At 43.9% G+C, this 67,181-nt stretch overlaps 1 protein-coding gene across 1 annotated transcript; it reads right to left on the bottom strand.

Moving 5' to 3' along the window:
• Nucleotides 1-11,269: 11,269 nt before the first annotated feature.
• On the bottom strand, nucleotides 11,270-32,465 carry LOC115143538 (centrosomal protein of 170 kDa-like). Its single transcript, XM_065001478.1, has 18 exons — nucleotides 32,003-32,465; nucleotides 31,573-31,662; nucleotides 31,401-31,479; nucleotides 31,108-31,166; nucleotides 30,222-30,417; nucleotides 27,201-27,338; nucleotides 26,535-26,999; nucleotides 25,869-26,257; nucleotides 25,509-25,637; nucleotides 24,984-25,119; nucleotides 23,221-24,750; nucleotides 22,712-22,964; nucleotides 22,090-22,207; nucleotides 19,702-19,860; nucleotides 18,950-19,038; nucleotides 18,434-18,527; nucleotides 15,779-15,830; nucleotides 11,270-14,997 (listed from the first exon to the last, which is right to left on the bottom strand). The coding sequence occupies exons 1-18, from the start codon at nucleotides 32,105-32,107 to the stop codon at nucleotides 14,693-14,695; spliced, it is 4,386 nt and encodes a 1,461-aa protein (XP_064857550.1). The 5' UTR covers nucleotides 32,108-32,465; the 3' UTR covers nucleotides 11,270-14,692.
• Between the last annotated feature and the right edge of the window lie 34,716 nt (nucleotides 32,466-67,181).

The raw sequence follows: 67,181 nt of genomic DNA, 5'->3' as shown, positions 1-67,181 counted from the left end.
TCTCCCCATCTTGACCCATCTATCTCTGCTAAGCGTCTGATATCTCATCCATAAAGTGGAGAAACTTGTCAGACTGACACTCTATACCAGCCACTTCAGGGATGTTCATATACACTAACCCAGCCTGCAGTATAAACAGCTGCATCCTCAAAAGTCTCAGTTATAGGAAGGTACAAGAGGAGGCCTGGAATCCAGGCTATATCCTCAATGACATAGAATATCAAATCAAATTGTATTTGTCACATACACATGGTTAGCAGATGTTAATGCGAGTGTAGCGAAATGCTTGTGCTTCTAGTTCCGACAATGCAGTAATAACCAACAAGTAATCTAACTAACAATTCCAAAACTACTGTCTTATACACAGTGTAAGGGGATAAAGAATATGTACATAAAGATATATGAATGAGTGATGGTACAGAGCAGCATAGGCAAGATACAGTAGATGGTATCGAGTACAGTATATACATATGAGATGAGTATGTAACAAAGTGGCATAGTTAAAGTGGCTAGTGATACATGTATTACATCAGGATGCAGTCGATGATATAGAGTACAGTATATACGTATGCATATGAGATGAATAATGTAGGGTATGTAACATTATATTAGGTAGCATTGTTTAAAGTGGCTAGTGATATATTTGACATCATTTCCCATCAATTCCCATTATTAAAGTGGCTGGAGTTGAGTCAGTGTCAGTGTGTTGGCAGCAGCCACTCAATGTTAGTGGTGGCTGTTTAACAGTCTGATGGCCTTGAGATAGAAGCTGTTTTTCAATCTCTCGGTCCCAGCTTTGATGCACCTGTACTGACCTCGCCTTCTGGATGATAGCGGGGTGAACAGGCAGTGGCTCGGGTGGTTGTTGTCCTTGATGATCTTTATTGCCTTCCTGTAACATCGGGTGGTGTAGGCACACACGTCTCTAGATATAGTGGAACACACACACGTCTCTAGATATAGTGGAACACACACACACGTCTCTAGATATAGTGGAACACACACACGTCTCTAGATATAGTGGAACACACACACGTCTCTGTTAGAGGAAATTATGGTTGAAATGACTAATTATGTATACATTCCAATCAGAACTGACTAGTCCAAATGCTATAATGTACTGTACATATGAATTTTCTCTCTTGCTCCCATTCCCAATTGTATATAATGTAGTCAGGAGTTTAGTAACAATGAAGGTCTCTTCCTTAGTTCATTCATTTGTACAATCTCCAGGTGGCAGGAACGGCCGATCTCCAGACTGTCTAGAATGCTGATTTATACTGACTGACCTTGACTTCGTGCTGATAACACGAAGGCTCAAGAGCTAGAGGGCCTCTACTGGTGAACGTTTAGAAAACGCTGACGTCATTTTCAATTTATAACCTGTGGAAATATGTGTATGTGGTAGTACTCTCTTGAAATAAACGCTGTTACCTTGGCTTTTAAGACTGGTCTCAATCTACTTCATGCATAATTAATGAACTTACAAATCATTAATGAATTAGAATGAGTGCGAATTTGGTTTTGGCTACAAAACATACTGGAATTTAAAAATTCCACGAACAGTCTCTAGATATAGTGGAACACACACACGTCTCTAGATATAGTGGAACACACACACGTCTCTAGATATAGTGGAACACACACACGTCTCTAGATATAGTGGAACACAGACACGTCTCTAGATATAGTGGAACACAGACACGTCTCTAGATATAGTGGAACACACACACGTCTCTAGATATAGTGGAACACACACACGTCTCTAGATATAGTGGAACACACACACGTCTCTAGATATAGTCGATGCCCAGAAACCCTCACCATAGTATCATTGGCGGGAGGTCACACTTTAACATGTCTGTGTGTTTTCTCAAACCATACTTAGGTCAGTGGGTTTCTCAACGTTTTTTTTGTTTGATCAAAAAACACTCAGGTCAAATAGTCAGGAAAACTCCTGTTGTAAACCATGAGCTATCAAATTCACATCAAATCAAATGTTATTGTTCACATGCACCGAATCCAACAGGTGTAGACTTTGCGGTCAAATGCTAATTTACGAGCCCATTCCCGACAGTGCAGAGTTAAAAAGCAAGACAAATATTTGCTAAATAAGAAAGGAAGTCGTAGCCCAATAAAAACAATAACGAGGCTATATACAAGGAGTACCGGTACCGAGTCAATGTACAGTGGTACGAGGTAGTGGAGGTGATTGAGGTAACATCAGAGTAACATCAGCGTGTGTGAAGTGTGTGTATGTGTGAGTGTGTGTGTGTGTGTGTGTGTGTGTGTGGGTGTGGGTGTGTGTGTGTGTGTGTGTGTGTGTGTGTGTGTGGGTAGAGTCTAGTGTGTGTGCATAGAGCCTGTCAAGGGAGTCAATGAAAAACAGTTAAGGTAAATAAATAGTAAAGGGGATCAATGTAAATAGTCTGGGTAGCCAGTTGATTAGCTGTTCAGCAGTCTTACGGCTTGAGGGTTGAAGCTGTTCAGATATCCTTTGGTCAAAGAATTGGCGCTTGGTTACTCGTTGTGGTGCAGTAGCAGAGAGAACAGTCTATGACTTGGGTGGCTGCAGTCTTTGACCTTCCTCTGACACCGCCTGGTATAGAGGTCCTGGGTGGTAGGGAGTTCGGCCCCAGTGAAGTACTGGGCCGTGCGCACAACCCTCTGTCAGGAACGGTGCAGTTGCTCTACCAAGAGGTGATGCAGCCAGTCAAGATCCTCTCAGTGGTGCAGCTGTAGAACATTTTGAGAATCTGAGGGCCCATGCCAAACCTTTTCAATTGAATTCCAGCACTGATTCATTGCACTGGCTCAGAGCAGCCTGTTCAGACTGTAATTCTCCAACAGGGACGTCATTATCTTCTATGCGCTGTCTATGGCCCAGCTCACCCACACTAGAGACTGATTAAGACTACCTCAGCTGTACAAGATGCTACTATTGCAGAGGTCTCATACTGTACACAGTGGACCTCCACTCAACCACAGAGAGACATGTCTGTTGTGCTACAGTGGTTGCAGTGTGTGAGTGTGATTTCTCTGTGGAATGGGGTGATACAGATGTAGGATCTTAATTTGAGCCAGTTTGCTACAGCAGGAAAAGAAACCCTTATGTTTGGCATTTCACTTTTTTTGTTGCTTAAAAGAGAGAAGTTAAACAAAGTTTGGAGCTCAATCAACACTATTTAAAGCAGGCATTGCGTGTGTGTGAGGTGGACAGTGAAAGCAATTAATTATCATTGGAGGCTGCGAAGCACATTTCCTCGACTGCAATTCTCCGGTGGCTAGCTCCAGGCATTCCAAATGAATTAGCTGAGAATGGACGATGCTAGCTTACAGTCTAATGAGTATATATTGAATATTGATGGTGGATGTCCTATTCTAGAGATCCTGCCGTCCTCCCACACACGATACAGTATATGCTGTAGTGGAACACTTGAGATGAAGTATTTCAAATACTTGACCTGTGTCTGATGGAGCTTGCCTAGCTAAATAGAATTTATACAATAGTCCTAAAAATCCTCAGCCACAAAAGAATGATCAAATGAAGATCCTACGTCTGTAGGGGTCTTGTACTATATGGTCAGTTTAGAATGAGGATGAAGATCACAAGTCATTGACAGGGAACTGAATTTCCTACATCTCTATTCTGCCCCTCATGTGTCATCAGAATGCTATAATATATTCTCTTTACTCACTTGTACAGGCGCCGTCGTGAAGGTGATCCAGGTACTCGTGATAGAGGTCACACAGGTACACAGTTTTTCACCTTCACACATAATACCATGACTCATTCACACGTTCCAAAACAGGAACAGGAACAGGAAATAGGTGTTTGTGTGTCCGGATGTCAGCATGGTTTCATGGTGAGGGTCAATGTCTGTGATGTGCTGAGTGGGCCGTCGGGCATCAGTGCCATGGGAGACTGGCGCCGTGCCCACGAGATAGAGAGAAAGAGAGAGAGTGAGAGAGTGTGAGAGAGTGAGAGAGCAGACAGTGGAGCTGGAGTGAGCTGACGTTGAAGAATGACCAACGTTTTAATACGGGCAGGAAGTTAAAGTGGGTTGAAAATATAGATGAATTACAGATGCAGGACCTTAATTTGATCACTCTTTTGTTGTTGAGAATTTTCCCGGGCAGCAAAAAAGGCTAACTTGTAATGTATTCAAGGTTTAAAAAGGCTTCTAAAGTTTGTAATTTACACTTAAAAATATCAGACTTCCCCTAAAGAAAAATGTATCAATCCCTCCAAAACATTTACATGAATTACAATCCACATAATAATTCACATTTCCTGTTGCTGGAGGATTATTTTCCTGCTGTAGCAAACTGGCTGAAATGTAGATCCTACATCTGTAGAAGCTGCCGGTCCACAAAGTCTCTGTCTATAGCTGGAGACTCTATCTTACTCTGTAGCTGCTCGGCTTTCCCAATAATCCATTTATTGTAATGCAGCACTGCGTGATCCATACACCAGCCCAATGGATTAGTGTGTGGGGTTGAGTTGGGTCTGGGCTGCATAAAGGAACAGTAGAGTGTGTAGTGTAACAGACAGACCTCGGGGCTTCTGAGGACAGACTGTACATAACAGTACTAGAGTAGCATGTCTCCCTGTTCCGGCATGACATTTCAGGGCAGGTCTCAACTCACCAGAACTGGGTTCAAATACTATTTGAAATCATTTCAAATACTTGACCTGTGTCTGATTGAGCTTGCCTAGCTTAAATTGAACTAATACAATAGTCCTAAAAATGTAAACCCTTCCCATCTGGCACTGCAGGCAGGCTCAAGCAAACACTGAAACTATATTAAAACAAACATCATTATTTGAACCCAGGTCAAGTACATAACAGTTACTATTGTGGCACATCTGTCACTTCCCTTCAGACATGAGATGTCAAGGCAGGTTTCTGCTGTACTCAGTATACGTAAAGCAGGCAGATCTCCCAGTCCCGTTCCACCCCCAACCATTAAATATTTACGCTCAATTCAGCTAAAAAGCTCACTGCCTCCGAGAGGGCACGCTTAGAGGGAGAGGAAGTCTCTAGCCTATGGCGGAGGAGTTCAGCCTAAGTCTGTGTAACCCTAATGCAAGGTAAAAACACATGACTCCCTTAACTTAAACACTAATGTAGAAAATAGAAACCGAAGCAGAAACCCAACACTTAAGTTAGCTTGAGTTTTGGCAGCGGGCATTTCAAATGAAAAGAGAGAAGAAGTTCAAACAAAGTTTGAAGCTCGATCGGCACTATTTAAAGCAGGCATTGTGTGAGGTGGACAGTGGAAGTAATCAATTCTCATTGGAGGCTGCGAATCACATTTCCTCGGCTGCAATCCTCCGGTGGCTAGCCCCAGGCATGCCAAATGAACGGGCTGAGAATGGACGATGGTTAGCTCACAGTCTGTCTCTCCGTTATACCATTTCACATTCTATTCCCTTCCCATTCGGGTCATTTCCCCTCTCAAGTAGTTCGTAATGCTTTTCTATAGACCCATCAAACTCACCAACAACTTCATTTAATCTTATTTATTTTATTTTTTTACAGTAGCTTCCTCCTCATCCTCAAATCAAATCGTACCGGTCACATACACATGGTTAGCAGATGTTAATGCGAGTGTAGCGAAATGCTAATATATTGAATATTGATGGTGGATGTCCTATTCTAGAGATCCTGCCATCCTCCAACACACGATACAGTATTATGCTGCAGTGGAACACTTGAGTTTAGGTTGGAGAGGCTGATATAATGCTCCATTCATTGTATGGCATTTGAAAATAAAGTATTATCATTTCATATAGTGTCACATTTTGACTTGAGGACAGCTGAACTAGGCCCCATCTCTTTGATTGTCACGGCACTTGGCAAACTGGTTCCTGCATGAATATTTCAATCAGCTTACATTCATCTGAATGTATTCCCTGTGGATATCCTGTCCCAAATCAATTACATTTCATCTGAATGTATTCCCTGTGGATATCCTGTCCCAAATCAATTACATTTCATCTGAATTTATTCCCTGTGGATATCCTGTCCCAAATCAATTACATTTCATCTGAATGTATTCCCTGTGGATATCCTGTCCCAAATCAATTACATTTCATCTGAATGTATTCCCTGTGGATATCCTGTCCCAAATCAATTACATTTCATCTGAATGTATTCCCTGTTGATATCCTGTCCCAAATCAATTACATTTCATCTGAATGTATTCCCTGTGGATATCCTGTCCCAAATCAATTACATTTCATCTGAATGTATTCCCTGTGGATATCCTGTCCCAAATCAATTACATTTCATCCAAGTTGAGTGGATTGAATCCTTGGGTTAGACAAGAGATCGAAGTCAACTGTCCCTCAAATCATTCTCAGCCAGTAGCCCAGCCAAACCTGTCTTCAGCCTCTAACCCCTACTAACACTACTGTACATTCTTCTGGAATCTCCCCAACAACTTCCCCCAGTGTGTATAAGGTGTGTTTAAGTGTGCGTTCAGGGTACTCACATGTTCCAGCTTCTCTTTGCTGCGGAGCCAGATGGTTGCAGAATAGTCCTGTTGCTGGATAGCACTGTTGGCGTAGATGTCTGAGAGGTGGGGTGCATGGAGGGGTTCCCCTCTACCCCTCATCCCATGGCCTCCTGATGCCATGATGCACACGCACGCACACACGCACACACACACACACACACACACACACACACACACACACACACACACACACACACACACACACACACACACACACACACACACACACACACACACACACACACACACACAATCACTTAAAAGCTCCTCTTCTTCTCTTCTGGCCTCTTTCCTCCTCTAGACTCTATCACTGTCAGACTATAGCTAGTCAATGAGTGAGCCAAGCCCTTCTGAACCACCGTGGATCTGCAAGTGGGTGACTGTCTATAGCTCTTCAAACCCCCGAGGTTCTCTTCTCTCACTGGCTGTCTAAATGTCTGGCGTGCATATGGGCAGTGGGTGGGCTGGTTCCTCGTGGGAGGTGGGGCTCAACAGGGAGTGCTGCAGCAGAATGAGGTGGGAGAGTGCCAGACCCACTTAAAGGCACTGAGTGAGTGAGGGTGAGCGTATGCGCGCGCGTGCGTGTGTGTGTGTGTGTGTGTGTGTGTATGTGTGTGTGTGTGTGTGTGTGTGTGTGTGTGTGTGTGTGTGTGTGTGTGTGTGTATGTGTGTGTGTGTGTATGTGTATGTGTGTATGTGTGTGTATGTGTGTGTATGTGTGTATGTGTGTATGTGTGTGTGTGTGTGTGTGTGTGTGTGTATGTGTGTGTATGTGTGTGTATGTGTGTATGTGTGTGTGTGTGTGTGTGTATGTGTGTGTATGTGTGTGTATGTGTGTATGTGTGTGTGTGTGTGTGTGTGTGTGTGTGTGTGTGTGTGTGTGTGTGTGTGTGTGTGTGTGTGTGTGTGTGTGTGTGTGTGTATGTGTATGTGTGTATGTGTGTGTGTGTGTGTGTATGTGTGTGTGTGTGTGTGTGTGTGTGTATGTGTGTGCGCACTACATTGAAATTAAAACAGAGGATCTTGCAGCAGTGAGGAAATGTATTTATCAGATGATAAATATAGTACGTTTATCTCTGTTAGTCCAGTGGTGTCTGTATTACACTGCACCAGAGTGGGACACTAGTGGGTTAGCTAATAAACTATTGATTTGACACTGCCTCAACTACATATAGACAGCTGTGATATTGCCTCTGTCTCCAACTGCATTTCATCGGTATATACAGTACGCCTTTTAGGTCATTATATAGTTTCACAGTGCCGATATGGCCACATACTGTAAGTCTTAAATGAATGGAGGTTGTGTAAATACTGAAGCTAAGAGAAAGGAAAGTGTTCAGTGGCCCTTGAACGATTTATGTCACGGCTAGAGAACCTTTCCCCCACCAGAATGGATTTTGCACTGATTGTTCTAGTTCCATTACCTAAATTATGCAGCCATCATTGCATCAATACTGCACAGCTAACCTGATTCTTAATCGGTGAATACTCCTATGGCAGTAGTTCCTATATAGCCTGTCAAAATGTACTTACTCACAAGCCTCCATCTCTCCACCTCAGGATGGAAATTGCAATATTTATGCCCGTACTTTTCCTCCAGTGTTTAGTGAACAGCATACTAATTCCTCCTCCTTCCCCACAGCCAGGTCTGCATTGGCAGACTTGCTGACACAGGACTTTTGTTTCTTTTTTTTTGTCCTCCTCAAACCTTCATCAGTCGACCACAAGCAATAATAGTTAATTGATGGAAAGTATAGACTATGTAAATATAAACGCCCCATTGCACAGACCAGCTTGTTCGGTGTCGTACATCTTCGCCTAGTCAATGTGAGGAGACCAAGTGCCAAGTCATCATCGACTGACAGCTTCACCTGTTGATATCCATGTTATGCAAGATGAACCAAAGGCTTTGATACAGTATTCTACTGTGAGAAGTGTGTGTCAGTAACAGACAGAACGCAGCATAAAGGTCCAGGAATATCAGAGAAAACCAATTTGAACGTTATACTTTATATAAACCAATATCCGTCGGATATGTAGAAGTATTGAGGTGCTGCCAAGGTCCCCAAGTCGTCACATTTGTCAAAACGAATCAAAAACTAGTCCAGTCTCTCTATGCACACTGACGCTCCAACACACTCATAACATACACACACATTTATACTGACTCTACACACTCATAACATACACACACATTTATACTGACTCTACACACTCATAACATACACACACATTTACACTGACTCTACACACTCATAACATACACACACATTTATACTGACTCTACACACTCATAACATACACACACATTTATACTGACGCTCCAACACACTCATAACATACACACACATTTATACTGACTCTACACACTCATAACATACACACACATTTATACTGACTCTACACACTCATAACATACACACACATTTATACTGACTCTACACACTCATAACATACACACACATTTATACTGACTCTACACACTCATAACATACACACACATTTATACTTACTCTACACACTCATAACATACACACACATTTACACTGACTCTACACACTCAGGCACATTTTACATTACATTTAAGTCATTTAGCAGACGCTCTTATCCAGAGCGACTTACAAATTGGTGCATTCACCTTATGACATCCAGTGGAGCAGCCACTTTACAATAGTGCATCTAAATCTTTTAAGGGGGGGTGAGAAGGATTACTTTATCCTATCCTAGGTATTCCTTAAAGAGGTGGGGTTTCAGGTGTCTCCGGAAGGTGGTGATTGACTCCGCTGTCCTGGCGTCGTGAGGGAGTTTGTTCCACCATTGGGGGGCCAGAGCTGCGAACAGTTTTGACTGGGCTGAGCGGGAACTGTACTTCCTCAGTGGTAGGGAGGCGAGCAGGCCAGAGGTGGATGAACGCAGTGCCCTTGTTTGGGTGTAGGGCCTGATCAGAGCCTGGAGGTACTGAGGTGCCGTTCCCCTCACAGCTCCGTAGGCAAGCACCATGGTCTTGTAGCGGATGCGAGCTTCAACTGGAAGCCAGTGGAGGCACACTCAAATACAATCATTATTTATGCTGCTGCTAATATATATCCTGATGCCCAGTCACCTTAAGCCTTTACATATCTACCTCTATCACTCCAGTATACCTGCACATTGTAAACATGGTACTGGAACTGACCCTGTATATAGTCACCTTTAACCCTTTACATATCTACCTCTATCACTCCAGTATACCTGTACATTGTAAATATGGTACTGGAACTGACCCTGTATATAGTCACCTTTAACCCTTTACATATCTACCTCTATCACTCCAGTATACCTGTACATTGTAAACATGGTACTGGACCTGACCCTGTATATAGTCACCTTTAACCCTTTACATATCTACCTCTATCACTCCAGTATACCTGTACATTGTAAATATGGTACTGGAACTGACCCTGTATATAGTCACCTTAAGCCTTTACATATCTACCTCTATCACTCCAGTATACCTGTACATTGTAAATATGGTACTGGAACTGACCCTGTATATAGTCACCTTTAACCCTTTACATATCTACCTCTATCACTCCAGTATACCTGTACATTGTAAATATGGTACTGGAACTGACCCTGTATATAGTCACCTTTAACCCTTTACATATCTACCTCTATCACTCCAGTATACCTGTACATTGTAAACATGGTACTGGACCTGACCCTGTATATAGTCACCTTTAACCCTTTACATATCTACCTCTATCACTCCAGTATACCTGTACATTGTAAATATGGTACTGGAACTGACCCTGTATATAGTCACCTTTAACCCTTTACATATCTACCTCTATCACTCCAGTATACCTGTACATTGTAAATATGGTACTGGAACTGACCCTGTATATAGTCACCTTTAACCCTTTACATATCTACCTCTATCACTCCAGTATACCTGCACATTGTAAATATGGTACTGGAACTGACCCTGTATATAGTCACCTTTAACCCTTTACATATCTACCTCTATCACTCCAGTATACCTGCACATTGTAAATATGGTACTGGAACTGACCCTGTATATAGTCACCTTTAACCCTTTACATATCTACCTCTATCACTCCAGTATACCTGCACATTGTAAACATGGTACTGGAACTGACCCTGTATAAAGCTTCTTCCTTTCTTGTGTTCTTCTTATTTATGTTTATTGTGTGTTTTTGTTCTACCTTGTTATTTTTAGTACTACATTGATATCGATTACTGCATTGTTGGATTTGGATCTTGCAAGAAATGCATTTCACTGCACCTGTGCGCGTGACATTAAAACTTGAAACAGTACAGAATAATATCCTACCCAGACAAAAGGACAACGAGGCCACTCTTAATCTTTCATTTCCATGTAAAACCCCAAAGACATTCAAAACCACAGTTCAGTAACAAGCCTCAACTTAATTCTGAAAACCCACGATTCTACCAGTAGAATCAGAGCTCCGAAAGCACATGCTGTGCAGCAGCAGCATCAGTAGCCCAGTATGACAAAAGGGGAGCGGCTTTTTACACTGCAGGGGGATTAAACAAGTGGAACAGAATATCTTAAGCAACTGTAATTAACAGAGCACCGCAGACGGCCCTTCTGAGCCGTAGAAATAGAATTTACACAATGGAAATGGTTTTGACTTGAATGGGGCGGTCCATTCTAATAATTCTATTTCTATGTTCTGTGTGTCCTTGTATGTTCCGTTGAAATTCACATGAAAAAAACTGTCAATGATAATCATGCATTTTATTAAAACCAGTGGAAAGTAGACAAACAAAAAAATGATGTAACCATTATCTTACAAAGATAGGAAATAAATCATGACAATTAGAAAACCTATCCGTACAAAATATACAAGCAGAAACATGGAAAAGGTTTGAAATGACATAAAGACAATAAAGACCTTACTAATAAGACACAAAATGCTATTTTCTTTATTAATAATCAAGCTGTTTTGGCTGAGAAACGTCAACATTTACGATCAGGTTACATTCATGTGTAAACATTGGTATGAGGCAGGACATCCAGATACAGTATGGGTATATCATAGAGGTAGATAGAGGACTCTAGTGTCTAAAAGCCATTTTAGCATGGGCAGCACCATTGAGGACTTACACCATTTTGAAGTAGAACTGGGTGGGACTTCTTATGGGTTAAGAAAGGATCACATCATTCAAACCAGCTCATCAGGAGGGATCAGCCAATGAATTACACTTGTGAACAAACATTCCATAACTGCAGGTGGCAGTAAATCATAAACCTTGGATTTATACCTGTTCAAACAACACACTCCAGGTGGCAGTGTGCACCCTTTCAGTTTGTTTACCAACTCATAGTAGTAGAATAAGAAAAGTAACCACTTCAAAATGGAGATGGCCTCAATGGTGCTGTATGCTCTCACAGACGCCATAAAGGGACAGATACAATGTTGTGTCCTCTATCTAGCTCTATGGGGTATATAGAGCTACTTCCCGGTCCATGTCATGGTTTCTCTCAGCACTTGGTCATGTTCAGTAGGGCACACTGTAGCAAACTGTTTTGCAACGGATAATGAAAATGAGTGGTTACCTACCCGCTTAACTCCATTTCAAAACGTTTTCTCCCGACAACATGATCCTGGTCTCCCGACTATCCCTTTCTATGCTGGTTTTTACTCAGATCTCTTCGCTTCATAAGGGTTCTTCAAGTCCGTTAACCAGAACACTAGTGTGTATTCCATGACACAATCACAGATGGCTGGTGGTGCCTTAATTGGGGAGGACAGGCTCATAGTAATGGCTGGAATGGAATTAATGGAATGGTATTGACACGTCAAACACATGGTTTCCTTGTGTTTGATACCATTCCATTCTCTTCCTTCCAGTCATTATTATGAGCCGTCCTCCCCTCACCAGCCTACAGTGGATAATCAAAACCAGTTCTCAGTAAAAAAACAAGTTCCAATGAAACCCAGCATCCACAAGGAGTACACCCAGGCCTGTTTTGGTCAACAGATGTTACGTATCCTTACTAACACCACCCTGTGGCGAATCACCGCAGTTTTAACATGTGCAAATCAACAAACGTTAGCTTAGCTACACCTCCTAGCCCGCGTGCCAGTCTGCTTCTGCAATCTTTCCAACTCCTTACGCAATTCTCATGCCAGACATGTGGCACCTAGGCTATTTCCATCTTATCGTTTCATCAACAATGGTTTTGACAATGGGCACTTTGTGACGTAATACACTTGGATATGGGGACTACTTTCGGGAACACATTTTTCAGGAAGCTACTTTACCACCGTGCCTACAGTAGTTAGTTATTAGTAACATACGGTACAGCTATCTTTGATCCATCATTCTTACGAGATACTGTATCACTCCACACGGGAAGGCATGGATGGGAGAATTATAAATATTATACACATTTAAATGGATACATAACACTATACATACCCTATGTCTTTTCATCTGAATAAATAAAGAATAATATTGGCCTCTCTTTAGTGGAAAAATCGTAATATTAGAACAAGCGCAGCAAGCTGCAAGTGCTACAAGTCAGCTAACAGACACAGAATGCTATATGGTCATATTCACAATATTTGCTGAGCTATGCTATGCATAATGGCGGGATATTCTGAAAAGTATTTTCAGAAAGACACTGAGTTCTTTTCTGCAATGCTGAACCATGGTGTCCATTTAGTTTTTGTTGTAATTTGGGTTCTATATAGCCCCCAAAGAGGGGTTGTAACCACAAAGCAGACTGTCAATCAGGCAACAGTCAAATGCAAGCTCATCAGTCAAATGCAAGCTTATCAGTCAAAACAGTGACTTCATCGCTTGTAAATAGTAGCCTGCACACTAAGAAAAGAGGGTTCCTCAAGGGTTCTTTGGGAAGGGTGATGATTCTATGTGGAACCATACTGACCCAAATAAGCCTTTGAGCCTTTCAATGGTTCTCTGCTTTTAGCAATGTAGGGACGGCGGCTCATTTGAATATTTTGGGGAGTGGTTTGCTAACAGCTTTGTCCAACCATGAGTGTTGAGTGTAATTTCAGTTGCTCTAATCTGTTGGGTTATGCTGTTATATGCGATACAATATGTGACTATAGCCAGTGACAAACTCACGTATGGCCTTGTGTCAATTGAGAGCGGTTGACTAAGTAGTTATCAATTCTCTCCTCAGGAACCCCCAACTGTTCCAGAGCTAGCACACCTGATTCAACAATAAAAAAAACAATGGAATTATAACAATATAATATGTCTATTACATCTGAATTAAACAACCTTTGAGATTGAGAAGGTTCTTTACAGAACCATTCTCCATAAAAAAAAGGGTTCTATATAGCCCCCAAAATGGTTGGAACCACAGCGGAACCCTTTTTGGCTCTATATGTAACCTTTTTTAACGGAAAAGGTTCTTCATAGCACCATACAGGTTCCATTTAGAACCTTATGAGTATGGTTAAAGAACCAAAAAGCCAAAGAACCCTTATTTGCCACTATATAGAACCACTTGTTTTTAGTGTGTAAAGTTACACGGTGTTACACAGTCGGCAACACTGTCGAACACAAACAGAATCATATCAAATGTCTTCTGAAAAGTAATCAATCAACCAGAAGCAGGTGCAGTTAGCAGACCATAATGCAAAAGAACTCTTGATACTTTTCAAACGTGTTCAAGAATATTGATATAGTAGTGTTGATAACGGACTGTAGGACATGTGCTGGTACATAGATTGTATTGACAGTACATATCGTACTCCTTTCACAACCCTTCTATATACATGTTATAGCTACAGAACAAGCTCACTGTTGGCTTCTATTCATATGAACAAACGGATTGGTATGTCAGAGACAAAGATTAAAAAGTGTTTATTTACTTCTCTTTTGGTCAGGTCTGATGTTCAGGAGGTTTGTCCAGACATTGAAGGAAATATCAACCCACTGGGCGTACACTAGTTGAGTCAACGTAGTTTCCACGTCATTTCAATGGAATTACGGTGAACCAATGTGGAATAGACATTGAATTGACATCTGTGCCCAGTGGGAATCCCATCTCTCCAAGTCTTTTACCATCCTCCCTAGTAGTGAGCCTCAATCAGGGCCCCTCCAAGCAAGTGTTTAGGTAGTTGTACTTTAGTAGTGTGGTCTAGATCCAGGATCCTCCTCATTTATGAACCACACAGTTCTGTTCTCCACCACTAGAGGGCAGATTATTATCCACATGGAGTCCCAGGTCTCTCTCTGCCACCTGGGTAGAGGTGCATGAGGCCCCCGAGGAGGGTCCACCACTGGGGGCCGACAGGGTGCTGCTAGAAGGGCCTTCTCCATTACTACCTCCAGGGGGGTGACTGGCAGCGGAGGGCCCCGCTGCCCCAGGACTGACCCTCTGCAGGTCGGTCAGAGGGCTGGTCAGTCCCAGACTGGTCAGGTCATCCAGGGTGCCGTCCGGATCCACCATCACATCAATCACTGTGGAGCAAAGAGGAGAAGGAGAAGGTCTAAGTCAATGAAAGAGGAGGTCTGTCTATCAGTCAATCAAAGAGGAGAAGGTCTGTCAATCAGTCAGTCAAAGAGGAGAAGGTCTGTCAATCAGTCAGTCAAAGAGGAGAAGGTCTGTCAATCAGTCAGTCAAAGAGGAGAAGGACGGTCAATCAGTCAATCAAAGAGGAGAAGGAATGTCAATCAGTCAGTCAGAGGTGAAGGTCTGTCAATCAGTCAATCAAAGAGGTCTGTCGATCAGTCAGTCAAAGAGGTCTGCCAATCAGTCAGTCAAAGAGGAGAAGGTCTGTCAATCAGTCAATCAAATAGGAAAAGGTCTGGCAATCAGTCAATCAAATAGGAAAAGGTCTGGCAATCAGTCAAACAAATAGGAAAAGGTCTGGCAATCAGTCAATCAAATAGGAAAAGGTCTGGCAATCAGTCAATCAAATAGGAAAAGGTCTGACAATCAGTCAATCAAAGAGGAGAAGGTCTGGCAATCAGTCAATCAAAGAGGAGTTCTGTCAATCAATCAAAGAGGAGAAGGTCTGTTAATCAGTCAGTCAAAGAGGAGGTCTGTCAATCAGTCAATCAAGCAAACAATCAATCAATCAGAGAATGGAAGATTTATTTATATATAATAATGTGATGATTGATATGATGAAATGAGTTTGAATATAGATGCTCTGTGCAGATGCTAACTGTATATCTCTATGACTTGTACTATATACATCTGAAATCAAATCATGTATGACTGTCTCAGGACTCATACCTAGTAACTGTCTCTCCACTCTCTTCAGATCCTGGAGGATGGTGGTGATCTCCTGGTAAACAACCACACATCAAACAAAAAGGTCAACAAAACACACTAAAATTGTTTAGGGAATTGAAGAAGGGATACCGTTCACGATAAGACATTGATGTCCTCACCTGTTACCTTCCTTATACAACAACAACATCAGATTGACCCTTGTTCCCTTCCTCCTTTCTACTGGGAAAAGTTGAAGCAATTAAAACGTGGCATAGTCATCCTCTCCATTTGGACTCTAGTGAACAGACACATCACTGAGAGGTAGCCTAAGGCCAGTCACTGTGTTCAGTCTGAATTTACAACCTTGTTCCTGAGCAAGGCAGTGTTTTTTGGACCGCCCACGACAACAGACTATAAGTCAAGTCCTTTGACTAATCAAACTGCTCCTCTCCTCCAGCTTGAATAGAAGTTCTGATTTAGGATCAGTTTAGGCTTTTAGATCATAATTAATAAAATGATATTAACATGAGGGACCTGATCCTAGATCAGCACTCCTACTCTGAGACACTTTTTAATACGGGAGAACAGTGAGGGATAGCTGATATAGGGAGGTGGGACTGAAAGGTTGTCGGTTCAAATCCCAGAACGGACATATTATCGCCTCTCACCCGAGAGTGGCACTTGATTCTGATGTGATGTTTGATACTGTTTTCGAATTTTATGTTATACTCTCAAAGAGAGAGAGAAAGACAGGGAGTGAGAGAGTGAGAGAGAGGCAAGAGAGGGAGGGAGAGAGAGAGAGAAAGACAGAGGGAGGGAGGGAGAGAGAGAAAGACAGAGGGAGGGAGAGAAAGACAGAGGGAGGGAGGGAGGGAGGGAGGGAGGGAGAGAGAGAGAGAGAGAGAGAGAGAGAGAGAGAGAGAGAGAGAGGGAGGGAGGGAGAGAGGGAGAGGGAGAGAGAAAGACAGGAGGGAGGGAGGGAGGGAGGGAGAGAAAGAAAGAGGGAGGGAGGGGGAGGGAGGGAGGGAGGGAGGGAGGGAGAGAGAGAGAAAGACAGGAGGGAGGGAGGGAGGGAGGGAGGGAGGGAGGGAGAGAAAGACAGAGGGAGGGAGGGAGGGAGGGAGGGAGGGAGAGAAAGAAAGAGGGAGGGAGGGAGGGAGGGAGGGAGGGAGGGAGAGGGAGGGAGGGAGGGAGAGAGAGAGAAAGACAGGGAGGGAGGGAGGGAGGGAGGGAGGGAGGGAGGGAGGGAGGGAGGGAGGAGGGAGAGAAAGACAGAGGGAGGGAGGGAGGGAGGGAGGGAGAGAGAGAGAGAGAGAGAGAGAGAGAGAGAGAAAAGACAGAGGGAGGGAGAGAGGGAGAGGGAGAGAGAAAGACAGGAGGGAGGGAGGGAGAGAGAGAGAGAGAGAGAGAGAGAGAGAGAGAGAGAGAGAAAAGACAGAGGGAGGGAGGGAGGGAGAGAGAGAGAGAAAGACAGAGGGAGGGAGGGAGGGAGGGAGGGAGGGAGGGAGGGAGGGAGAAACATCATAACTTATACTTTCAGAATTGAGAGGAAGTGACTTATTATCTTGATTCAGAAAGTGATGCCAACTCACATCTCAATTAAACAAATGTGACTGTGCAGACCGGGGGGCACCCCCTTACCACCTTCTGTTTAGGTCGTCCTACTACATCTGGGTGTATGTCAGGCTTAACAGACATGATTAATGCAACAGCACCATCAGCCAACGACGGCCTTTAAAACTACTCCGAGCTTCCCAGATGGTGGTAGAAGACATCAATTATTTACCGTCCCAAAGTTTTGTTGCATCATCACCCCAAATAAGCACTCTCTGGTTTGTGTTTAGATGTTAACCAGGCACTTCTCTTGCACCACCGAGAGCGTCATGGCCTGGAATTGCTCTGTCTATGACCGCAAGGCCCTCCAGCGGGTGGTGAAGATGACCCCAGTACATCACTGGGACTGTGCTCCCACCTATCCAGGACATCTACTCAAAACGGCGCCTGAGGAAGGCCCGCAGCATCATCAAGGACTCCACAGACCCCAGCCACGAGCTGTTCACTCCCGGCAGACGTTATCGGAGCACGGGGTCTGATACCAACAGGCTCAGAGACAGTTTCTATCTACAAGCCATCAGACTGCTGAACACTTGAACTGGACTTGACCACCTGCTCTGATTCTCCACACCGTAGCACACATGCACTTCCTGACGCAAGCATTCACACACCCACACAGACACATATACATTCATGCTACACACACATCACAACTGCCTCTACCATAATGTTATTATTGTCCCTAAATACTGCACAACTTAAACACTTTGCCCCCAACCCCCATTCCCCCAAAAACACGTGTAAATATTGGACTAAATTGTGCCTTCCTGTATTATACTTATGCTAAAATGTTTATTCTATTCTACTGAACCATTAACTTTATGTTTCTATTATTATCTTTTATTATGTTTTATTGTGGTTGCACTGTCCAGAAGGAACCTGCGAGTACACATTTGTTTGGACGGTGTATACTATGTGTATACGCTACCTACGACTAATACACCTTGAAACCTGAACTTGAAAATATTTCCACCGGTCCTCTGCAGTCATTTCTCACAGCAGCTGGGTGGTACAGCAAGAGACAAGGTGTGAGGTAAGGACAGTAGGGGTCTGGCACCTTACCGTGCTGGAAGTCTTGAGGAGTAGAGAGTCATGCTCGGCTTGGAGTTTATTCTCAATCTCGTCCCATTTCCGGTCCTTATCTTTGAATAATATCCTGGAGAAGTTTTCAAAAATAATTTGTGTGAAATGGGTTGAGGGGGGAACATGAAAGTGGTTTCTGATGTTTAAAAAGTGAGGATGGATGTTTCATGTTGTCATCTTAACCTTTATGAAGTGCCATTCATAGTATCCAAATTAGGATACAGTATTTTCTAGGATACAAGCCATCATATCTTATACAACACTACTGATTCATCCTTGTCATTATCCGGATTTGATCCAGTTCAAAGCACAGCATGTAGCTGCATGTATTCAGAATAGAATTTCTTCAAAGTCAAAAACGAGCCTATTATTTCACACTGCTTGGGTTCACTTGCAACTCATAAAGCACTCCTAACACTTCATCATCAAAATCAGGGAATTCATTATTTCACATTCCTTTTCTTTGAGTGAATCGTGATGAAAGGTGATGCCTACCTGATTTTGCCGGCTGTTTTGTCCACAGAATGGCGTATCCGTGCAGAAAGCTGGGTCACAGATGCTAATAGTAAACTATCCAACACCGCCTGAGGGGAAACAAGGAAAAGAGAAGGTCTTATGTAAGAGGTGTTTCAGTAAACACCTAAAATAGCATAATAACTAGGACAGGCAGGGATACCAAGGCTATATGCGGTCACAAAACCATGAGGATATTAGATATACAATAGCTTAAAAAGACATACCCAAATCTAACTGCCTGTAGCTCAGGCATTGAAGCAAGGATATGCATATTCTTGATACCACTATTCTGCTACCATCTAGCGGCCAATTTAGATTTTGGCCGCTAGATGGTAGCAGTGTATGTGCAAAGTTTTAGACTGATCCAATGATTCATTGCATTTCAGTTCAAAATGTTATATCAAGACTGCTAAAATGTGCCTAATTGGTTTATTAATACCTTTTCAAGTTACACACTGTTTCATCAATAATACAGTAGGTTTCTGATGGGATAGGATCAATTCACCCTGACATCAAGTCCTTTTGGTTGATGGGCTGTATTTTGTCTCTCTCTCTCTAACGACTGTTTTTCAAACGTTTTTTTTTTTATCTCAAACTAGTAATGTTGCCATTGTCATTATAAACACACATTGGATAAAGACAAGCTGAAACAAACTAGAAACCAAGCTAAACCAGAGTACAATCAAATACTTTCACTTTTTTAGTTTGGATTTCAAGCGGCAACAACTCACGTCCTCTCTGTTCCAGGTCTGGCGGCGTATGGCGCGGGGACCCTGTCTGTTAGAGTTGCGTGGCCGGAGCTCCACGGGGCGGACGTTATTACCCAGAATGCTCTCTGTTGACGGGCCGCTCCCCAGATCCAAGCCATCGTCAAAAACTCGCTCCTCCAACTGGGCAAAGCACCCAATACAAAGTCAATTGTTTTCTGATATATACAGTACCAGTCAAAAGGTTGGACACATCTACATCATATGTTGACTCTTTTCTACATTGTAGAATAATAGTGAAGACATCAAAACTATGAAATAACACGTATGGAATCATGTAGTAACCAAAAAAGTGTTAAACAAATAAAAATCTATTTGAGATTCTTCAAAGTAGCTACCATTTGCCTTGATGACAGCTTTGCACACGCTGTAACGTCTGCTTCCAACTCACACTCTCAAACACGTAGATCCCCTGAACGCAGCTCACTCTCCAGATCCCAATCACCTGAATTCTGATCACCTGTTCACACACCTGTATGTCATTATCACAAACTATTTAGTTCAGTTCTTTCCACCCCATCACCGTGAGGTATTGTTTGTTTTGTGACACACTTCTATTCGGAGCGCTGGTGGTCCTGTTAGTTAATCCTCCCGTGTATGATAGTTATTGACTGCCTCAATAACGACGCCTTTTGACTATTCCATGCCTGTATTTTAACCTATTGTATTGTAACCTATCGCCTGATCTCCCGGATTACTTTACTAGCCTTTTCCCTGCCTGTACTGTGTATGACCTTCAGCCTGTCCCTGGACCCAGCTACCTGCCCCCTCCTGTGGTTCTTTACAATAAACACCTGCTGCGCCCAGTGCTTGAAACCAGCTCTCTGTCTCCCATCGTGTTCATTACACACGCTTGGCATTCTCTCAACCAGCTTCATGAGGTACTAACCTGGAAATCATTTGTGCCTAGTTAAAAGTTCATTTGTGGAATTTCTTTCCTTCTAAATGCATTTGATCCGTTGTGTTGTGACAAGGTAGGGGTGGTATACAGAAGATAGCCCTATTTGGTAAAAGACCAAGTCCATATTATGGCAAGAACAGCTCAAATAAGCAAAGAGAAACGGCAGTCCATCATTACTTGAAGACATGAAGGTCAGTTAATGTGGAAAATTTCAAGGACTTTGAAAGTTTCTTCAAGTGTAGTTGCAAAAACCATCAAGCGCTATGATGAAACTGGCTCTCATGAGGACCGCCACAGGAAAGGAAAACCTATAGTTACCTCTGCTGCAGAGGATAAGTTCATTAGAGTTAACTGCACCTCAGATTGCAGCCCAAATAAATGCTTCAGAGAGGGCAAGTAACAGACACATCTCAACATCAACTGTTCAGAGGAGACTGCGTGAATCAGGCCTTCATGGTCGAATTGCTGCAAAGAAACCACTACTAAAGGACACCAATAATAAGAAAAGACTTGCTTGGGCCACGAAACACGAGCAATGGACCGGTGGAAATCAGTCCTTTGGTCTGATGAGTCCAAATTTGAGATTTTTGTTTCCAACAGGTGTGTCTTTGTGAGACGCAGAGTAGGTGAACGGATGATCTCTGTATGTGTAGTTCCCACCATGAAGCATGGAGGAGGAGGTGTGTGAGTGCTTTGCTGGTGACACTGTCTGTGAATTATTTAGAATTCAAGGCACACTTAACCAACATGGCTACCACAACATTCTGCAGCGATACGCCATCCCATCTGGTTTGCACTTAGTGGGACTATCATTTGTTTTTCAACAGGACAATGACCCAACACACCTCCAGGCTGTGTAATGGCTATTTGACCAAGAAGGAGAGTGATGAAATGCTGCATCAGATGACCTGGCCTCCACAATCATCGACCTCAACCCAATTGAGATGGTTTGGGACCACAGAGTGAAGGAAAAGCAGCCAACAAATGCTCAGCATATGGTGGAACTCCTTCAAGACTGTTGGAAAAGCATTCCTGGTGAAGCTGGTTGAGAGAATGCCAAGAGTGTGCAAAACTGTCAAGGGAAAGAATCTTTGAAGAATCTAAAATATATTTTTATTTGTTTAACACTTTTTTTGGTTACTATATGATTCCATATGTGATATTTCATAGTTTTGATGTCTTCACTATTATTCTACAATGTAGAAAATAGTACAAACTATATTCACAAGGAGCAGGCGTCAGGGCCCGTATTTATATAGCTTCTGAAAGGAGTACTGATCTAGGCTCAGTTTTTAGAATTTAGATCATATTCCTAGATCAGCACTCCTACTCTGAGACACTTTATGAATATGGGCCCTGATATGTACATGTGGCTCAGACTTTTGGGGAAATCATGACTGATGTCAACAGCTACATAAAGTGGGATTACTGCATCGTGGGATGTGTAGTACCATGGCTCCTGGGTCAGTGGCAGCACTAGCGGCTGGGCTGACTGAGTCGATCTCTCCGGCCACGTCATGGATCTCCCTGGCCAGCATGGCCAGGTCTTTGGCTAGGTCCTGACTGATCCTGTCAACATACAGGGAATGAATCAGTTAAATACCCTTGATTTTACTTCTATTGTGTAATATTGTGCGTATATAGTACATTAAGTGAAATAATGAATGTTGCAAAATGGATACTTTTGAGGTTATACTGGTTCTCAAAGTAACTTGCTCCCCTATAGAATTGACCCTATTATATTGTATAGGCCTAGTGAGATTGCTCCCCTATAGAATTGACCCTATTATATTGTATAGGCCTAGTGAGATTGCTCCCCTATAGAATTGACCCTATTATATTGTATAGGCCTAGTGAGATTGCTCCCCTATAGAATTGACCCTATTATATTGTATAGGCCTAGTGAGATTGCTCCCCTATAGAATTGACCATATTATATTGTATAGGCCTAGTGAGATTGCTCCCCTATAGAATTGACCCTATTATATTGTATAGGCCTAGTGAGATTGCTCCCCTCTAGAATTGACCCTACAGTTTCTCTGTATATGTACAGTACAGACTGCTCCTCCATACCTGGCGATCTCTTCACTGTGAGTGGTCCAGTCCTTCATGTACTCCTCCTGTTCTCTGCCTGCTGACTGCTGCCTCAGAGCCGCTATACCCCCCGGACTGGGCGTGGCAGGGGCGGAGCCACCCAGCTGGGTCAGCCGCGGTGACGCAAACTGCCGGGCGGGACCGCCGTGCTTGGACGGGTGGCGGTTGGAGCCGAACTCGTCCTCCGAGGTGGAGGCGTAGTCCATGGGCATCCGGCGCCACCGCCCACCAGCTGGAGTCAAGGGAAGATGTTTTGTCAGTAGACGTAGTAGTGATTGAGGGCTTCACCACTACTAGATACACACAACTGTCCATAGAGAAGAGATTTTACTCATACATATAAATGTACATAAAGATGCTGAATAATGACAGAACCTACAAAGACTAAAGCACAAACATGATACCAAATCAAACATTGCGGTGGATAAGTTACTAGAGAACAGTCACTCTGAAACACTACTTCTGTATCAGACAGTACAGTATGTTACCTGTGGGGGTGATGTAGCCCTTAGACTTGTCAGGTAGTTTGGAGGCGCTGTTAGCCCTGGCCCTGGGTATTATCCCTCCCATGTTGCTGACTCCTCTGAGTCCCTGTCGGACGGCGTAGTCGGTAGCAATGCTACGAGCCCCTATCCCCCGGCTACGGCCCCCTGTGGCCTCTGAGTCACTCTGGGCAGACGGAGATCCCATCCTGGGCTTCCTGGGCTGGGCTAGGGCCTCAATGCGGGACAGGCCTCTCCGGAACCCTGGTCCGGGAGCCGCAGACCTGGAGCTAGCGGTGCTAGCCTCGGAGGCTACGGACATCCGGTCCATGTCGGCTGGTTCGGTATCGGAGGAGTCCCCCAAACGGGCACGTCTGAGTATCGAGGCCCGGGTGGGCCGCACCTTGGGCAAGGTGGTGGTAGGTTTACTGAGGGTGTTTGTGGCGGTGCTGGATGCCTGGGTGTTTTTAGCCCGGCTAGCCTTGGTGCTAGCCTCCACTCTGGTGCTTCCGGCCTGGGTTCTGGCGTGGGAACTGTGGGAGCTAACCTCCTGTAAGGAGGGTTGGGAGTCGGAGAGGAGGGAGTTGGAGTTGACGTCGTCATCTGTTAGGTCCAGGGAGGTCCAGGCACGACCAGCTTGGCGGGTCCCTTGTCCTCCAGACGGTCTGGATTTGGGTTTCCTATCCTGGGTATCTCTGGCTCTGGTAGGCCCCTTGGTGGAGGAACACAGCACCGTCTTCTCCCTCTCTTTCTGCTGGGCAGTTAGGGTACGTCTCTTCTGGTGGACCACCTTCCGCCCTCCGACGCCCGCTGCCTGGCTAACGGTGCTAGTGGTGTCCACATCCGACTCGGGTGACAAAGAACCCTCGATGGACTGGCTAATTGGTTCACCCAGGTCTGATACCGTTGTCTCCAGAAACGCAGCCACCGCTTCTGAGTCCTTCTGCCGGGTGGTACCATCCTCCCTGCCCTCCTTTATCAGTATTCGTGCCCCAGTTTGCGTGTCAATCCGTGGGATGAGCTCCTGGGGGACGTTGGTGCTGGGTCTCTCCACCGTAAAGCTCTCTTGTCTAAGAAGCGGCTTCCCAGCACTCTCCCTGTCTTTAGCCTTCTCCTCCATCTCCTTCTTCCTCCTCCGTGCCTCCTCCAGTCTCTTCCCCCCACTACTCCCTGGCCGAGGAGGCAGTTTCGCCAACACAGTTTCTTTCCGGCTTCCCGCATCTTGGTTCTTCCCTGGAGAGCCTTTTTTCGGACTTCCTCTGGTGCTTCCACCCACACTACCAGCCTGGCTACCCCCACCACATCCACCACCAGGCTTGGTCCTCCCTCCTCTCCCTGTCTCCTGGTTCTCCTTCTCCTGGAGCTCAGTGTCCTGTTTCTCCCCCACATCGGAGGGGCGGTGAGCTGGACAAGGGGATCTTCTCCCCCCTGGGGTTGCCTCCTCGGTGGAGGGGAGCTGGGGCAGGGTTCTCCTCTTGCGCTCTGTATAGCTGGTGGAGGCCATGGAGGCAGAGTGACTGGACTCACTGATCTCAGCTATAGAGAGACAGGGTATAAAACATCATAATCATTTCTACACAATAATATCTACTGTGTCTAACTAACTCTCATATATTGGCAATATAAATACCCAACACCCAACACTTTTTCTTTATTCTAGTTATTATTGACTTTATACTGAAAAAAGTGGTATGACTAATAAATGAAAAACAACTGAAAAACAGCAAAGCACTTCAATTTCAGAACAGGTCTAAACCCAGCAGTAGCACCTCTGTCCTCGGTGTGGTAGTGGACATGGGACTCAGCTCCAGAGCCCTCAGGGTCAGTCCTGATGTGGCTGGCTGCCAGAGTAGCCCATTGGGAGACCCACCTGGGACCGCCCACAACCAGCTCCTCTGGGAGAGACTGGAGGACAAACAGGGGAGAAACCGAAATTGAACAACACTCAGTCCCCAACATAAAGGGGAGAGACTAGAGCACAGGGGAAGACGAGGACAAATTCTACTAGTCAGAGTGTCACAGTGGCATGTACACATCTATTATTTACAGGTAAAAGGCTTAGGACTACTTCAAACCAACTGCACTTTTGAGAGCATGTATCCTTTCTTTATAAAAACGTGTATTTTTCCCCAGGAGGAATGGCATCAAACTGAAAGCTGTCTTTACGTGTGAAGTCTGTCTTCATCTTGGGAGTATAAAAATAGCAAATCTACAGTAGTGTCTGACTTGGAGTTGAACTCCTTCACTCCTCTGCAATGGAGAGTCTCTGTGTAGACAGACAGAAATGCTGTTACCTCTGGTTCGATACGTCCAGGCTTGCCTCTGTCTCCTGAGCCTGGCCTCTGAGTGGTCAGTCTCTCTCTCTGGATGTCAGGATAGCCCGCCACCCTGGACAGAGTCTGGTAGTCCTCCACACCAAATACCTGGGCCAGAACGTGGACTTCAATAAATATTCAACCAAACATTCAATCGAGAGGTCAACACAAAGATGGGATCAGTGCACTTGCACAGTACCACTTGCAGTAAATACGAGGCCATGCCCTTGACAAAAAGACACCAATTGTGGGACTAATGACTGTGTAAAAGAGTTATTCAGATGAAACAGGATTCAAATGACAGTTTAAGCTCATTAAAGTCCTATTTACCATCCGCACCTTGTCAATCATTCTCCTGGCCTCCTCCTCTTGGTTATCTTCGTTCTCTATCTCTATGGTATAGGTCCCCCGGTCGCTATAGTCGTCTCCACGGCGATTCTGAAACCCCTCCCCAAGTCCTATCGGTTGGTGTTGGTCGCGGTGGTAAGGAACGGAATCCTTGGTCCTCTCTCTCTCTCTTAACTCTCCTCCGATGGGTGCCATTTTGGAAGCTGAGGACCTGTGTCGTCGGGCTGGGCTATCTTCCTCGGCAAAGAGTCCCTCTGGGACGTTGGCGCGCCCCTCTCGTATCTTGACCCCTGACCCCTCTAGTCGGCCGCCCCGGCGTTGCTCGCCCAGCGCGGCTGCGTTCTCTGAGTCGCTCTGGGTACCGTCCTCGTGTTTACTACCTGAAACGAGAGAGAAGGGGGTTGGACGTTTGGTGTGTGCAGTTATAATCCTATGAATCTATTGGGTTGGTTTCCCAGACACCGATTAAGCATAGTCCTAGACTATGAAGCGCTTTCGATGCGCATACTTTCAAATCAAGGACTAATCTTAATCTGTGTTTGGGAAACTGTCTCATAGTGTAATAACTGTGTAGTGCTATGTAATGCAATAGCAAGACGACTTGCTGACGGAAAAATCTCAATTCTATTCTTATGGTGATTGGTTGGTTGGTCTTACCTTTAAGACTCTTCAGCTGAACCGGCACATCACTCTTCACGCTCTCCCCGTCGTCCTCCACCACTCTGTCAACCGACTCCGTACGGGCCAATGGGATCTCGTTCTGGGCCAGCCAATCAGCTACTTTCACCTCCGCCGCCACCATGGCCGTTTGCAGGGCGCTCAGCTCCTCTCCCGCGCCTTTCTTTGGGGGCCGGGGCCTCACATCCGGCACTGCCTTTGCCACCCGGTCCTTAACCGCCACCTTATTGGACGCCTGCAGGTCAAACTCGATGGTGAAGGAGGCGTGGCCCTGGGGGACGGCTTCAGGGCCGGAGGCGGGGTTAGTGGTGGTGGCGCCTTCCGTGTCTTGGGAGGGGGGTTCATTGGTATAGGAGGGGATCTCGAAGTAACTGGGCTCCTGGCTTGAGGTGTACAGGCCATTCTCCTGGGCCCCGGCTGTTGTCTCCTTGGGGTCTTTACAATCTGTAGTTTGAAGCAGATATCAACATGGCGTAATACAAGGACTTAGACTTTGAGATTCAATTGCTGTCTTATGCTACCAGAAAGGCAAAAGTCTACTGTTATCTGGTAGGGTGGTTTTTGCACACAGACAGACAGGCAGACAGACAGACAAAGTGAAACACAGCTAACTGCAGTCTGTATTCCAGGCTAGACAGCATCTACCTGACTCAGATCTCTCCTGCTTCCTGTCAGTTGTTGTCCCATCCTGCTTCCCAGAGTTCTCATCGTCTGCGTCCCCGTCCCCCCACCAGGAAGGCTGGCCATACAGAGGGGTGCCCCTTTTTAGTACTGCAATGTCCCCTGGGAAAGAAACGACACCAAGGTCAGTGAGAAAGACACAGATTTTGTTTTGAACTGAAATTGTGTTTCCTCACAGTCTTCCAAAAGACTATTGTGACAGAACAAGTTTAACCTCCTAGTTTGTCTACCGCAGTTATCTCCACGCGCATTGCCTTCGGGGGTACGCCAAATAAAAATGTGATTCACATACATTTAAAAAATATATATATTTTTTTATTTAAAAAAAATAATTCTTCACATTTTCAAACAGTCCATTTATATTTTCCAACAGGGCTATACATTTGGGTGAGTTTTTTTTCTTGCCTGAGTAGCCTCGTTTCACTGCCAAAAATAACGTTCAGTGAAATAACAACACAATGTCAAATACAGGTAGCCTAGTCAAATAATTAACATCCAATCACATTAACCGTTACTCTCTCGCGGGAATTCCATTAACGGTCCGTATGTAGCCAAACGTAGCTGCTGCTCATTCCATTTGCTCGAAAATTGATAAATGGTTAAAAAAAGTTAGGCCGGCGTCCATTGAGACACATACCAGCTCTACTGGTAGTACTGCTACTACCAGCAGTACTACACCTGCACCTGTCGACGACACAAGTTGTTCTGCTTCCACAAGCACATCAGATGCTAGCATCAGTTATTATACATTTGTTGTTATCCCAGCTAGCATGGACACAACAAGTTGTGAATCTGATGCAGCCAAAGAGCTACTGCCTCCTTACCCGGGGAAGCACCGAACAACAGACAGGGACGTTGGACCATCGAAGAGGCACAAATATGATGAGAACTACATTGAGCCCCATACTATTGTGGAGGACTTCATTCTTCCTGCTACCACAGACATGGCAGGGACGTTGCTGGGGGAAAAGGCCCAAAACAACTATACAGACAATAACTTCATCAAACAACACTATTTCACGATGCATCACTGACATGGCAAGAGATGTTTTGAAACAATTACTGCTTTGCATACAAGCCAGTGAATTCTATGCATTACAGCTGGATGAGTCAACAGACCTGACGGGCCTGGCATAGCTCCTGGTATATGTCCGTTACGTTTATGGGGGGTAAATTAAGGAAGACATCCTCTTCTGCAAACCACTGGAAACCAGGACAACATGAGAGGATATTTTAAAAGTACTGGACAGTTTTGTGACATCAAATGGACTTTGGTGTTGAGGATGTGTTGGTATCTGTACTGATGGTACGAAAGCCATAACAGGGAGACATAGTGGAGTGGTAATGAAGCGTGCAAGCAGTTGCTCCCGACGCCACTTGTGTGCACTGCAGCATCCACCGAGAGGCTCTTGGTGCCAAGGGAATGCCTGACAGCTTGAAATACGTTTTGGACACTACAGTGAAAATGGTTAACTTTATTAAAGCAAGGCCCCTGAACTCTCATCTATTTTCTGCACTATGCAATGATATGGGCAGCGACCATGTAACGTTTTTACAACATACAGAAGTACGCTGGGCAAAGTATTGACACGTTTCTTTGAATTGAAAGATGAGCTTAAAGTTTTCTTTACTGACCATCATTTTCACTTGTCTGACCGCTTGCATGATGACGAGTTTCTCACACGACTGGCCTATCTGGGTGATGTTTTTTCTCACCAGAATGATCTGAATCTAGGATTACAGGGACTCTCTGCAACTATATTCAATGTGCAGAACAAAATTGAGGCTATGATTAAGAAGTTGGAGCTCTTCTCTGTCTGCAATAACAAGGACAACACACAGGTCTTTCCATCATTGTATGATTTTTTTGTGTGCAAATGAACTCAAACTTACGGACAATGTCAAATGTGATATAGCAAAAGCACCTGAGTGAGTTGGGTGCGCATTTACGCAGGTAATATCCTGAAACGGATGACACAAACAACTGGATTTGTTATCCCTTTCATGCCCTGCCTCCAGTCCACTTACCCATATCTGAACAAGAGAGCCTCATCGAAATTGCAACAAGTAAAAATTACATTTAATCAGAAGCCACTGACAGATTTCTGGATTGGGCTGCACTCAAGAGTATCCTACCCTTGGCAAATTGCACTGTTAAGACACTGATGCCCTTTGCAACCACGTACCTATGTGAGAATGGATTCTTGGCCCTCGCTAGCATGAAAACTAAATACAGGCAAAGACTGAAAATTATTTAAGACTGGGACTCTGTCCAATACAACCCAACATTGCAGAGTTATGTGCATCCTTTCAAGCACACCCTTCTCATTAACCTGTGTGGAGTTATTCACAATTTTTGATGAACAAATAAGGTTTTATATGTAAGATGGTTAAATAAAGAGCTAAATGAATGATGATTATTATATTATTGTTTGTGCCCTGGTCCTATAACAGCTCTTTATCATTTCCCACTCACACTCATTCTTATGTTTAATAAATGTATCGTATAGTGTGTGTGTAGCAGGCGCCTTAGAATGATGGTAAAAAACAACATTTGAGAGTGCGCTGACCCTGGTGCTAGAGGGGGTACGCAGCTGGAGGTTGAATGTTTGAAGGGGTACGGGACTATAAAAAGTTTGAGAACCACTGGTCTACCGCAATGTCCCCTGAGAAACAAACAACGACCTCTGCAAACTCGAACTACCACTTTGTACCCACACAAGTCCCCAAAATACATATTGTGGCAGAACAGTTTGACCTCCAAATTTGTCTCCAAGTCAGAGCACTTTAGAATCACATTAAGGTGACAGCCTAGTGTAGGAAACTAAAAATACAGGACACACGGTTGTCACAGCACAGACTGTGTGGGTGTGTGGCATCGCCAAAATCCTGTCACCTCTGTCATCTAGTCCTGTCATCTCTGTTAACCTAATCCTGTCACCTGTGTCACCCTCCAAGGTCCATGCAGAGTGCAGACCCTCTCACCTGCCAGCTTGTCGTCCCCGGCCCCCTCTCTGCTGGTCTCAGGGGGTTTACTACCCACTGCCACCGCCCCGTCGGAGCCACCCTCGGAACCACCCTCGGCTGCAGCCTTGACCTCTACTGCAGGTCTGGATGGTACCGGAGCAGCTTCTGGCGGCTTTACCGTCTGCAGCAGGAGCTGACTATTAAACTTCTCATGCTGATAGACGAGGACACAGGACACAGAGAGGAGATGAGCTCACACCATTAGAGATATGATTACATGGGTAAGTCTAATAAGGAGCTCTTCTATGTTTGCACCAACATACATGGGACAATCGATCCTTGCATCAGTGAAATTATACAGTAGTCACGGTCTTGGTTATAAGCATATAATTTTTGTTGTTGTTGTGCAAATCTCAATTGGCATCAGTTCATGATTCACGCAAAATCAGAGTAATGTATGCATGTAGAACTCACGTTAGGATTCAGACAGGCCTAACTGAACAATGTATCGCCAAGTTCCTCAGAAAGTATGTTTTTTGTCGTTCGAACAAAAGCAGTGAGGTTTTGCCACATGCAGCAGAAACTGCCGCCGTTCTTGACTGAACATAATCTCCATTAAACATGCATCAACCAGTGTAGTATGAAAAAAATGTATTTTTCAGAGCTTTTCCTTTCATGGTACTTTGTAAGCGTATTTTACTGGGGCTCTTTCTCAATTCATATTTCCTCGAGTCCTCGCATCCTCTCTCCTCGCCTCCTTCTCAAAATGGATGGGAGAAGAAAGTCAGAGGGGAGGGACCTTGGAACCTCTCCTCCAATATGGTTGAGAAAAAGGCGAGGAGATAGGATGATAAGAAACACAGAAAGAGAACTAGCTATTTCTTTAGCCTACTGTCCAACCAACCTTTAGTGCTTCCTCGGGGACATGGAGCTCTCCTCGCACCACAGTGAACAGGTTGGTATGTGAGACAGGTTAAGGAAAGGTGATTGTACAGCACAGGCTTAGCTCTTCACAGGAGATAGCACAGATATTGAACATTTTTCAGGCAGTATATTAAGAGGGATTACGGTACAGTTTTATATACCCGTATTCTGGTCTTGAAGTCCTTTTTTTGTCGCTGTCATTCCATTTGATGACATTTCAATGAACTACTGTAGGCTAAGCTTCAAAGACAAAATGGCACCATGACAGGATATCATATCCAAACCTCAACTTGTCGTCAATTTTCAAAGTGATATACACCTGCTCCTGTATTCTGACATCATTCACAAATGTCTGGAAGGAAAGGAAAATCATTATTAGCAGTTTAGAACAGGTTATGAAGCACATGAATCGTTTCATATTCATATTTATTAAAATCTTACATACCCCATTCAGGCTTCCCAGGTCCTTGACTTTATGTTCGTCCGTGGTTGGCTCATAGTTGATAACGGCATGCTGTTTGTCCACACTGCGGGACTAAAGACACAATAATCCAGTCAATCAATACAATCCTGCTAATCTCTTTATAATCCAGATGACATAGATTACATTCGGTTCTGCAGTCACCTGCAGCAGTGTGACCCACTAGATTTCGAACCCAGGTCTCTTGACAAGACTAAAGCCTAGAGATCATCTCTGGGAGCTACCGCACGTCTTCAGGTTACTCATCATGCCAGAGTGGTTCATCGACGCACCTCCGTAACATTAGCAGTGGTAGTACAGTTTAGGCATAACGGCTACAGTGTTGGGCTGGCGTTCTCCAGTACCCGGGTTCGAGTTCCGTTCTGGACTCGCTACAAAACTAAATATGATTTACCTGTAACATGAGTTCACAGTCGTCTCGGCCAACAAAGATCATCTCCCAGGGGAGGCGGTGCCTCATGCCCCCGCCACTCAAAAGGAACCAGGAAGAGACACTCATCTCTGCCACGCCCACTGCCACACCTGCTCACCTTTAACCCCTATGACACCCTGTGTAAGAAGACAAGGGGCTCCACTCAATCAGTGTTGCGGAAGTTCAACGGTGCAGCGTGAATTCAATTTAAAGGCCACGTTCCCCGGCGTTAGAGACTGCAGTCACGGTGACCGCTACATATCCCGGATCAATAGGAAATGACCTTTAAAATGTAGATCACGCAATCTGTAACACTTCAGCAATACAGATTGAATAGAGCCCACGGTCAGCATCAGTTAGAACAACCAGTCATAACAGCCAACTGTAAATGGAGGGAACACAATCATTACCCTTTTTATTAAATCATTTCATATGGCTGCTCACAATGTAAAGAGCTTTGTCATTTTTGTCTGTACATAAAAAGCTCTCTACCAATCAAGTGTAGGCCTATTATTATAATGTATTATTGTCACAACATTCTAACGACTTTCGACCAAGTCGAATGGAGAGGATGGATACGAACCTAAAAACAAACAGGGATAAAGTGAACAACTTTGTCACACCTAAACTCAGCAAAGAGGTTTCTTTAAACTAAATGCCCAGCACACTAACCTGCTGGTATGACTGGACCTCGTTGCTAACAATGAGGCCTTAGAATAGACGACATTGCAACCATTCCAGAAGAAACAAGATAATATGCCACTGACTGTTTGACATCCTGCTTAACGGCTAAATTACTGAGTGTTTTGCCGGGTCCCCAAACCAAAGTTGCACTGAACCGGGTCCCCAAACCAAAGTTGCACTGAACCAATGTCACTGAACTGAGAGTGGCCGTTCAGTGATGATGGATATGTTGTGTCACAGCAGGCTGGAATACAGGCTACCCGTACAGGATATAAACAACGACCATCACTGTTGGATAGTTGATCAGATGGCTTAGATAGACCAGACAGACCAACCTGAGAGACGTGAAGATACTGTATAACATGAGTATGACTCAGGACAGGCACAGAGATCACAGCAGGTACACAGATAGAGAGAGAAGGACACACACCCACACACACTGACAGAGTCATCTCGTTTCCGCTCAGAAGAAACATACCATCCGGTGCTCATTTTTTGGTCATAATTCCTATATGTGTAGGCCTACGGTAGCCTACATAAAAACACACTACCACTATATGGCCTAGCTAGCCTACCGTTCAGTTTGCAGTGACACAGGCCTCCATAGGCAATGCTTGAAGGGGTATGGTACTGGTAGGCCATGCTGACTCACGATGCCCCATCAGTGAAAATGTGATTTAGCGCGATGTAATCTAATCAGGCACCTTGTCATATCTAGGCCCCGAATGAGCGTAGATGATTCATATGTGAATGCGACCAGACAGTCCTGATTCCCCATTGTGGAATTGGATTGGTTAGCCCTCTATGCGGCCTCGGTCTCGCAATTGTACCCGACGTTTTTGCATTGGTTTCGTTGCCGTCTCTCTCTCTCTCTCTCTCTCGTTCTCCTTCTCCCTCCTTCTCTCAATTACAGAGCTATATCGTAAATGACAGCTCATCATTTCTCTCTGGAAGCTACTGTAGATGGCCCTGCCTGAGCATAAAAAACAACCAACCCTGCGTTAGAGACCGTTCAGTTCCTTATTATTACATTTAATAATAATAATAATAATAATAATCATTATTTGTTTTATTAACATAGGCTGTTTTGGATGTACTAGACACCATATTGATCGATGAATGGCAACTGATGCTGCAGTTTTTCAGTCTGGTCGGTAACCTTTTGCGGTTGAAAGCTTATATGACATTTTTATCATAATCGATAGCTTACATGTGTGGTATTACGAGTGTCATTTAGGGCAACGCGTAACACCGAATTACACATATAGGTTCATTTGAAAGGTTTACAATAATAACCCATCACGTGTTGTTTAGGTGGCCAATTTGATGTGCTGTCTGGGCTGTACCGTTATGGACGACATAGCCTGGTACCCTCCGACACAAATAGCCTAGAATGTTCATTTCGCGGGCCTTCTTTTCTTTAAGGCAGGTCGCGGGCAAATGCATTGTCTGGGTGTGGTCGGATACGGCGGAGTAATAAAACGTGCATCTCACTCACCCTTTGTCAGGTACGGAGTATTCAGCATCCGATTTGTATCCTGTAAACCTTTTGATGCACGGTGCGGTGACATACAGTGAGGGAGCCTGATGCCTGCCCAGCCCTGGTCCCCGAGCGCTTCTCTTCCTTCGCCTCGAGGTGGCGCTGCGCTGATGTACAACACAACAAGCCAAGAAGCCAAAGGCAGTCCATCCATTCATGCTACGCAATGACAACAACAGCGCAATGAGCGCATCTTCTTGCGTATGACGTTGAGATGTAAACTGTAGTCCAGTGGTTCCCAACCTGTTTCTGTTGCGGTACCACCAGTTTAATTAGGCTCTGCTCAGAATATCCCTGAGGTACCCCCAAATGTGCATTTGACCCCGAAGCCTATGGTCTCGTGAGTGTTCTCACGTCCTGTACCCCTGGCCGAGAACACCTGTTGTAGGCTACTGGGTTCATTAAGGTTGGTCAATGTTGTCCCATGAATATGATCCAGTTGTTTTGATGTAGCCAGATGCTGCTAATTCGCGATGGTTGCAGGAAACACAAGTGTTCTTCATTTCTTTATGCTGGAGGCTACTGCATGTGCTGGACCGAAGGATCACTGCCACGTCATGTGGTCTGTTATGGGTGTAGTGACAATGTTTTAAGTAGGCTACTGGAATTAGTCCTAACATGTTGAGCGTGTGGAAAATAGTCATTATTTGTTAGATTGCATTGCCTTACGAATTGTCTTACGAACCTTTATCGACTGTAAGACTTCACTTTTATTTGATAATAGGCTACCATGTCAATAATCCCTCATGGACACATTTTAGTTCTGTGTTTCCCGAGATTACTTGATAAAGGACATCTGTTAATTTGAGGTTATCACCTGCAGAGGGCAGCCCAACTCTATGTTTGTCTGTGAACCAATGGAGCATGGTTCACTGCCGTGGTGGGTGACTGCCAGGTACCAGTACAGTGTGTGTGTGTGTGTGTGTGTGTGCCTGCCAGTAGTCAGGGGCTAACATTGCTGCCAGCAGACTCTCACCCCCTCCTCTCTTCTACTTCCTTAATGGAGTTGTCAGTGCTGAAAGACGCTTCTGGTCGACTCTGTGGATCAGAATCTGATAGTGAAGCCAAGAGCAACTGAACCGCGTAGGCTACCTGTGCCATTTTTAAATGTGTATTGCGCTGTCCTTGTGATGTACCTGTTCTGTATTATGTCATGTTTGATGTTCTGCGTGGACCCCAGGTGGAGAAGCTGCTGCTTTCCCAACAGCTAATGGGGATCCTAATACATACCAATACCAAGCTGCTTATTATGACCGTCTGACAGTCCTGATAGGTAGACAGACATACAGTTACTGTAACCTGAAGTTGCTCCTAGGTACAGAGCTAGGGTGAGTTTGCTCTCCCCAAATTCTATCCTGATCCATTAGGGAGGGAAATACAAAACTGACCCAAGATCAGTGTAGAGGGACGACTTCTCCCTAATCCGCTGTCTTCCTTTTAGGCTGGACTGAGATGTCTGCTCTTGGCATTAATTAACCAGGCGTTACGCTCTGTGGTAGACTTGTTCAAAATAATATACCGTAAAATAAATGCAGCTGTCAGAAGAAAACAACCATGTCAATGCTTCAAAGATCCTTATAATGGCCAGGATATGACATCATATTGCTTTATCTTGGCTGTAAAAATGGAGGAAGAGAGAGAGGGGGGCAGCACGGTCACAGGTGACTGTCATGTTTAATAATAATTATCACCACGCACCTGCGCCCCCACACTAATTAACTGGCGCATATGCAAATGAGGCAGGAGAGCACAGCGAAGGCCCAATGGAGAACAGCTAACTTGTTCAGCTGCAGGACTTGACTAAGATAACGAACGGTCAGGCAGGGCCAGGGAGGAGAGGTGGACGATAGGAGGAGGAGGAGACGGGGAGAGAGTGGGAGGAAGAGGAGTGATCACCAGGGAAACCGTGATAAGAGCAGGAGGATGTGGGTCTGTGTGTGTGTGTGTGTTGGCATCTGGTGCTAGTGGCCACATAACATGAGCCATAACATAAGGTTGCAGTGTTGGTGGCAACCGTAGAACATGTGGTCATCAAAGTCCCTGTCACTACAGTATGTCTAACCTCAGCAGGTGGACATGGAGGGAACTGACAAACAAGCCAGTAGATCGGAACATTTTCATATTTTTCTGTTGTGGTTTTCAATATTTTTATGCCATATATTGGATACTGACTTTGATTTAGAAATAGAGTCCCTAATGGAATTTGCACGGTAATTCAGAGAAAGCTTTGGATTCATTGTCATTGCTCACATTCCAAACACGAATTCAAAGCAATTCAGAGAGACCTTTCTTCCTCATACATAGAGCGTTGGTCTGAAGAGCTTGGAGTTCATTCTCATGCATCACATTCTAAACACGAGTCGCCATCATTGTGAGCTCGTCTGGGCATGCCTCTGGAACAAAGCAAATTATAGTTCAGAAAACTCCACGCCCCCAATCTCAGCACACAGGGGCAGCTAGCCGCCACACAGATAAGAGGTGAATTAGGGTTTTGCTCCTGGTTTTACATTTCAATTTAGCCCCAGGCTTCAGTCATTTACATTTACATTTAAGTCATTTAGCAGACGCTCTTATCCAGAGCGACTTACAAATTGGTGCATTCACCTTATGACATCCAGTCCTATTAGAGGACCATAATCCAAAGCATGGTCAGTGGGTTCCCTCTCTCTCTCTCTCTCTCTCTCTCTCTCGCTCTCTCTGTCTCTCTGGGAGTGAGTCATCAAGCAGGAGTGATTGTGAGAGCGAATTGAATTTCTTTTCACTCTATTAGGTTTTGGTATGTATATATATATACATTGATTAGTTTAGTTGTTTTAAGGGTATCTTGTTTAACTATCACTAAGCATGTATAGGGGTGGTGGGATCTTTGAGGTTGGTTTTTCGCGAGGGCACAACCAGCGGGTGGGGCTGGTTGCAATGGCCACTCGCGGAAGTGTAGAGTTTGAAAAACTTAGTCGGAGGCATGGAGTAAAGATTCCTGCTGCGGCCGGGTGTTCAGTGGAAGAATGTAGCTTGGCTGTGGGTGCTATCATTGGGTATGATAGCATCAAATCAGCCTCAAGGATGAATAGCGCTGTAGTGATATTCTTAGATTCAATTGAAAAGGTGAATAAGATAGTTAAGAGGGGTGTTGTGTTGCGGGAGACACAGACGCCGGTATTTCCGCTTATGAATCCGGCGAAGAAAGTTATACTTTCTAACGTGCCACCATTTGTTAGAGATGAAGTGTTAGAGTGAGAGTTATCTCGCCATGGTCAAATCGTATCTACAATAAAGAAGGTTCTTTTTGGAAGCAAATCTCCGTTGTTGAAACATGTCGTGTCTCATAGGAGACAAGTGCATATGATTTAAAAAAAGGACGGAGATTAACTGAATTTAGCGTTCAGTTTTAAGATTGATGGATTTGATTATGTCTTCTATGCATCTACTGAATCAATGAAATGCTTTGGCTGTGGAAGAGAGGGGCATTTGGTGCGTAGTTGTCCCGAGAATGAGCGCGCTGAGCCTGGTAGTAGCTCTAGTGCTGATGCAACTAACGCACCACCGCGAAGGGATGAACATGCTAAGGGTGCAGGGGAAGAGAGAAGGTGGGCAGATGTGGTTGGAAAAGTAGGAGAGGAATGCATTGTGGATACGGGGGCAATTGTGGTAGATCAGAACAAAGAGGGAGGGGAAACAGTAGGTGAGATTGTGACTGCCGTCGCTGAGGTGGTGCTGGAAAATGAAATTGGAGGTCAAGAGGAGATTGAAATAACGGAAAAGGAAGCGGATGTTTTCAAAATACCGAGGAGTAAAAGAAAGAATTTAAGGGGTGGTGAATGGTCTAATTCTAAGAGAAAGGTAGAGATTGATAAATCAGTTGAAGATGAACAAGTTGTAGAGATGGTGGAGTTTTCTTCTGGGGAGGATAGCGAGAGTGAGTCATCTGACGCGTCACAACAATATAGTGAGATAAATGGGGTGGAAGGGAGGTATGTGATCGAGAAGATACGTCAATTTCTGAAGTTGACAAAAGGGAAGAAATATATGCAGGATTACAATGTAACTGATTTTTCCCTGAACGTGAATTGTTTATTGAATCAGCAAAGTTTCTGATGTCAAAAATTACAGCCCTGAAATTGCTAGACTCAAGAAAGTGGTCACGAGAGTGATAAGTGATGTAAATTCTAAAGAAAATGAAAGAGTTCAGTTGCAGTCTTAACTCTGTAAAGAGATGTGGTGGCTGGATCTTCCTCTGTATATTTTTTTCATCCATGAGCAGTTTTAAGATTTCTTCTTTAAATGTAAATGGGGCAAGAGATGGTAAAAAAAGAGCCATGGTGTATGAGTTAATTAGGGGAAAGGGAAGTGACATACATTTTCTACAAGAAACGCATAGTAATTTGGAAAATGAAGTTATGTGGCAACAGGAGTGGGGGGGGGGCAGTGGTGTGTAGTCATAAAAACTCAAAAAGTGGGGGTGTGGTTATCTTGTTCTCAAAAGGGTTTTTGCCTTTGTCATATGAGGTTGAAGAGGTAGTTGAGGGGAGGTTATTAAAAGTTAGAGCAAGGTATGAAAACATCACTATGTGTCTGATAAATGTATATGCCCCAGTGGTGACAGTTGAGAGGGTATGTTTTTTAGAGACATTATCAAATACCATTGAGAAATGTAACAAAGAAGATTATTTATTTATTGCTGGGGATTTTAACTGCACAGTTAGCGATTTAGATAGAAATCACCAAGAACCTCATATAGCCTCAAGGACTTTTTTAAAACGCCTCATTGTAACACATGAACTGTGTGATATTTGAGTCAACATGTAGGAACAAGGCAGTACACCTGGGCGCATGTGAGAGAGAACATCATCTCTATGGCCAGGTTAGATAGGTTTTATGTTTTTGAGCATCAATCTCAGGTCTGTAAATCAAGTGTGATAACCCCAGTGGGATTTTCTGATCATTGTTTAATAACAGAGGTGGTGTTCATTAACGATGTAAAACCCAAACGCGCATACTGGCATTTTAATATAACTTTATTAAGTGATGCTCACTTCAGGAACTGTTTCAGTTTTTTCCGGGAGAGGTGGAGGTCTCAAAAGGCCAGTTTTGTATCCATTCAACAGTGGTGGGATATAGGGAAAATCCAGATTCAACAATTTTGTAATCAATACACGAGGAATGTCACCAAGGATATCACCAGATCAATGAAAGCCCTAGAGTTTGAAATAGTGGAACTCATGATGTTGGTTGAGACCACAGGAGATTGAGGCCATACTCAGGCCCTCAAGAGGAGAAAAGCTGCATTGGCAGACCTGCTGGGTATCAGAGCACAGGGGGCATTGGTGAGAAGTAATTTTCAGAAAATATCTGAAATGGATGCCTCATCCAAATTTTTCTTTGGTTTAGAGAAAAAGAATGGACAAAGTAAAATTATTCATTGTCTCAAATCAGCTGTTGGACAAGAGCTCACTAGCCCTAGTGAAATTAGAAAGAGGGCAGTAAGAGTTATATGCTGAGCTCTACAAGTGTGAGTACAAAGAGGATAAAACAGTGACACAGCAGTTCTTTGATGGGCTCCCAAAGGTGGCTGCAGAAGCTCAGGTTGAGCTTGAGCAACCATTGTCTTTGCAGGATTTATACACTGCATTAAAAGGCATGGAAAATGGAAGGGCACCAGGCATTGATGGGCTTCCCGTTGACTTTTTTAAGTCTTTTTGGGCTATGTTGGGAGAGGATTGGTTAGAAGTAGTTAATGATAGTTTAACCGGAGGGTTACTACCAATAAGCTGCAGAAGGGCTGTCCTCACCCTACTGCCCAAAAAGGGTGACCCGAGGGAGGTGAAGAACTGGAGGTCGGTGGCTTTATTGTGCACTGATTATGAGATATTGTCAAAGGCTTTGTCCAACAGGCTGAGGGAGGTGATGGGGCAAATCATATATACGGATCAGTCCTACTGTGTTCCTGGCAGGCAGATAGGGGATAACATTTCTCTGATTCGTGATTTTTTTGGACGTCTCTAGGGCTATTGGGTTGGATGCTGGTCTAATTTCAATTGATCAGGAAAAGGCATTTGACCGAGTTGAACATCAATATTTATGGCACACTTTTGAGGCGTTTGGGTTCAGCTCTGGTTTTATTGCCATGATAAAGGTGATATATGGTGACATTGAAAGTGTATTGAAAGTTAACGGTGGTTTGAGTGCTCCTTTTAAAGTGTGTAGAGGTATTAGGCAGGGATGTTCTTTGTCAGGAATGTTATATGCCATTGCTATAGAGCCACTACTAAATAGCATTAGAAGTCGCATTGCAGGGGTGTACTTTTCAGAGGATATTCCTCCTATTCGTCTCTCAGCCTATGCTGATGATGTAGTTGTGTTAGTGAAAAATCAAGCGGAGGTGGATAGCTTGAGTCTAATGGTTGATCGTTTTAGGGGAATATCCTCTGCAAAGGTAAATTGGGAAAAGAGTTGTGCTTTACAGATTGGAGAATGGTCTGGAGGGATCATGGCTTTGCCAGGGGGGCTAGAATGGTGTAAGGGAGGTTTTAAGTATCTTGGAGTGTACCTAGGAGATTAGGGGACTATGGAAAAAAATTGGAGTGGGGTGGTTGAAATGGTGGAAGGGAGGATGAGGAGATGGCGTTGGTTACTATCTCGTATGTCATATAGGGGGCGCACTATTATAGTTAACAATGTGATTGCATCTGCACTGTGGCATCGGTTGTCAGTTTTAGAACCACCATCTGGCCTTCTGGCTAAGATACAGGCAATTATTGTGGATTTCTTTTGGGATAAATATCACTGGGTTCCACAAAGTGTTTTGTATTTGTCAAAAGAGGAGGGGGGACAAGGTCTTGTACATCTTGCTAGTAGGGCTGCTGCTTTCCGGTTTCAGTTTATTCAAAGGTTGCTTTATGGACCGGAAAATGTGGTGTGGAGAGGGGTGGCAGGTCTTGTATTACAGCGGGTTGGAGGATTAGGTTTAAAGAAGGCTTTATTTCTGGTTGATAGTAGCCAGATTTCTAGGGAGGGAGTACCTCCGTTTTACAGAGGCCTTCTCAGAGTGTGGAGCATAATGAAGGTGTCCAGACGAACTTCAGCGGAGTCAGTGCATTGGCTGTTGGAGGAACCTCTGGTGTATGGGGCAAGACTGGATTGTACAACTGCAGCTGTTCCACATTTCTCCAAGATTCTGGTGAAGGAGAAAATCATCACCTTAAAACAGTTAATGGCCATGGCTGGGCCCGCCTTAATGGATGGAAGACGGGTGGCAGAACATTTGGGGATGAGGTCGGAAAGGATTGTCGGACAAATGCTGGGGAGCTGCAGGAAGGCTCTGTCAGCGGAAGAATGGGGTATGCTTAGTAGCCACAAGAAGAAGGTACAAGATGAAGACGTCTCATTTCCAAGACTAGGGATTACACCAAATATCACCAAATAATAGAGTCAGAAATAAAGGCGTTATTGCTGGATTTGAGAGGGTTGGAGGAGGTGGGTTTTGATGAGGTGAATGGGAAGGACTTGTGTAGGGGGTGTGTCAAGGTGTTGAATAAAGATAAATTGAAAAATAGAAAAGACACTCCATGGAGGGTAAAATTGGGCATTGATGACAAGGTAAAGCCAGCATGGAGAGCACTGTAGAAGCCACCGTTACAAAAGGGTACTGGTGATATGCAATGGAGGGTTTTACATGGCATCATTGCAGTTAATGCTTTTGTATCTGTTATTAACTCAGATGTTAGAGATGGATGTCCTTTTTGTAATATAAGAGAAACCATTTATCACTGTTTTATGGAGTGTGAGAGGATAAAACCTCTATTGGAAATGCTGGAATCTTTGTTTAAAGCTGTAGGGGAGTTTTTCAATAACACTGTTTTTATTTTGGGGTTTCAATATAGTAAACAACAGAAAAGAAAATGTCAAATGTTAAATTTTATTTTGGGACAAGCTAAGATGTCAATTTTTCTGAGTAGGAAACATAAGATAGAAACGGGATATGGGCAGGATGTAAGATGTGTTTTTAAAGGATTAGTGAAAGCAAGAATAAAAGTAGATTTTGAGTTCTTTTCAGCTGTAAAAGATCTCCTGGGCCTACGAAGAAGTGGGCCTACGAAGGAGCGCTTTGTTTTGTAGAGAAGGGGAAATTATTTTTTGCTGATGAAATAAGTTGAATGTATATGTTATGTATTTATTTTTGTTTAGGAATTACATTTGTTGTTTCATTTCTGAAAAGGCAGTGTGTCATTATTTATGTTAACACTTGAGTAAAAATAAAGGTTTTATAAAAACTATTTTTTTTTTTTTTTTAAATCTCTCTCTCCCTCTCTCTCTCTCTCTCTCACACACACACACACGCTCTCTCTCTCTCTCTCTCGCCCCTTTTCTCCCTCTCTCTTTCCCCTCCTCTCTATCTCCCCCCGTCTCTCTCTCTCTCCCTCCCCACAATGTGGTAATATTACCTTGTTGGAACGAGGCACCCATCCAGACTCATTACGGGCCATTATATTCCTATTATGTATAATATATGAAAGGAACACATCTTATTGTCCGTAAATGGCCCAATGTGTTGTAATGCTGTGCTCTGGTGTTACCAGCTGTTTCATTATCCTAGAGCACAGAACACTAGGTAGTGGAATTGCAACAGGGATTGTCCCAGTTGGTGTGTGTAATGAATAAACCGATGCACTGAGCCATGTGTGTGTGTGTGTGTATGTGTGTGTGTGGGTTTGTATGTATGTGTGTGGTGTGTATGTGTGTGTGTGTTTGTATGTATGTGTGTGTGTGTGTGTGGTGGGGGGGGGCGCATGCGTGTCCGTGTGTAAAAGCATGGAGAATGGAGGAGACACTCAGCAGGTGTAGAGTCAGAGGCTGACAGGTAATTGTCAGAAGATCATACCAAGATGACTAAGGCAGCAGGAAATCTAAATGAACACACTTAGAACAAAGCATCAACATGGGTTCAGTGATTACAGGTGCTGGCAATAATACAGATTTTTCCCACTAAACATGACCAAGGTAAACACTAGATGGCAGCTGTTGATCTACACTGCCCTAACCTCCCTCCTCCTCCCCCTTTCTTCCCTTCCTCCTTTACCTGCTCCCTCCTCTCCCAGCTGAGAGAGAGAGGGAAACAGAGGGAGAGAGAGCGGTCTGGGTCATGTCTCCATATATGTCTGTATCTCTCTAACCTTGGCCTTTTCCCACTCAGATGAGCCAAGGTGTTGTAACCCACTCCCTCCCACTCTAACCTTGGCCTTTTTCAAAGTCTGCCCCCGGCACCACTCTGCTCTGTAACCCTGTCCTGGCACCACTCTGCTCTGTAACCCTGTCCCGGCACCGTTCTTCTGCTCTGTAACGTGTCCTGGCACCGCTCTAGTCTGTAACCCTGTCCTGCTCTCCTCTGTAACCCTGTCCCGGTACCACTCTCCTCTGTAACCCTGTCCTGGCACCGCTCTGCTCTGTAACCCTGTCCTGGCACCACTCTAGTCTGTAACCCAGTCCTGCTCTCCTCTGTAACCCTGTCCCGGTACCACTCTCCTCTGTAACCCTGTCCTGGCACCACTCTGCTCTGTAACCCTGTCCTGGCACCACTCTAGTCTGTAACCCAGTCCTGCTCTCTCCTGTAACCCTGTCCCGGTACCACTCTCCTCTGTAACCCTGTCCTGGCACCGCTCTGCTCTGTAATCCTGTCCTGGCACCACTCTGCTCTATAACCCTGTCCTGGCACGGCTCTCCTCTATAATCCTGTCCTGGCACAACTCTGCTCTGTAACCCTGTCCTGGCACCGCTCTGCTCTGTAACCCTGTCCTGGCACCACTCTGCTCTGTAACCCTGTCCTGGCACCGCTCTGCTCTGTAACCCTGTCCTGGCACCACTCTGCTCTGTAACCCTGTCCCGCTGTGCTCTGTAACCCTGTCCTGGCACCACTCTGCTCTGTAATCCTGTCCCGGGCACCGCTCTGCTCTGTAACCCTGTCCCGGCACCGCTCTGGTCTGTAACCCTGTCCTGGTACCGCTCTGCTCTGTAACCCTGTCCCGGCACCGCTCTGGTCTGTAACCCTGTCCTGGTACCACTCTGCTCTGTAACCCTGTCCTGGTACCGCTCTGGTCTGTAACCCTGTCCCGGCACCGCTCTGCCCCGTAACCCTGTCCTGCTCTGCTCTGTAACCCTGTCTTGCTCTGCTCTGTAACCATGTCCTGCTCTGCTCTGTAACCCTGTCCCGGCACCCCTCTGCTCTGTAACCCTGTCCTGGCACCGCTCTGGTCTGTAACCCTGTCCTGGCACCACTCTGCTCTGTATAACCCTGTGTTGGCACCACTCTGCTCTGTAACCCTGTCCCGGCATCGCTCTGGTCTATAACCCTGTCCCAGCACCGCTCTGCTCTGTAACCCTGTCCCGGCACCGCTCTGGTCTGTAACCCTGTCCTGTTACCGCTCTGCTCTGTAACCCTGTCCTGGTACCGCTCTGCTCTGTAACCCTGTCCTGTTACCGCTCTGCTCTGTAACCCTGTCCTGGTACCGCTCTGCTCTGTAACCCTGTCCTGTTACCGCTCTGCTCTGTAACCCTGTCCTGTTACCGCTCTGCTCTGTAACCCTGTCCTGGTACCGCTCTGCTCTGTAACCCTGTCCTGCTCTGCTCTCTAACCCTGTCCTGCTCTGCTCTGTAACCCTGTCCTGCTCTGCTCTGTAACCCTGTCCCGGCACCGCTCTGGTCTGTAACCCTGTCCTGGTACCGCTCTGCTCTGTAACCCTGTCCTGCTCTGCTCTGTAACCCTGTCCTGCTCTGCTCTGTAACCCTGTCCTGCTCTGCTCTGTAACCCTGCCCCGTCACCGTTCTGCTCTGTAACCCTGTCCTGCTCTGCTCTGTAACCCTGTCCCGGCACCGCTCTGCTCTGTAACCCTGTCCTGCTCTGCTCTGTAACCCTGTCCTGGCACCGCTCTGGTCTGTAACCCTGCCCCGTCACCGTTCTGCTCTGTAACCCTGTCCTGCTCTGGTCTGTAACCCTGCCCCGTCACCGTTCTGCTCTGTAACCCTGTCCTGTCCTGCTCTGCTCTGTAACCCATTCCTGGCACCGCTCTGGTCTGTAACCCTGCCCCGGCACAGCTCTGCTCTGTAACCCTGCCCCGGCACCGCTCTACTCTGCATGCTCTGTTCTGCTCTGGGGTCTTTGGCCTGGGCCAGAGGCTGGGGGGGGGGGGGGGGGGGTGGAGGGTTGTGGCTGGGCTGGGCTGGGAACATGTGGTAGTAATCTGGTTGTTTAACTGTCTGGATCTGGCGGTGAAAGTGTTGGGCAGGGGCTACGGGCGGTCTGGATTGTGTCAGAAGCCGCCGCGATCAGGTTACCCTGACAGGGCCAGACTGGACTGAGAGCAGAAGGCCAGCCCTGGGGGCTTCTGGCTGCAGCAGGGAGAGAGGGAGGGAGACAGTGAGAGAGAGAGAAGTAGTGGAAGGAGGGAAGGTGGGTGAGAGAGAGAGAGAATAAGAGAGAGAGGGGGAGAGAGGAGGAGAGGGGAGTGAGGTGTAGAGGAGTGAGAGAGAGGGGGGAGAGGGATTGAGTGAGCAGACCCAATCTTTTGACTCTTTCGGCCTACCCCCTTGACGAAAACTATTTTCATAAAACTGTGTGTGCTTGTGTGTGTGTGTATGTGTGTACGTGTGAACCCAGGCCAGAGGGCTGCTTGAGATCCAGGTCCACTAGAACCAGACCCAGCTGAGAAAACAAATGGCCTCTCTCTCTTCTTTTCCCCTCCCTCCCTCCTTCCGTTCATCCAATTTTATTTGTCCTTTTTTTCTCCAGAATGGTAATTTAATCAGGTAGGAGAGCTAATCAGAACCAGAACACAGCTACTGACCCCTCCGCTATCCCTTCGTAATCCTCAAACTCTGCTTGTCACTTTCTTATTGACCTGAAGGAGGTGAGCTGGTGCTGTCTGCCTCTCCACTAGCCATAGAGAAATACCAGACTAGTACTGCGATAGAGTGGAGCTTATGATCAAACCAACATAAGATCCTGCCTGACCATACTGCTTGCCCTGACCTCGAGCCTGCCTGCCACTCTGAACTTCTATTGATCTTTTGCCTGTCCACGATCATTCGCTTGCCTGCCCCTTGGATTACAATAAATATCAGATTTAAGGCTATTATTCAGAAAATCAGGGATTTAGCTCATAGGCAGCCTACCACCTCTGAGAACCCCCAACCACTCAGAAACGTTTTCCCTGTGAGTGGTGAGTTTGTACAACCTACCCGGCTCCATGAGAACTCCACTTACCTCTTCCGGAGCGATATTCTGGGGATCCTGGAACCTGCCAGGGTTTTCTTTCTCAGTGCTCCCTTATTTTTGAGCTGCAGCCATATTTGTTCCCTCCGGATCGGATGAAGATAGCGTATATTATTACGCTAATGTCGGGAAGGGTGCTCTCCTGGGCTACGGAAGTTTGGGGGCAACAATCCGCTATTTGTCGTGCTCTGGAAGACTTCGAGGCAGAGGCGAGGAAGGTTTTTGATTCTCCGGTATCCGGGAGAGAGGTGGCCCGAAAACTACTTGAACTACGTCAAGACTCCGGTAGTGTGGCAGACTACGCTGTAGACTTTCGCATGTTGGCCGCTGAGAGTGCCTGGATTCCGGAGTCCTTATTTGATACCTTCCTTCGCGGATGATCAGAGGTGATAAAAGATGAGCTAGCTGCTCGGGAGTTACCGGGGGACCTCGATTCCCTGATTTCCCTCACCATTAGGATTGATGGACGTCTATGGGAACGCAGGAGTGAGAGGAGGTCTGTCCTAGATCACTCTCGGCTCGCTCACCACCGAAGGAATCCGGAAGTCCCCGAAGGCTGTTTTTCCGAGAGGATCTGAGGCCACCCGAGCTCCCTCGAGAATCATCGATTACGGGTGAGTCGGATACACCGGAACCTATGCAACTGGGAAGAGCTAGATTATCGCCTGGGGAGTGTTCACGCAGGATACACTCCAATAGTTGTCTGTATTGTGATGCTGTAGGCCATTACATAGCCACCTGCCCAGTGAAGAGACCTGAATCCTTAGTAGGTACAAGTACACTGGTAATCCTGACTGGGAACTCTCTAATTCCCATTACCCAAACTCCTTTTTATGTGATCTTTCTGTGGGAGACCAGTCTAAGTCTCTCCAGGTGCTCATTGACTCTGAGGCAGATGAGAGTTTCATGGGCGCTACCCGGGTATTGGAACTAAGTATCCCTACTCAACTCCTCTCCGTTCCCATGGATGCCAGGGCACTTGACGACCGCTCCATTGGAAGAATCACGCACAGCACAGTTGCCATTAATATGCGGGTATCTGGAAACCACAGTGAGTCAATACACCTTCTCCTCACTGAGTCTCCCCACACCCCTGTTGTTTTGGGATTTTCTTGGCTCCAGAAGCACAACCCCGATATTAACTGGACCACGGGCTCAATCCTGGGTTGGTTCCCATTCTGCCATTCACAGGGCCTCTTCCTCGGAACGTCTGCCTCCAGGGTTGAGTACGGCCGTTCCCGCAGAGTACCCTGATCTCCTGGAGATTTTCAGCAAGGCTCGTGCTACCTCCCTTCTTCCACATCGTCCTTACGATTGTGCTATTGACCTCCTCCCGGGCACCACACTGCCTTGAGGACGGCTATATTCCCTGTCTTGTCCCGAGACCAAGGCCATGGAGGAGTACATTGAGGACTCTCTGGACGTTGGGAGCATTCGTTCTTGCTTCTCCTGCTGGCGCATCCATGTATTGATTACCGGGGCCTCAATGACATTACGATCAAAAATGGTTAGCCTCTACCACTCCTCTCCTCGGCTTTCGAACCTCTCCAGGGGGCAACCATCTTTTTTAAACTGGACCATCAGAATGCCTACCACCTGGTGTGGATACGCTAAGGAGACGCGTGGAAGACGGCTTTCAAAACTGCCAGTGGACACTGAGTATGAGTACCTAGTCATGTTGTTTGGACTCACCAATGTGCCCATTGTCTTCCAGATCCTGGTCAATGATGTGCTCCGGAACATGTTTAATGGCATTTGTCTACCACAACGACATCCTGGTTCTCTCTCCTTCTGCCCAGGAACACGTTCTCCATGTTCGACAGGTTCTTCAGTGCCTCCTGGAAAATCAGTTGTTTGTAAAAGTGTGAATTCCAACGCTCCACTATTTCCTTTCTGGGATACATCATCACTGAATGGAATGTTCAGATGGATCCGGAAAAGGTTAGAGCGGTGGTGGATTGGCCCCAGCCCACGTCCAGGGTGCAGCTACAATGGTTTCTGGGGTTTGCTCATTTCTACCGCTGTTTCGTTCGGGGCTACGGCAACCTGACAGCTTCCCTCTCCGGACTCACCTCTCCCAAGGTACCGTCCACATGGTCGCCAGCAGCGGACAAGGCTTTTGGGAATCTAAAGCAGCGATTCACTACTGCCCCCATCCTCATCCATCAGAACCCGACTCGTCAGTTTGTGGTTGAGGTTGACGCTTCTGACGTGGGAGTAGGGGGCGTCCTCTCCCAGCGATCCGTCCAGGACCAATAACTTCATCCCTGTGCCTTCATGTCCCATCGTCTCAACCCTGCGGAGAGGAACTATGACGGGAACCGGGAACTCCTAGTGGCTAAGGTGGCTCTGGAGGAGTGGAGGCACTGCCTGGAAGGGGCGGAACATCAATTTTTGGTATGGACGGACCATAAGAATTTGGGCTCACTCCTCCAGGCTTACCTGTCATCCTGGTGCTCGTCGTACCCTGGCTTTTAGGGAATTTTTACTAGGATGACATTTTTTTCACAATTCCTGACATTTAGTCAGAGTAAAAATTCCCTGTCTTAGATCAGTTAGGATCAACATTTGACATTTTAAGAATGTAAAATGTCAAAATAATAGTAGAAATAATTATTTATTTCAGCCTTTCTTTCTTTCATGACATTCCTAGTGGGTCAGAAGATTAGAGGAACTCAATTAGTGTTTGGTATTATTGCGTTTAAATGGTTTAACTTGGGTCAAACATTTTGGGTAGCCTTCCACAAGCTTCCCACAATAAGTTGGGTGAGTTTTGGCCCATTCCTCCTGACAGAGCTTGTGTAACTGAGTCAGGTTTGTAGGCCTCCTTGCTCGCACACGCTTTTTTAGTTCTGTCCACACATTTTATATAGGATTGAGGTCAGACCTTTGTGATGGCCACTCCAATACCTTGACTTTGTTGTCCTTAAGCCACTTTGCCACAACTTTGGAAGCATGCTTGGGGTCATTGTCCATTTGGAAGACCCATTTGCGACCAATCTTTAACTTTCTGACTGATGTCTTGAGATGTTGCTTCAATATATCCCCATAATTTTCCTCCTCATGATACCATCTATTTTGTGAAGTGCACCAGTCCGTACAACAGCAAAGCACCCCCACAACATGATGCTGCCACCTTTGTGCTTCACGGTTGGGATGGTGTTCTTCGGCTTGCAAGCCTCCCCCTTTTTCCTCTAAACATAACGATGGTCATTATGGCCAAACAGTTCTATTTTTGTTTCATCAGCTCAGAGGACATTTCTCCAAAAAGTACAATCTTTGTCCCCATGTGCAGTTGCAAACCGTGTCTGGCTTTTTTTATGGCGGTTTTGGAACAGCGGCTTCTTCCTTGCTGAGCGGCCTTTTAAGTTATGTAGATATAGGACTCGTTTTACTGTGGATATAGATCCTTTTGTACCCGTTTCCTCCAGCATCTTCACAAGGTCCTTTGCTGTGGTTCTAGGATTGATTTGTACTTTTCGCACCAAAGTACGTTCATCTCTAGACGTTCGTCTCCTTCCTGAACGGTATGACGGCTGCATGGTCCCATGGTGTTTATACTTGCGTACTATTGTTTGTAGAGATGAACGTGGTACCTTCAGGAGTTTGGAAATTGCTCCCAGGGATGAACCAGACTTGTGGAGGTCTCCAATCTTTTTTTCTGAGGTCTTGGCTGATTTATTTTGATTTTCCCATGATGTCAAGCAAAGAGGCACTGAGATTGAAGGTAGGCCTTATATCCACAGGTACAGGTGCAGGTTGACTCAAATCATGCCAATTAGACTATCAGAAGCTTTTAAAGCCATGACATAATTTTCTGGAATTTTCCAGGCTGTTTAAAGGAAGAGTCAACTTAGTGTATGTGAACTTCTGACCCACTGGAATTGTGATACAGTGAATGATATGTGAAATAATCTGTCTGTAAACATTTGTTGGAAAAATTACTTGTGTCATATTTATTTATTTTATTTATTTTTTATTTCACCTTTATTTAACCAGGTAGGCTAGTTGAGAACAAGTTCTCATTTGCAACTGCGACCTGGCCAAGATAAAGCATAGCAATTCGACACATACAACAACACAGAGTTACACATGGAATAAACAAAACATACAGTCAATAATAGTAGAACAGAAGAAAACAAAAAGTCAATATACAGTGAGTGCAAATGAGGTAAGTTAAGGAAATAAATAGGCCATACACAAAGTAGATGCCCTAACCGACTTGCCAAAACTAGTTTGTTAACAAGAAATTTGTTGAATTGTTGAAAAACGAGTTTTAATGATTCCAACCTCAGTGTATGTAAACTTCTGACATCTACTGTACATTAGTAATGGTAAGGAAACACAGACTACTGTACAATATTCCTTTAGTAATACAATTGTAAGCAGAAGTTGGTACAGAGTACAGTATAACAGTATATGATAGTTCTCCCCAAGTTCTGCAAAATGTCTAAGATATCCTGTAACTCATATAGCCTCTTCCAGTCCTCATTGCGTGAGTTTCCTTGGCAACAATATTTTAATATACCTAACCTCCCCCTGACAGCAGCAACCATCTTATCAGCAATTAAAAGCTCAGAAATGGGTTTGACCAAAACTTGACCTTTCATCACAAGTATAGAGTCATAACAAGGTGAACGAGGCTAAGCATCTTCTGACAGGTGGCTGGTTTCATCAGGTCTGTGGCAGCCTTGTGTTCTCAGAAAACCAGATAACCACGATGGGATCCAGACAAGAGGAGTCTGAACGTTCTGATAGTGTCTGAAGGTCACAACACTCAAAAACAGGTTTTAACACACACACAGGTCTCCTGACGAGGAGAACTTACAGTTTATCATAACACAATGTGTTAACCCTTTAAAAGGTATGAGGCCTTGGTTTAACCCGCTTCATTCCCCCCTTTGAGGCCACCAGGCCTAAACAAAAGCAAAGCAACTCAAGCATAGTAATTATAAGATTTGTCCATAAAAGGTGCATTAGATTACAAGCGATCCTCAGGAGATTGGGGATAGAAACAAGGGTCTGGGGGATGAGGAACATGAAGCATAAACATGCTTGGCATATCCTTATGAAGTACACATTTGCCAGCTTCACAGAATGCACAAATGCAAATCAGCAGAACAAGCACGGGGGCCAATAATGGGACTAAAATGGAAAACAACTTAAATCCAAAATGTCCTAGTTTATCTTTCTACCACCCAAACAGAAACCAGGAGTCTCATCCTGTGGGGGTCTAGGTGTCAGCCAACTGTGTTAATTCTTTCAAAATCTCTGTCATATTATCAGAGGAGTCAGGGAGAAGCATAATACATTCAGTGGGGGGGAAATAATTTAGGGCCCTGCAATGGACCCCCTTCCTTATCCAGGATGTAGTCTAATTCCAGGCTATACCTGGCTGTAACAGCTTTAAGATTCTGAACATCAGTAGAAAGAAGGGCAAAACCAGCAACAGTCACATTCATATGGGCCTGCATGGTGTAGGTGATGTTGTTAATCCAATCACCCACGACAATTGATCCAAACAACTCAATCTGACTCTGAGGGTTTCTCAAAACTACTGCATACGAACCACTAGGCGTGGCTCGTCTACTCAGATTTTGGACCAATGTTTACCCATTGATTACTGGTTTTCAATTGGTTCCCCTGGATCTCTATTCCTCCGACCAGAGACTGCTGGTGCAGAATAAGAAGCACCAAAAACATGTACCGTAGAGGTTTTCCCCAAGTTTTGTTTTTAACAATGTGACCATAGTGGACATGTGTAACAACATCTGGGTCTGCACTCTTATCTGTTATGATGGTTGGGACGTCTTTTGGCAGTGCGATAGGTGGTGCCACCCCTGGCGCTCCTGGACATTCACTGCTGTGGGTGTCGCTGCGATGACGTGGTACGGACCCATCCACCCACCCATCCCTTCAGCTTGATCCATTCTCCAATGTCAACAGGCAGGCTGTCTGGGTCGCCCTGTTCTGGAACTTCCTGGGACTTCCTGTATTGGGAATGCAAAGACCTAACAGCATGGGTTAGTTTCTTCGTATATTTACTCAAATCATCATCCAGCGCAGTCAGGTCAGTCAATTTTGGAGTCATTGGTCTGTGTAAAGGAACGTTCATTGGATGGCCAGCTAACAGCTCATGTGGGCTAAGCCCTGTTCCGCGGTTTATACTATTGCACATTTTCATCAAGACTAAAGGGAGATACTCTACCCATGACTTCACTGTGGAATGGCATGCTTTGGCAAGCCCCCCTTTTATGGTTTGATTAGCCCTCTCAGTAATCCCGTTACTTTGTGGATGGTAGATACAAACAAACTTCTGATCTATCCCCAATTGGGCAGCCACCTGTGCAACCACATCTCCTATGAAATGGGTGCCATTGTCTGAGGAGAGAACTTCCTTTATACCAAATCTATAAATAATTTATCTTACCAAAACTTTTGCTACTGTTTTAGCATCACAGTGCATAGTTGGAAATGCTTCACCCCACCTGGTAAAGCGATCAATTATTACCAGGCAGTATCTCTTCCTTACCTTTCATTCAGCATTGTCTATGAAATCCATAGCTAAATGGGTGAAAGGGCCGGCCTGCACTGGATATTTCCCTGGTTTCAGGGGGGTACCCTTATGAATGTTGTATTGCATGAATGTCGTACATTTATACACGTTCGTTCATCTGTACAAACAATAGTACGCAAGTATGAACACCATGGGACCACGCAGCCGTCATACCGCTCAGGAAGGAGACACGTTCTGTCTCCTAGAGATGAACGTACTTTAGTGTGAAAGGTGCAAATCGTTCCCAGAACAACAGCAATGTTCCTTATGAAGATGCTGGAGGAAACAGGTACAGAAGTATCTATATCCACAGGAAAACAAGTCCTATATCGACATAACCTAAAAGGCCACTCAGCAAGGAAGAAGCCACTGCTCCAAAACCGCCATAAAAAAGCAAGACTACGGTTTGCAACTGGACATGGGGACAAAGATCGTACTTTTTTGGAGAAATGTCCTCTGTTCTGATGAAACAAAAATAGAACTGTTTGGCCATAATGACCATCGTTATGTTTAGAGGAAAAAGGGGGAGGCTTGCAAGCCGAAGAACACCATCCCAACCTGAATCACGGGGGTGGCAGCATCATGTTGTGGGGGTGCTTTGCTGCATCAGGGAATGGTGCACTTCACAAAATAGATGAGGTGGAAAATTATGGGGATATATTGAAGCAACAGCTCAAGACATCAGTTATTTAAAGCTTGGTAGCAAATGGGTCTTCCAAATGGACAATGACCCCAAGCATACTTCCAAAGTTGTGGCAAAATGGCTTAAGGACAACAAAGTCAAGGTATTGGAGTGGCCATCACAAAGCCCCCTCAATCTTATAGAAAACTGGAAAAGCGTGTGCAAGCAAGGGGGTCTACAAACCTGATTCAGTTACACCAGCTCTGTCAGGAGGAATGGGCCAAAATTCTACTTATTGTGGGAAGCTTGTGGAAGGCTACCCGAAACGTTTGACCCAAGTTAACTTCTTCGATATAGGGGGCGCTCTTTTAATTTTTGGATAAAAAAACGTTCCCGTTTTAAACAAGATATTTTGTCACGAAAAGATGCTCGACTATGCATGGAATTGACAGCCTTGGAAAGAAAACACTCTGACGTTTCCAAATCTGCAAAGATATTATCTGTGAGTGCCACAGAACTGATGCTACAGGCGAAACCAAGATGAAATTTCAAACAGGAAATGCCCCAGATTTTGAATGCGCTTTGTTCCAATGTCTCCTTATATGGCTGTGAATGCGCAAGGAATGAGCCTACACTTTCTGTCGTTTTCCCAAGGTGTCTGCAGCATTGTGACGTATTTGTAGGCATATCATTGGAAGATTGACCATAAGAGACTACATTTACCAGGTGCTCCGCTTGGTGTCCTTCGTTGCAATTATTACGCAATCTCCAGCTGCGTGTATTTTACCATTTGCTTCAGAGGAGAAACCAAACAGCCACGAATGACTTATCATCGAATAGATATGTGAAAAACACCTTGAGGATTGATTCTAAACAACGTTTGCCATGTTTCTGTCGATATTATGGAGTTAATTTGGGAAAAAGTTTGGCGTTGTAATGACTGAAATTTCGGGTTTTTTTCTTAGCCAAACGTGATGAACAAAACTGAGCGATTTCTCCTACACAAATAATATTTTTGGAAAAACTGAACATTTGCTATCTAACTGAGAGTATCCTCATTGAAAACATCCGAAGTTCTTCAAAGGTAAAGGATTTTATTTGAATGCTTTTCTGCTGAATGCTAGGCTTAATGCTATGCTAGGTATCAATACTCTTACACAAATGCTTGTGTAGCTATGGTTGAAAAGCATATTTTGAAAATCTGAGATGACAGTGTTGTTAACAAAAGGCTAAGCTTGTGAGCCAATATATTTATTTCATTTCATTTGTGATTTTCATGAATAGTTAACGTTGCGTTATGGTAATGAGCTTGAGGCTATAATTACGCTCCCGGATACGGGATTGCTCGACGCAACAGGTTAACTTGTTGACGCTACTCATCCCGATAGAGGATAATTGTCATCAGCAACCGCTGAATAGCATAGCGCCACAGTCAAATAATATTACTAAAAAATATTCATATTCATGAAATCACAAGTGCAATATAGGAAAACACACCTTAGCCTTTTGTTAATCCACCTGTCGTCTCAGATTTTGAAATTATGCTTTACAGCGAAAGCAATCCAAGCATTTGTGTAAGTTTATCGATAGCATAACATAACATTATGTACATTAAGTAGCTAGGTCACGAAAATCAGAAAAGCAATCAAAAAAATGGTTTACCTTTGATGATCTTCAGATGTTTTCACTCATGAGACTCCCAGTTACACAACAAATGTTCCTTTTGTTCCATAGAGATGATTTTTATACCCAAAATACCGACGTTTGTTTGTCGCGTTATGTTCAGAAATCCACAGGAAAGAGCGGTCACGACAACGCAGAAGTATATTCCAAATAATATCCATAATGTCCACAGAAACATGTCAAATGTTTTTTATAATCAGTCCTTGTGTTGTTTTTAAAATATATATTCGATAATATATCAACCGAGTGTGTAGGTTTTTCAATAACAGCGGGAGGAACAATGGCGGCTTTACTCAGTTGGGCAAAACTCACTCTGAGAGCCCCCACCTATCCACTTACGCAATGTGATCCTTCACGCTCATTTTTCAAAATAAAAGCCTGAAACTTTGTCTAAAGACTGTTGAAACCTTAGGGAAGCCATATAAAAAAGAATATGGTTGATATCCCTTTAAATGGAGGATAGGCATGCATAGGAACAGAGAGGTTTCAAAATAAGAGGCACTTACTGATTGGATTTTCCTCAGGCTTTCGCCTGCAATATCAGTTCTGTTATACTCACAGACAATAGTTTTACAGTTTTGGAAACTTTAGAGTGTTTTCTATCCTAATCTGACAATTATGTGCATATTCTAGTTTCTGGGGCTGAGAAATAGGCCGTTTCAAATGGGTAGAATTTTTAGCCAAAAACGAAAATACTGCCCCCTACACGCAACAAGTTAAACAATTTAAAGGCAATGCTACCAAATACTAATTGAGTGTATGTAAACTTCTGACCCACTAGGAATGTGAAGAAAGAAATAAAAGCTGAAATAAATCATTCTCTCTACTGTTATTCTGACATTTCACATTCTTAAAAAAAGTGGTGATCCTAACTGACCCAAGACAGGGAATTTTTACTCTGATTAAATGTCAGGAATTGTGAATTGAGTTTAAATGTATTTGGCTAAGGTGTACGTAAACCTCCGACTTCAATTGTATTCGTTTTATTTTTAAATGTTTTATTTCACCTTTATTTAACCAGGTAAGATAGTTGAGAACAACTTCTCATTTACAACTGCGACCTGGCCAAGATAAAGCAAAGCAGTGCGACAGAAACAACAACACAGAGTTACACATGGAATAAACAAGCGTACAGTCAATAACACAATAGAAAAAAAAGAAAGTCTATATACAGTGAGTGCAAATGGCATGAGGAGGTATGGCAATAAATAGGCCATAGTAGCAAGTAATTACAATTTAGCAGATTAACACTGGAGTGATAGATGATCAGATGATGATGAGCAGATGATGATGTGCAAGTAGAAATACTGGTGTGCAAAAGAGCAGCAAAGTAAATAAAAACAATAGGGGGATGAGGTAGGTAGATTGGGTGGGCTATTTACAGATGGACTATGTACAGCTGCAGCGATCGGTTAGCTATTCAGATAGCTGATGTTTAAAGTTAGTGAGGGAAATGTAAGTCTTCAGCTTCAGCGATTATTGCAATTCACTGGCAGCAGTCACCGGCAGCAGAGAACTGGAAGGAAAGGCAGCTAAAGGAGTTGTTTGGGGATGACCAGTGAGATATACCTGCTGGAGCACGTGCTACGGGTGGGTGTTGTTATCGTGACCAGTGAGCTGAGATAGGTCAGAGCTTAACCTAGACTTATAGATGACCTGGAGCCAGTGGGTCTGTCAACGAATATGTAGCGAGGGCCAGCCGGCTAGAGCATATAGGTCGCAGTGGTGGGTGGTATAAGGCGCTTTGGTAACAAAACGGATGGCACTGTGATAGACTGCATACAATTTGCTGAGTAGAGTATTGGAAGCTATTTTGTAGATTACATTGCTGAAGTCGAGGATCGGTAGGATTGTCAGTTTTACTAGAGTAGGTTTAGCGGAATGAGTGAAGGAGGCTTTTTTGCATATAATTTTGCTGAGTAGAGTATTGGAAGCTATTTTGTAGATGACATTGCTGAAGTCGAGGATCGGTAGGATTGTCAGTTTTACTAGAGTAGGTTTAGCGGAATGAGTGAAGGAGGCTTTTTTGCGAAAATAGGAAGTCGGTTCGAGATTTGATTTTGGATTGGAGATGTTTGATATGAGTCTGGAAGGAGAGTTTACAGTCTAGTCAGACAGCTAGGTATTTGTAGTTATCCACGTATTCTAGGTCAGAACCGTCCACAGTAGTGATCATAGTCGGGCGGGCTGGTGCGGGCAGCGAATGGTTGAAAAGCATGCATTTGGCTTTGTTAGCGTTGAAGAGCAGTCGGAGGCCATGGAAGGAGTGTTGTGTGGCATTGAAGCTCGTTTGGAGGTTAGTTAACTTCTTGCGTCGAGCCATCCCGGATCCGGTATCATGACTACAGTCTCAAGCTCATTACCATAACGCAACGTTAACTATTCATGAAAATCACAAATGAAATGAAATTAATCTATTTGCTCTCAAGCTTAGCCTTTTGTTTACAAACACTGTCATCTCAGATTTTCAAAATATGCTTCTCAACCATTGCAAAACAAGCATTTGTGTAACAGTATTGATAGCTAGCGTAGCATTTAGCGTTAGCATTCAGCAGGCAACATTTTCACAAAAACCAGAAAAGCATTCAAATAAAATCATTTACCTTTGAAGAACTTCGGATGTTTTCAATGAGGAGACTCTCAGATAGCAAATGTTCCGTTTTTCCTGAAAGATTATTTGTTTAGGACAAATCGCTCCGTTTTCTGCGTCACGTTTAGCTACGAAAAAAACCTGTATCCAGGATTGTGTAAATCTATCCGCAAGCTCATTAGCATAACACAACGTTAACTATTCATGAAAATTGCAAATGAAATGAAATTAATCTATTTGCTCTCAAGCTTAGCCTTTTGTTAACAACACTGTCATCTCAGATTTTCAAAATATGCTTTTGAACCATAGCTAAACAAGCATTTGTGTAACAGTATTGATAGTGTAGAGAAATGCTATTTCTTATGCAGGTGACCAACCTATTGCTAATACAGGGCTACAACTCAAAGTAAAGCCTGTGGGGTCCCCTACAGGATAGCTCCCGCATTACACTAACTGCCAAAACCAGCGCACACACATAATCTCCCTTTTAACCGAACACTGTGTGCCCGAAGAGGATTCTACGATGACGGACAGACAACTGAGCCAATGGCGGAAGACTACAGACTACACCCCAGCTGAACCAATCCGGAGATCCGATCTTCCGGAGTCAACCTACTTTCTGTGCCGTATATTAGGGCTGTACTGATTGTTGGCGGCCTCTTTGCCTGCTGTTCCACACGAACTAACGGAAGAGCCGTAATTACGCTGTACTAGATATCTTCACTCTGAATAAACTGTTACTTGTCATACAATTTACCACTTTGTCTGAATCGATCCTTGACCGGCTCACCCTCCTACACATTTAATTACTAACAGAACTTGGTACGCAGAGGATTGTTAACTAACGGTCCAGTCGAAGTGAGCAGATTGGGTGTGAGAGAGGGGGTGAGCTCGTGGAAAGGATGATTCAAGGAGGACGGGTGATGATTTTCGGTGGGTGGACAACAATTCTGCTCAACTCGCGAAACTGATCTAAAGGTGCACCATAAATAAGGTAAGCAAAACCTGTTAAATCAAACTTTGCATATTGTCGTATAGTCTGTCTAAATTTTGATCAGTATTTCCGAGTAAGTATGAATTCTTGTGTAAATTTATAATTTGCTGACGAGTCGAAAGAACAGTGTAGTGAACATATGTAGTAACGAACCGGCGACGGCCGGTGTGATATAAATCATTGATGAGATATCAGTAAGGGGATAAATTGTAATTTTGTCCCGTGACCCGGTCAGCACAGTCTGATAGCTTTCAATTGATGAGAGATCACTTCAAGGCCTAGATAGTTCCGATAGGGGTCGGACATATATAAATTTAGTTCCGATAGGGGTCGGACATGTGTAATAATTCTGATAGGGGTTAGCTCGATAGGGGTCGGGAATAGAGATCAGTCAGGGGATAGTTAACTACTATTCATTAAACCTAACGCCGAGGGGAGAAATTGTAATTTTGTCCCGTGAACCGGTTGAGGCTAGTCTGAGAAATTCACTGATAGGAGTCGGGAATAGAGATCAGTCAGGGGATAGTTAACTACTATTCATTAAACCTAACGCCGAGGGGAGAAATTGTAATTTTGTCCCGTGAACCGGTCGAGGCTAGACTGATAGAGATTCATCGATAGGGGTCGGCTTTCAGGGGTCAGAGAGATAACGTGTTTTAATTTTGATAGGGGTCAGTTCGATAGGGGTCAGTAGGGGATAGAATTGGATTCTAGAGTTGAATTTTATCCAGTAAATCCGCTTAGTTCAGTCTGATAGGGGTCGGCTGATAGAGGTCAAAGATATAACCTGTATTTGTATGTTTTGTCTTGTTTTGTCTATTTGTAACTGTTAACCTCTTCAGTCGACCCTCTACTTTTTTGAACATTCTGTTAAAAATCGCGCAACATTTCAGCGCCCTGCTACTCATGCCAGGAATATAGTATATGCATTTGCTTAGTCTGTGTGGATAGAAAACACTCAGACGTTTAAAAAACTGGTTAAATCACTGCTGTGGCTTTACCAGAACGGCATTTACATCGAAAAGCACAGGAAAAACTGATCACTGAAAATGGGGAAAATATATCCATGCGCTACTTGAACCCATTGATAAACGTGAACCACAATTAATTCACTGAGGTTGCAGTACCTACAGCTTCCACAGGGTGTCTAGAGTCTTGTCATTTCCCTTCAAGTTTTTTCTTGGTCAAACACATACAGGACACCGTATCTAATCCGGTCTAGGACCGGATATTTTCGTTGAGTTTCTAGCCGGACATTTTTCCAGACGGACAGCTAATAATCTTTACATCGCCTCCTGATGAATTTTATCGCTTATTAACGTTTACTAATACCTAAAGTTGCATTACAAACGTATTTCGAAGTGTTTTGTGAAAGTTTATCGTCGACTTTTTGAATTTTAAAAAATGACGTTACGTTTTGAAACGATGTTTTTTTCGTTTATCACACAGTCTACATATAACGATATCTAGGCTTTATATGGACCGATTTAATCGAAATAAAGACCCAAATAGTGTTTATGGGACATCTAGGAGTGCCAACAAAGAAGATGGTGAAAGGTAATGAATGTTTTCTATTTTATTGTGCGGTTTGTGTAACGCCGAAATGCTAATTATTTTGTTTACGTCCCCTGTGGGTCTTTTGGGGTGTTGCATGCTATCAGATAATAGCTTCTCATGCTTTCGCCGAAAAGCATTTTAAAAATCTGACTTGTTGCCTGGATTCACAACGAGTGTAGCTTTAATTCGATACCCTGCATGTGTATTTTAATGAACTTTTGAGTTTTAACTAATACTATTAGCATTTAGCGTAGCGCATTTGCATTTCCAGAGCTCTAGTTGGGACGCAAGCGTCCCGGGTAGAAGCAACAGGTTAATATGTACCTATGACTTCTGTGTTCTGACAGTTGTTATAGAATTTTATTAATTGGCCTATACTGAGTTATTTTAATAGGAATGAGTGAATTGTGATTGACCAATATGTTAAATTCCTTCGGGACCCTGTTTGTTCTGAAATCTGCATAGAAAACTGTCCTAATTATATATATATTGGGTTGTGTATAGAGGTGAGGGAAAGCAGAGGCTGTGTTTTAACATGTAAAGGACACGATTATGAATGTTGGAAATTCTATGTGAATTTCGTATGAATGACTGTAGTATTGAGAAAACATATTAACCAGAGTTTGCGTTCCGTGATTTTGAGACCGGGGAAATTAAATTGAGAGAAACGTTAGTCGCGGAGTAAACCGCTAGGTGGGGATACGTAACTGGGCTATTATGCACACGTGCTGATAGACAAGGCTACCTTAGTAGTCGAATGGCCGTGCAAACTTGATTGACAGCCGCCGGGCTAAAACACTGATTTTCGCTTTTTTCATTCCTGTTGATATTGCCTAAAGAGATATAAATATATATAAAGAGAGAATTATTCTGACAATTGCTATAGAATCGCTCAAATTTAAATGTATAATCAGGAACAAAATGACTGATGTATAATTGAAATAATATCTGAATATAATATTTAAATATTGAGACTAAATAGTCGAATAGATCCCTTGGTTGTGCGCTCCACAAATGCTATACCAACCCATGCGTTTTTCTCGAACTAAAACATACTAAGGAGAAGCTCAGAGATAAGACAGAGCACGTGCAGCAGTGTCTCTTCGAGTACATCGTGGGTATTAATCAACGTCGGGCGAAGTATATGCTAACTATATTCAGATAGAAGGAGAGAATTCCGAGTAAAACTACGATTAAATTCCGATTGAATTAAATTAAATTACGATTAAAGCAAATTCACAATGGCGACCCCCAATACTCCAAAGCTGAGGTTTAATGAGTTCCTAGAACAAAAAATAGAATATAGATCAGGGGGAAAGGAACAATGGAAGCACATGAAGAAAGTTTGGGAGGGATTAAAGCTAAAATGGACACAAGAAGGTTATTTAGGAGGGGAACCGCCATCCGCAGTTCAGCTGAAAACAATGGAATGTGGGTGAAGAGAGAAAGAGGCAGAAAATAACAAAAATCACGTATTTAAGAAAGAAGGGTCAGATACGAAGGGAGCGAGATTAATGAGAATCCTAATTGAGGGAAAACTTTGGGCGTTTAAATTAGTGCTATTTTCTGTTGTTCAGATGCCGGAGTAACAAATACAGATAACTGTAAATTGGGTCTATTTGCGGAGAATCTCAGTTCCATAAGCATTGGTGGTTCAGTGGTAGAATTCTCGCCTGCCACGCGGGAGGCCAGGGTTCGGTTCCCAGCTGACGTGTAAAGAATAGTTATATATGTCTGAGTTTTTGGTTGTAATTAAACTAATTGTTTTGCAGAGAAAGTTATAGTCACTAGTATTGGTATAAGATATAAACTGAACGTTTTAAATAGTTTGTTTGGTTCAAATTGAAAGACTAATTCATTCAACTTAATATAAGAAAGGAGATTTTGATGCGAGACGATGTCTGTTCACTAAATGATTTGTTGGGAATAATACATTGGGAAAAGAGTCGTAATTAAAATGCTAATTCAAAGACGAGACAGTAACTTAAATCAAATTAATTCTGAATAATAACGGGGGAACAATTACGATAGATTTGTGTCCATCGAAATGTTTTTATAAGATTAGCCAATTGAGAGATGTTGATTGATGTTGTAAACTCTAATTCAGGATTCAACAGATGTGATAAATTAGGTTTGGTTTATCGAACCCGAAATACTGTTGATGCAGACAGCCAACCATTATTTACAATGAGTTGAAAATCGTTGCGAATTGAGTCAAGATTGAGCGCTTGTTGATGACATCACTCGCGAGGTTTCCGTCGCCACGGAAATGATGTCTTGACTGGGGGTAACGGAGAAAATGATTAGTGTCTTTTAGACGGAAATGCGTGCATTATTGTTGAGTCACTTTTCAGAAGTTGATAAACATTTCGAAATACATTTTAAAAGGAGTATGTAAATCGTCAGGAAAGATGCTAAAAACTAGCAGCTGATTCGCTGGGTGGGTATCATTGATTTGTGGCGTTTATTTGGACTGTAATTAGGCCATGAGAAAGATAGATTGAATGTCTGAATCATACAACATCGTGATAATGGATTCTGATGGTTATTGATTCTTGGTTTGATCGTTTAAATAACACCAGTGAATTTGAGCACTGTTTCCATTATGTGGAACGGTGTCAGGGTATTAATGGTGAAAAGCAACCTCTATAGTAAAACATAATTGTACATGTTTTGGTAAACTAGCTAGGTTGAATTTGATTATTTGAGCATTTCCCTTGATACGTAGACATACGTAACAGGGGCAAGTTGTTTTTCCTTGAGGAACACGCAGATGGTGTTTTGTTTTATTGAGATGTAAATGTGAGTTGAAGGAGCCAAGGGAAAATACGTTATTTTTATTAAATATCAGGGATTATAATCTTGGGGAGAATGAGGCCATAAACGACCAAATTGGAAAGGCCTGGAAGTTTTGATTAATCATTAAGGTTTGCAAATATATACACATAAAACATTTGTTAGGACTATTGGTTTTGGTGAATAGGTATTTTAAAGAGGCACGCTCAAATATGGAACTTTATGAGTTTTTGTTTTATGAGTTTGAAATTACACAAGTGAATTTGGATTTTAAGGATAAAGGGTTCTTTAATATGTCTAGTGTAGTATAGAACTTGACTATAAATGGGTGGGTTGACTTATTGACCCTATCATGACTGTCTTCTAAGGTCTGATCAGCCTTGGGGGAGAGTCATTGGTATAATGAATGTGGTCATATTGAGTTACTAGTTTTAAGGTAAATTCATTATAAAGGAGTTTAGGTTAGGAGGCTAGGATAGGAGATATATTAAGACAATAGGGCAGGGAATTACATAGAAAAATAAGTTTCAGTTCTTAGGGGTGATAAATTACTGTAGATAAGGAATTCTGCACTTTGTAACATATATTAAATTCATGTTATTGTCAGATAGAATACTGAGGGTCCCTGAAGGAAGGATTTGGATATGATAAGCATTTGTTTTGAATTTTTTTTGTGACTATTACGAGTTTTTTTAAAATAGTATTAAATTTAACAGGTATATAGGACATCTGTGATGATTTAGGATTATAGTGAGGTTGATTAAGGAAATGTAAGGACTTTAGAGATTGACACTCATAGATATGATTTTAGATAAAGTCAAACAGTTAGAAGCTTAGTGGTATTTGAGAGATATGAGAGAAAAGGTTTAAATTGGTAAATATATATTTAAGAAAATATATAAGTAGCGCAGATAGTTCTTAAGTAGATAAGAAACTTGACAGGGAATTGGTACTGGATTGACGCCCAAGGGAGAATTGGACATGTGGAAAACTAAAAGGGGCTCCTTCATGATGATGTCAGACATAAGGATAATATACTAATCTTACCTAAGTCATTATTTAGAGTAGGTAAGGTTGATACCTGGGCAGAGTCAGGTATCAAAAGGGGGATGGGTAAATTGTGGTCTAGGATAGGATGGGGCCTATTGGATAAGAAACTAATAAATTGTGGTCTAGGATAGGATGGGGCCTATTGGATAAGAAACTAACAATTTAAAAAACGTAGCTAACAATTGGGCATAGAAGTTAAAGATTTAATCAGATAAAACATATGAGAAATTGTTTGTTAACCAAGCCTGTATGTCCAGGATTTTATGCATTACAGGTGAACTACAGGTGAAGTCACTCAATCCAGTCCCAGAGGCTTGGGGACCATAGAAGACCCCTGGTGACAGCTAGCTGAAAGAGCTACCCAGATTCATATCGCACGGCGGAAGGGTAAGACACTTTTTCACTGTCGGACAATAAACAGAGTTCGGGAGAAGAACTGGAATTAACAGAATTCCAGGGGCCAACTCTCGAATGAAGTAACCCTACCTGTCCTATCACCCCTGTTTTTGTTCATAGAAGTGAGGATGTGTCTGGCTCTGGCTAAGTGATGTGTATTTTGTTCCAAAATAAGCATAAGAGATCCCTAGATCTGGGTAGACAGGAAGTTAGAGTAGAGATTACATGATAACCGATTTCGGACAGTTCTAGGATTGGAGAAGAGGGTATCCTTATAGCATGGGGAATCCCACAAGGGTGGATAGGTTTTCCATGATATGGGGAAACCTGGGAGCAATGTTGAACTTTGTAAAGGTGATGAAATCCTACTAACCATAAAAATATTAAGCTCTCTGATGCAGGCACTCACACCCTCGGACTACAAAGGACGAGGACAGACATGATGGGTGTGTTTTCTATTAAGGTACTGCCAAGACCAGAGGTAACCGGACACACTCCTCTACCACCACTGTGTTAAAAAATACCATTCAGGTAATTAATGTTAGAGACTATTCGGCTATTGATCAATTAGGAACTGAGACTGGTTTTGATAGTAGGGACAATTTGTGGCTGTCTTATATGAGGTACACAGCTAAAACCCTGAGAGGAAAGGACTGCATTATTTGTAGTCATGCTAGACCTGTTCTGGCTACACACCCATTTGATGTAGGAGAAGGAGAGGGGTGGTTGTGTATTCTGAGAAGTTTTTACCAGGTTAAGCCCAATTCAACCCTCTGTTCCTCTTTGAGCCTTGTGTTTCCTGCAGTACCTCCTCATCGGGCCTCTTGGGGTGTTGAGGCATATGGGGGCAATTACGAGTGCATCACGGGTACAGGTAATGGCATTGATTATGGGAGATTGCCTGAAGCTGATTGCAGTAGTAACATAACCATTAATTCCACTTGGCCAGTTACAGGCCTAAACCAAACTAGTGGTCTGGCTGATGTGTGTTGGATGTGTGGAGACAAAAGAGTGCTGAGACCCATTCTTAGAGGAGAATGGCAAGGTACGTGTGGTCTGACCAGTTTGATAATTCCACTGACCATTGTTGATGTTGTTGCTGAACAGCTGCTGAGTTCTGTAACCAGGGGACCTGAAAACATTCCATCCCATGGGAGACATAGATGTAATGCTCCATGGACAGAGGATGTAGTTGACATACACACTAACCTGTTGGGAGTGCCAGTGGGGATTCCTCATGAGTTTCAGGCCTTGGGTAGGACATGGTATGGACTCTGGCACCTACTACCTACTATGGGTCTAGCCATAGTGGATGCTAGACAGACTGCATGGATTAATTATATCTACTATAATCAACAGCGTTTTGTGAATTACTCCCGTGATGCACTCACTAGTATGTCTGAACAGCTTGAGGCCACATTTGGGGTTTCCAGACAGAATAGATTTGCCATGGATATGCTTCTTGCCAGTCAGGGGGACGTCTGCAAGATGTTCGGTGAACAATGTTGCACGTATATTCCTAATAATACCAGTCCAGATGGTGGTATGTCTAAGGCGGATTTGAGCCACATTTCTGCTAAGATGGGGTCCACAGGGGGGGTGGAGGAGTCTGTTCTCTTGGCCTGGTTTGGTAAGTACACTGGTATGATTGTTACTGGATTTCTGACCCTAATTCTTGTATTATTTGTTATTGATGTGATGTGCTGCTTGCATCATACCGTGTTTTAAGAAGTCTGTTACAGATGTGGTGAGGGCTTCAGGCAGGATGCCTTTGCTTGATGCTCCAGTTGGCGATGCCGATACTGAAACATGCTTTCAGGGGAGGATGACACATGGTATGCTGTGGGTGAGGTAGTAGAATAATTGTACACCACCACACTTCCTTGTTATACATTTTTATGATAGGTTTTCTTTCCAGTATGTTTATTCTCCCTGTTGTGAAGGTTTGGAGTCCCTGGGTGGCAAGGAGCCCACCTGGTGCAGGATAGGAGTAGCTGAGAGGACCAGATGGTTTCTAATAATTCTTTACTCTGTTTTCCATGACCAAAGTTTTATCCTACATCTTACATGTCAATAACAATAAAGTTTTATCCTGTTTTTGATAAATGACACCCTTGTGGGTGACAAGGGGAAACAAAAGCATACAACAAAGGCATATATCACTTGTTGTTAATAATAAACTTTTTATTATTTTCATGAAATGCTATGACTGCTGAAATAAAGGATAATGAGTGACACCCTAGCGGGTGTCAAAAGGGGGACTTAAATTTCACACTATTTTCTTTTGTTCTGTTTTTGAATGAGCTGTTCTCTTTTGACATGAAGGTAGTTTAAACTTTGTAACTGTTATATGATTCATTGCTGAATTTTTGATCACACCCTTGGGGGTATTTTACATTATAGCCATTACCATATATATGATTGAATATTA

Source organism: Oncorhynchus nerka, linkage group LG15 (assembly GCF_034236695.1).
Source record: "Oncorhynchus nerka isolate Pitt River linkage group LG15, Oner_Uvic_2.0, whole genome shotgun sequence".
Classification (NCBI taxonomy): Eukaryota; Metazoa; Chordata; class Actinopteri; order Salmoniformes; family Salmonidae; genus Oncorhynchus; species Oncorhynchus nerka.
Note: the sequence above shows the minus strand (reverse complement) of the source record. Positions and strands in the feature narration are given on the sequence as shown.

Excerpts from the sequence above, each read along its gene's own strand:
- LOC115143538 (XM_065001478.1), bottom strand. The coding sequence starts at position 32,107 with ATGAGTGTCTCTTCCTGGTTCCTTTTGAGTGGCGGGGGCATGAGGCAC. Across the intron at positions 31,480-31,572 it reads ACCTGGGAAGCCTGAATGGG|ACATTTGTGAATGATGTCAG; the intron begins GTATGTAAGATT and ends CTTTCCTTCCAG. Across the intron at positions 30,418-31,107 it reads TCCCCGAGGAAGCACTAAAG|CATGAGAAGTTTAATAGTCA; the intron begins GTTGGTTGGACA and ends CTCGTCTATCAG.